The following is a 72089-nucleotide window of genomic DNA, read 5'->3' as shown; positions in this document are numbered from 1 at the left end:
TAAGTATTGACTAACCTAATTCCCTCCCCTAACCCTCCCTTAGGGGTGCCTAACCCTAACCTTCCCCCCATTGTCTAACCCTAACCCCCCCTTCCCTGCCGCCAAAACCTAAGCCCCCCCGGGAACCCTAAACCTAACGGTGGCTATCCGTGCTTGGCATCCCTTCGATAGGGATGCCAGGCGTCGGGCTCCCGGCGTATGACTAATGACTTTAGACACTTGCCAGAATATGACAGTCAGAAAGCCGGCTCTCGGGATTAGGTCCACCGGCTTCCCAACTGCATACTGGGTTAGGCACCCCCCCTGGAGACTTAGGTTTAGGCAGCAGGGATGGGGCGGTTAGGTTTAGGCACTTATGGGGGGGTTAGGATTAGGCACTGGGGGGGAGATTAGGGTTAGACAGTGTACTTACTCGTCGGGATTTAGATGTCTGCTGGTCTTCTGCTGTTGGGATTTTAACCGCCAGGCATAAATCCCCAACAGGGACAGGAATAAGTGGGATCAGATATAAGTAGAGAAAGGTATCAGTGTTGACAGGAATCAGGGTCAATGAAGGGAAAGGAAAGAAAACTCTTTTTGTTGGGGGCACAAACTTATCAAAAAATATATATAAAAAAACAGTCTTTAATGTTATCAATAGAAAAAATACGACAATACATGGACGTTACACACACATAACATAAATCACATGTTTCTGGATGTAAAATAATCTTCAAAACCTTGATATGTCAAAATGGATTCCATCCAGTAATATCTCAGTGTCTAAACTATGTAAAGACACCGTAATGAAGGACGAACATATATAGAGTATTTATTCAGGCATAATTTTCTAAACTGCAAATGACCTATAATATATGGTGGTATAAGTGTCAAAAAATGACAAAAGAAATAGTATGGTTAAAAGAACTGCTCAGATCGCGGAATGAGATACTGCTGTTAATTCATCTGCTAAATAGCATCAAATGATCTTAATGAGTGTTCCCCACCTTGGTGGCAGTTATAACAGTGAGAAAAACTATAGATGAGTAGCAGGTATTGTGAAAAGAGAGAATAAATAAAGTCATGCATCTGCTTTCAAATATCATTGCTTCTAATCTTCGTGCAGAAGAGAATTTGATGAGAGTACATATAAATGACAGTAGTTAATTCTCTTATAATAGTGTTTCTGTTTTTGGTCAGACTGTCCTGGCTCCTGCAGGTCAGTACCGATGAGAGTACGAACAAAGAAAATTCACAACACCACAGGTCTGATGCAGTTACGAATGATCATACCAAAAATTAAGTGGTAATCCAAAATATTGTTTCAAGAGGGGCTATTACATATGAAATATCCGGTGCCTCAAGTGAAGGGACTTTACAATATGTCTATATGTATATAAGTCACATTTCTCAAACAACAAAATAATTGTCCTTTTGCACTCCAGTGGATACCCTTGATGGAAAATATAAAATATCGGGTGTTTAAAGTGAAAGGACTTTGCAGCATGTGTAAATCTATGCAGGTATGTATGCAAACAAATCACTATTTACATACAATAATATTGTTGTCCTTTTACACTCAAAATAAAAACCCTTAAACGGTTGATGTATTTCAGTCAATGATCTGTCTCCTAGAACAATTGATATGTTTCATACAGGACAATGATATCACTCGTTAAGATAATAATAATACTCAATAGTGCAGTTCAATCTCCACTCTGAACTCTGCACCCCTTATGCAGTGCCCCCAGGATATGTGCCCCTTATGCTGTGCCCCTTACGCAGTTCCCACAGTAGTAGTGACCCTTACACATAAAGTCAGAGACACATACACACACAACACAACACAATGAAGCCACGCTCCTGCATCCGCCACTAACTACTCCATCCTCGGTCCTCATGCTGGACAATATGGGAGAGATGTCATGAAGTATCTCCTTTCACCCACTGCGGGAGCCGGAAGGCAGAGCTCAGGAGTGAGCTCCATCCTCCGGCTGCTGCTTCAGAGGAGCTGCTGGGTGCCCGCTGGTAACAAAATATCAGTGGGCACCCAAAAAATGGAGTTGGCAGCAGCAGTGCCTCTCCAGCTGATTATGTTGCGCCGGCCATGCCCCTAACCCACCCTGCAGCCTACACCCAACCCCCCTAGTGCCTAGACCTAATCTTTCACCCCCCTCTCAGCCTAAACCTAACCCTCCCTTAGTGCCTACCCCTAATTTTCCGCCTAACTCCAGTAATTACCTCTGGTATTCTGATAAGTGTCAGGATTCCAGCAACTGCCTTCTGACCGCCGGAATCCCCACAGTCAGGAATATGACCGCATCAATGATAATAATAATAAATGCTATATTTCATATTTTTAATTAAATATATGCTGTGTATATTTAATTTAAAATATAAAATATTTATTAAAATACACATATACATATTACCTTATTAAACAGATATATTATAAATATTTAAAATAAAACACCTTTTTTTCTGCAATTATTTGCTTCTTCCGTTTTCTCCACTACATTTCAATTTCTCCTCTTCGGCTGGACACCATCGGCACTGGAGACTGCCTTTATTGAGATAGCCAGGTCAGGTGGGAAAGGGAGGAGAGCCAGATCGGGTGGGAAGTAGAGCCAGGTCAGGTAGGGGGGAAGCCAGGTCAAGTAGGGAAGGGAGGAAAGCAAGGTCAGGTGGTGAGGGTAGGAGAGCCAGGTCAGGTGGGGAGTAGAGCCAAAGCATCGGGGGGAGCCAGGACAGGTAGGGAGGGGAGGAAAGCCAGGTTAGGTGGGGAGCGGAAGAAAGCCAGGTCAGGTGGGGGGAGGAGAGCCAGGTAAGGTGGGTAGGGTAAAGAGAGCCAGGTCAGGTGGGGATGGAGAAGAGAGCCAGGTCAGGTGAGGGGAGGAGAGCCAGGTCAGGTGGGGGGAGGAGAGCCAGGTCAGGTGGGTAGGGTAAAGAGAGCCAGGTCAGGTGGGGATGAAGAAGAGAGCTAAGTCAAGTGGGGGGAGGAGAGCCAGGTCAGGTGGGGGGAGGAGAGCCAGGTCAAGTGAGGAGTTTGACCAGTTTGACCATGTCACTGGCCCGATTTGCAGCTGTTTGAAAATGAGGCAGGTCAAATGGTGGGAGGGGCAGGGCTTAACTGCGGGTCATGGCAGGCAGCTCCGGTACAAGAAAAAAAATTGGTTCATCAGAGGGAAGTGGCCGTGGCCCGGGGGCAGTGCCACTGGTGAAGAGGCTCAGCCTGCTGCAAACAGACTCTGGGTGCATGCTTACGATGTGAAGTACAACCAATCACTGGCTGCTTGTGCACACTGACTCCACCCACCGCCAGCAACAGTCTGCTGCCCATCAATCGTGTTAACCATGACCACTTTAACGGCAGTCTAATTGCTTTTTTAATATTACTGGTGCCATCTGCTCCTGAGTTCTCCTCCTGCATCCTCTGTGGTCAGTGTTATATTGTGTATACCATGTAGTGTAGGAGAGATAATCAGTGGTACATACCACAGGAGTGTAATTGAATATTTCCCATAAGGCCTGATTCAGAAATGAACGCAGTATACACAGCAGCTGCGTCTTTGGACGGAGCAGTTGTGTGATAATATACTAATGCAGAAGGAGGTGTCTTGTGTAAGTAGACACCTCCTACCGGCTTCTGTGATCCACATTTGCATCTAAGGACACAGACATTGTATCCCTTGCGTGAACATCGGCCATCTGAGTATCCCTCAGGTTACTCAGGATGGCTGGTGTCTTCATGCTGTCAAGGTAAGTGAAGCTTCAAAGGCACAGACGCTGGCCTCAGCATGCCTGGAAAGCAGGACCAACAATGGCCCCATTCTAAAGAAGACTGGGCATCATCGCCCCTTCCCCATCCCTAAACAGCTGCTGTGACTTAAGCAGCACATCCACTAGCAGACCAAAAAACGACTGCACAATTATGCCATTGTAATCATGCAGTCGTTTCACATTCTGTGCTGTGCTTACACTTAATGATTGATCATTCAGTGTAGGCACCCTCCATCATCTGTTAACATGGCCAATCTGTCATTATCGACAGATTGACTGGCATGTTCACCCGATGCGGGAGCGCGCATCGCTGGTCGTTTCTGACACACAAGTGCACAATTACTGAGTGATTGCACGATTACGATTTAATTGTGCAATCGCTCAGTATTTCGGTATGTGGATGTGCGCCATTAGGGTGGACTGCGACCGCCGTCACAGTCAGTAATTGCCACGTGCCTAGTACAAACGCTGTCCATTTTACTATCATTAAATCATCAGGTTTACGTGCAACTCTTAATCACGCCCATAGACATGTTGCAGCCGCCAGGATTCATCTTGAGACACTCACTGTTGGCTTTGCAAATCCAAGTGACTGTGTAAAAATTAACAGCATCAGTCACAGGTCAGTTGATTATTGGACTTCTGAATAACTCTTTGGTCATGCAGAATGGCCGCGGGAACTGAGAACACAGAGCCATTCTCACTGCACATGTGATCGCAGTTGCAGACTGAGACATGTCCTGGAAATGGTCGCAACACACCTGCGCTTGAGTCGCTACCCTCCTTTGCAGCCCAGTTTGCGAAAAAATCCTGACCACGAGCGGCAACAAAATTTAAACCAATCATACACAATACGACTCAAACGCATTTGCAGATTACTGATAATTGCTCAGCTGCATAAACATTGGTATTGTGGTCACCTCGTGGTAAATACCACAGGCATTGTGTAAGAGATAATCACTAGTAAATACCACAGTATATAGGGATGGCCATGAAGGGGTTACCATCAATGGCATGAACTCATCAACAGAAAACCATTGATGGTTATCCCTGCTGTGGATTAAAGAATTTGATTCTGAGATGGACACACTGTCGATGTTCCTGCATTTGAGCAATTTTTTTATTTTGCATTCGTGTATTTCTATGTTTTAAGGTTAAAATGTGTCCTTGCTGGTCACAATTTGTATGTTGTGGGTCCTGCTGGGCATAGTGTGTATGTGAGAATGTCTAGGGACTGAATATTGTGGTATCAATATAGTCAGTGCTGAGCATATTGCAATGGGCACGATAAGCATGAAGTTAATGTTGGGCGCAGGCTGCATGTACAATATAATAAAATGGTAATAAATATATATATATATATATATATTAGGGGTGAGCGGGTTCGGATTTCTGAAATCCGAACCCCCCCGAGCCCCCCCGATCCGAGTCCGATCCGAGTCAGGCTCGACTTTTCCCGCCTGACTCGGATCTGACATCGAGGCAAAACGTCATCATCCCGCCTTCCGAGTCTCGCGGGTTTTGGATCCTATATAAGGTACCCGCGTCGGCGCCATTTTCTCACTCGGCTGTGGACAGTGAAGAGGGAGGGTGGGAGTTAGTGCTGTGTAGTGTAGTGTAGTGTAGTGCTGCTGTTGTCCACTACTTCAAAGTCCATAGGGGCTGGCTGTGTTGTGCTGTGCTGCTGTTGTTAATAGGGGCTGTGTCCACTACTTCAAAGTCCATAGGGGCTGGCTGGACTGTGTTGTGCAGTCAGTTCCAAAGTCCTGTGCAGTGTCCCAGTCCTAAAGGGGTGCTGTAGTGTTGTCCAGGGGGTGCTCTGTCCATCAGGGGTGCTCCCCCCAAGTGCTAAAAAAATAATATATTTTCTGTGTTTGTGAATTGTGTGCGCAGTAGCCGCACGTGCATCAACAAAGTAGTGCCAAGCGTGCGCCTGTGTCATAAGTAAAGGGCCGGCTGGCTTGACCGTTAAAGGGTGCTGTAACCCCCGAAAGTACACTCCAGTCCAAACCAAAAAAAAATTATTTTCTGTGGTTGTGAATTGTGTGCGCAGTAGCCGCACGTGCATCAACAAAGTAGTGCCAAGCGTGCGCCTGTGTCATAAGTAAAGGGCCGGCTGGCTTGACCGTTAAGGGTGCTGTAACCCCCGAAAGTACACTCCAGTCCAAACCTAAAAAAAAATTATTTTCTGTGTTTGTGAATTGTGTGCGCAGTAGCCGCACGTGCATCAACAAAGTAGTGCCAAGAGTGCGCCTGTGTCATAAGTAAAGGGCCGGCTGGCTTGACCGTTAAAGGGTGCTGTAACCCCCGAAAGTACACTCCAGTCCAAACCAAAAAAAAATTATTTTCTGTGTTTGTGAATTGTGTGCGCAGTAGCCGCACGTGCATCAACAAAGTAGTGCCAAGCGTGCGCCTGTGTCATAAGTAAAGGGCCGGCTGGCTTGACCGTTAAAGGGTGCTGTAACCCCTGAAAGTACACTCCAGTCCAAACCAAAAAAAAATTATTTTCTGTGTTTGTGAATTGTGTGCGCAGTAGCCGCACGTGCATCAACAAAGTAGTGCCAAGCGTGCGCCTGTGTCATAAGTAAAGGGCCGGCTGGCTTGACCGTTAAGGGTGCTGTAACTCCCGAAAGTACACTCCAGTCCAAACCAAAAAAAAAATTATTTTCTGTGTTTGTGAATTGTGTGCGCAGTAGCCGCACGTGCATCAACAAAGTAGTGCCAAGCGTGCGCCTGTGTCATAAGTAAAGGGCCGGCTGGCTTGACCGTTAAGGGTGCTGTAACCCCCGAAAGTACACTCCAGTCCAAACCAAAAAAAAAATTATTTTCTGTGTTTGTGAATTGTGTGCGCAGTAGCCGCACGTGCATCAACAAAGTAGTGCCAAGCGTGCGCCTGTGTCATAAGTAAAGGGCCGGCTGGCTTGACCGTTAAGGGTGCTGTAACCCCCGAAAGTACACTCCAGTCCAAACCTAAAAAAAAATTATTTTCTGTGTTTGTGAATTGTGTGCGCAGTAGCCGCACGTGCATCAACAAAGTAGTGCCAAGCGTGCGCCTGTGTCATAAGTAAAGGGCCGGCTGGCTTGACCGTTAAAGGGTGCTGTAACCCCCGAAAGTACACTCCAGTCCAAACCAAAAAAAAATTATTTTCTGTGTTTGTGAATTGTGTGCGCAGTAGCCGCACGTGCATCAACAAAGTAGTGCCAAGCGTGCGCCTGTGTCATAAGTAAAGGGCCGGCTGGCTTGACCGTTAAAGGGTGCTGTAACCCCCAAAGTACACTCCAGTCCAAACCAAAAAAAAATTATTTTCTGTGTTTGTGAATTGTGTGCGCAGTAGCCGCACGTGCATCAACAAAGTAGTGCCAAGAGTGCGCCTGTGTCATAAGTAAAGGGCCGGCTGGCTTGACCGTTAAAGGGTGCTGTAACCCACAAAGTACACTCCAGTCCGAACCAAAAAAAAATTAATTTTCTGTGTTTAGCCGCACGTGTATATCAAATCGATATAACATAAATGGAGGACCAAACTTTCTCCGATAAAAATAAAATAGAGAAAGATCAAGAACCACTTCCTCCTAGTGCTGAAGCTGCTGCCACTAGTCATGACATAGACGATAACATGCCATCAACGTCGTCTGCCAAGGCCGATGCCCAATGTCATAGTAGAGGGCACATACAATCCCAAATGGCAAAGTTCAGGAAAATGACCTTGAAAAAGACATTTAAATCAGCTGAAGAGAAACGTAAACTTGCCAATATGCCATTTACGACACGGAGTGGCAAGGAACGGCTAAGGTCGATCCCTAGTATGTTCATGACTAGTGGTTCAGCTTCACATGACGATGGAAGCACTCCTCCCACTAAAAAAATCAAAAGAGTTAAGCTGGCAAAAGCACAGCGAAGAACTGTGCTTTCTAAGAAGATATCACAAATCCCCAAAGAGAGTCCAAGTGTGGTGGTGGTTGCGATGCCTGACCTTCCCAGCACTGGACGGGAAGAGGTGGCTCTTTCCACCATTTGCACGCCCCCTGCAAGTGCTGAAAGGAGCACCCACAGTCCACTTGCTGATATGCAAATTGAAGATGTCACTGTTGAAGTACAACAGGATGAGGATACTGGTGTAGCTGGCGCTGAGGAGGAAGTTGGCGAGGAGGATTCTGATGGTGATGTGGTTTGTTTAAATCAGGCTCCGGGGGAGACAGTTGTTGTCCGTGGGATGAAAAAGCCCATCACGGTCATGCCTGGGCAGAAGACCAAACATTCCACCTCTTTGGTCTGGCAATATTTCTATCCAAATCCGGACAACAACTGTCTTGCCATATGTACCATATGTAAAGGTGAAATAAGTAGGGGTAGGGACGTCAACCACCTAGGAACATCCTCCCTTATACGGCACCTGCAGCGCGTTCATAAAAAGTTACTGTCAAGTTCAGAAACTTTGGCTCAGACCGTAAGCAGTCCAGGGACACCTAAATCCCGTTGTCCTGTTGTATCCAAGCGCCTGCAAACCACACCGTCAACTCCCTCCTCGTCAATTTCCTCCTTAGTCAGGATCGGAAGTAGTCCTGCAGGCCATATCACTGGCATGACTGACTCTCCTATCCGGGATTCCTCCGGAGGATCCTGCATTGCTACGCCTACTGCTGCTGTTGCTGCTGCTGCTGGGAGTCGTTCATCATCCCAGAGAGGAAGTAGGAACACCACTACTTTTACTAAACAATTGACCCTCCAACAGTCCTTAGCGAGGAGGATGAAGTACGACAGCAGTCATCCTGAAGCAAAACGTATAACTGAGGCCTTGACTGCTATGTTGGTGTTAGACGTGCGTCCGGTATCCGCCATTAGTGCAGTGGGATTTAGACAATTGATGGAGGTAGTGTGTCCCCGGTTCCAAATCCCGTCTAGATTCCACTTCACTAGGCAGGCGATACCGAGACTGTACAGAAACGTCAGAAAAAGTGTCCTCAGTGTCCTGAAAAATGCCGTTGTACACAATGTCCACTTAACCACGGACATGTGGACAAGTGGAACAGGGCAGACTAAGGACTATATGACTGTGACAGCCCACTGGGTAGATGTATCACCTTACGCAGCAACAGCAGCAGCGTCACCAGTAGCAGCATCTCAGAAACGCCAGCTCGTTACAAGGCAGGCTACGCTGTGTATCACCGGTTTCAGTAAGAGGCACACCGCCGACAACCTCTTAGAGAAACTGAGGGAAATCATCGCCCAGTGGCTTACCCCACTTAGACTCTCCTGGGGATTTGTGATATCTGACAACGCCACCAATATTGTGCGGGCATTACATTTGGGCAAATTCCAGCACGTCCCATGTTTTGCTCACACAATAAACTTGGTGGTGCAGAATTTTCTGAAAAGCGACAGGGGCGTGCAGGAGACGCTTTGGGTGGCCCGAAAAATTTCTGGCCACTTTCGCCATTCAGCGACTGCGTGCCGAAGACTGGAGCGCCAGCAAACACTCTTGAACCTGCCCCGCCATCACCTGAAGCAAGAGGTTGTGACGCGGTGGAACTCAACCCTCTATATGCTTCAGAGGATGGAGGAGCAGCAAAAGGCCATACAAGCCTATACATCCACCTATGACATAGGCAAAGGAGGGGGTATGCACCTGACTCAAGCGCAGTGGAGAATGATTTCCGTGTTGTGCAAGGTTCTTCAGCCCTTCGAACTTGCCACACGTGAAGTCAGTTCAGACACTGCCAGCTTGAGTCAGGTCATTCCCCTCATCAGGCTTTTGCAGAAGCAGCTGGAGAAAGTGAAGGAGGAGCTAAGACGGAGCGATTCCGCTCGGCATGTGGGACTTGTGGATGAAGCCCTTCATTCGCTTTGCCAGGATTCCAGGGTGGTCAATCTGTTGAAATCAGACCACTACATTTTGGCCACCGTGCTCGATCCTAGGTTTAAAGCCTATGTGGTGTCTCTCTTTCCGGCCGACACAAGCCTGCAGAGGTGCAAAGACCTGCTGGTGAACACACTGTCAGCTGAAGCGGAACGTGACACGTCAACGGCTCCTTCTTCATTTTCTCCTGCAACTGGGGCTGCCAGGAAAAAACTTAGGTATCCTAAGCAACCCGCTGGCGGTGATGCAGGGCAGGCAGGACCAAGTTTGGACATCTGGTCCGGACTGAAGGACCTGGCAACAATTTCTGACATGTCTACTGTCACTGCATATGATACTGTCACCATTGACAGAATGGTGGAGGATTACATCGGTGACAGCATCCAAGTAGGCATGTCAGACAGTCCATACCTGTACTGGCAGGAAAAAGAGGCAATTTGGAGGCCCCTGTACAAACTGGCTCTATTTTACCTGAGTTGCCCCCCCTCCAGTGTGTACTCCGAAAGAGTGTTTAGTGCAGCCGGGAACCTTGTCAGCGAAAGGCGTAGGAGGTTGCTTCCACAGAATGTGGAGAAGATGATGTTCATCAAAATGAATTATCAGCTCTTCCAGGGAGACCAGCCTCCAGAAGGTACAGAGGGACCTGTGGTGGTGGATTCAAGTGGGGACGAGTTAATACTTTGTGAGGATGAGGATGTACACACTGAAGAGGGTGAGGAATCGGTGGATGAGGAGGATGAGGATGACATCTTGCCTCCGTAGAGCCAGTTTGTGCAGGGACACATTAATTGCCAGCTTGTTTTGTGGGGGCCCAAACGAACCAATCATTTCAGCCACAGTTGTGTGGCAGACCCTGGCGCTGAAATGATTGATTTGTTAAAGTGTGCATGTCCTGTTTATACAACATAAGGGTGGGTGGGAGGGCCCAAGGACAATTCCATCTTGCACCTCTTTTTTTCTTTGCATTATGTACAGTTTGGGGCCTAGTTTTTCTAACTGCCATCCTGCCTGCCACTGCAGTGTCACTCCTAGATGGGTCACGTGTTTGTGCCGCCCACTCGTGTCGCTTAGCATAGTCATCCAGCTACCTCGGTGCAACCTTTTGGACATAAAAACACTATTGTGAGGTGTGAGGTGTTCAGAATAGACTGGAAATGAGTGGAAATTAAGGTTATTGAGGTTAATAATAGCATAGGAGCAGAAAAACCTACAAATTCTGTGATTTTAGCTGTTTTTATGCTTTTTTTCAAAAAAATACAGATCCAAAACACAAAACCCAGAACCCAAAACACGGAAGGGTGGTTTTGGCAAAACCAATCCAGATCCAAAACACGAAGAAAGATCCAGATCCAAAACCAAAACACAAAACACGAAAAGTGGCCGGTGCACACCCCTAATATATATATATATATTTATATAATAGGCAGGATATCACAGTAATTTCCTCTAAGGGCCCATCTGCTGCAAGAAGGTGGAAAAGAGAGGGTCTGTGACAAGGTCATAATGGGATACATTTTGACCTTGTCACAAACCCTCTCTTGTCCACCTTCTTGCAGCAGAGGAGTCATTGCTGAGATGATTGTTATTAGAGACAACAATACAGCAGGAGTTTCTTGTGTTGTAATTGGCTATTTTAACACCACATAAATAAGACTATACAGTAAAGAGGGAAGAGCCAACCAGTAGAGAATAGCAACAACTAGCCAGCCCTCATCCACCCGAGTCCCTACAGTACTTACATTTATTTTTTACTAGAGCTAGTACTTGTGCTGGCTGCCATGTGAGGAGATGCCACTTGTCACTGGCACTGGGATCAAACAGGGAGGTAACTGCATGCTGAGCTACAGTGACCACCGCTACCCAACATCACGCGGTGGCTGGCCTATTACTATTCAGTGTAATGATGTCACGCGGCTTGAGGTACTCCAGCCGGGCCCCGCCCAGTCACATCCAGACTTGCACATGCGCAGTCTAGATTTTCTATGGGGCAAAAGGGAAACTGGGGGATTCTGTTAGCTTTTCGGGGTAGCGTGAGCTCCCACCTTAAATCGGGAGTCTAGGAATGTATGCTGTGGAGAACAAAGGGAAGGCTAGGCAAGGAAAGTATGCTGTGGAGAACAAAGGGATGTCTTAGCTAGGAAAGTATGCTGTGGAGAACAAAGGGAAGGCTAGGCTAGGAAAGTATGCTGTGGAGAACAAAGGGAAGTCTTAGATAGGAAAGTATGCTGTGGAGAACAAAGGGAAGGCTAGGCAAGTATGCTGTGGAGAACAAAGGGAAGGCTAGGCTAGGAATGTATGCTGTGGAAAACAAAGAAAAGGCTGAGATTAATATTTGCATATTTCTGCAACCTCTATTAAGAGAGTTATTGCGATCACAGCTGCATTACCAACCATCTCTGAATCAGCCTCATGGTGTTGCCAGCATTTTAAAAAAAATCCAGCATCATATAGCAATAATGCTTCATCGGATCTTGGAGAACTAGAATGCCCATCGTATCACATGTACTTTTTTTCTAAATAACATACCTTATTTCAAGTACTCCCCCACACTGCATACCCCATATGAAGTATGGGAATAATAATGTATAATGAATTTGAGAAGTTGGTTAATTTTGAAAAATAGGGACTTTAACGGAATTGAAAAAACATGGGACTGTCCTTCTGTATTTAGGGAAACTAGTGCAACCAACCAATTAGATATTTGTTATTTTCTAGATAAGAAGATTGTCAAATTGGATTGGTCGCTAAGGATTACAGCATCTGTATAATTAATGGGATGCAATCAGGAAGCCAGCTGACGTAAGCCCGACAGCCGGCTTCCTGACTGCTTTATCCTGGCGAGGGTTAAATGACAGGCATCTAAATCTAGATGCCTGTCATTTTTCCAATGCTGGGCGCCGCGAGCGGACAGCCACGGCGGAGGAGGGTTAGGTTTAGGTCTTCAACCTTTGGCCCTCCAGCTGCTGTGAAACTACACATCAGAGCATACCCTATAGATTGTAAGCTTGCGAGCAGGGCCTTCCTATCTAAATATCTGTCTGTTATTACCCAGTTTTGTTCTATCAATGTTGACAATTGTACAGCGCAATGGAATATGCTGCGCTATATAAGAAACTGTTAATAAATAAATAAATAATAATACCCTGCCACCATTTTGATATAAGAGCATGCTAACACTGTGGCAGGGTATCCTGGGATCTGTAGTTCCACAGCAGCTAGCGGGCCAAAGGTTGAAGACCCATTTGCTCTAAACCAACAACCACACACATACATCATTGACTTTCATGGGCATATAAAAAGTGATTTTTCCATTCGTAACTCCTTTACCTATCTTGAAGAGTTGTTGGCATACTCCATACTTGCTTACCCTCCTGGAATGGCTGGGAGGCTCCCAAAAATTAGTTGGCGCTCTCTGTCACCTGGAAAGTTGGATAAGTCTCCCGGGGGCTGGGGTTCTCTGGTGACCCACTTTCCATGTGAAGTGGGCAACACATGCAGCCGATGATGCAATTAGCTGGGAATCACGTCATTGTGGCTCTGCTCCCTTCTCCACAATGCTGGGAATCTCTGCATTGCATTACAAGGGCGGGGCTGGGATGATGTCATTGCATCATCAATGCCACCAGATCAGTCCTCCTCATCCGAGCTCCAAGCCCAGACCCACTAAGCCCTGCCCCCACAGTGACGACCTGGTGGACTCCTCTCAGAGAAGGCAGCAAAAAGGTAGGCAAATATGTACTGTAGACATTGGCTATGTTGCACATATGTAGTTCACTGGCCCGATTAGCTTTTGAAAATTATGCATTAGGGGGTTGATGTACAATACAATGCACTTTATTCCACAAATGCAGGTGCAACATCTGCCTCGTCCCCACCTCCCTGCAAAAGATAACAGTAGTATATGTGCCAGATGTACACCAGCAGATAACAGTAGTAAATGTGCCAGGTTACGCCAGGATATAACCATAGTATATGCAGACTTGCTTACCCTCCTGCTTTGGCCGGGAGCCTCCAGATTTTCGGGTGCTGCTCCTGGCTTCCTGGCAGCCAGCAACCCTCCCTGCCTCCCCCCAGAATAAACTAAAAACCTCAACAGCGGGGGGGGGGGGTGGGCGGTGATGTGTAATTGTGGCCCCACCCCCTGCTTCACAATGCTGAAATAACGGCATTGTGAAGAGGGGGCAGGGCCATGATGACGCGATCCGCCCCAACGTGACGCCCATGTGCCACACACTCATTATAGATATGCCCCTGAGGGGTACGTCAGGAGAGTAGTATAAGTGACTGGCGTATGCCAGGAAATAACAGTAGTGTATTCACCAGGTTTACGCCAGGAGATAACAGCAGCAGTGACGGCTCCAGAGGTGGGGCTGCAGCACTGTCCAAAATTCAGATAAGGGAGCTACAATAACTGCTTTTCCAAATGCTGCAAACCTCGCGACCCGACAATTTTATTTTGAGTGGGCTTAATGCTGATTGGCTGAGAGAGCCATGTGTCATGGCTCTCAGCCAATAAGCATTAAGTCCATTGAAAATGCACTAGGAGAGAGAAAAAGATGGCACCCCCACTGGCAGCATCCCCCACTGCCGACACCACAGCCCAACGTACTGAGTACACCGTCAGCGACCCCCACACTGAGATAACCACCAGTACCTTTGCATTGCCGACACTGTCAGCACACATGCACTGAGGACACCGCTGGCACCCCCGCTCTGCCGACACCCTGCAATGAGAACACCCCATGCACTGCCAACTCAGTCAGCAAACCTGCACTGAGGACACTGCTGGCACCCCCACTATGCCGACACAGCCAGTAAACCTGCACTAAAGACACCACTGGCACCCCCGCTATGTCGACACAGCCAGTAAACCTGCACTAAAGACACCGCTGGCACCCCCGTACTGCCATTCCATATACTGAGGACACTGCCAGCAACCCCTGCACTAAAGACACAGCCAGCAAACCTGCACTAAAGACACCACTGGCACCCCTACCCTGCCAACACAGACAGCAAACCTGCACTAAAATTACTGCTAGTACCCCCGCACTGCTGACATCACCGGTACCCTTCACTGAGGACACTGCCAGCACCACCATTCCATGTACTGAGGACCCTGTCAGCAACCCTGCTGTGCCGACACTGCTGTCACAGTAAGTGCACTATTGGTGTATCCAACCCATACTGTATAACACACTGTATCCATTTTTTATGTGGCCTGTTAACCATATCTGTCATCGGCATAGCTGCGCAGCGGTGCTGTGCTGCTTTCCATCAAAGGATGCTTCCCAAAAAATAAAACCAGCAATTTTTTTTTGTGTGCGTTTCAGCCACATCTTGCTGTCACGGTCATCAGCATAGCTGCGCAGAGGTGCTGTGCTGCTGTCTGTCAAGGAGGGCTGCTGCCCAGAAAATAAAAATAAAACCAACTATTTCTTTGTGTTCATGTTAGCCACACCTGTTATCTGCGTAGCTGTGCAGGGGTGCTGTGCTGCTGTCTGTCAAGAGCTGCTGCCAAAAAAAATAAAACCATCAATTTTTTTTGTGTGTGTGTTAGCAAGATCCACATGCCAGTCTTGTAGCTGTTGGCAGCAGTCATGATGACGATGCAAGGCCGTCATCGTCATCTATGAAGGCCGATGTACCAGGGCTTAAATCAGGCTAAAAAAAAAAAAAATCTACTTTTACCCTGTTAAAGCAAAAAAAATGTAAATCTAGGTCAGCTTTAGAAAAGCAAAAAATTGGCAATATGCTATTCACTACATGAAGTGGCAAGGAAAGGATAAGGCATTGGCCTGTATTTATGATGACTGATGGTTCTAATAATTTAAGCCCCTCTGCATTTAGGAGAGGTACAAAAAAAATAAAAATTGTTAAGACGAGTAAGACACCGGAACCAACAGTATGCTCACAAAAATCACAAATCCCTGAGGACAGTCCAAGTGTGTCCGCTGATGCCATGTGTGAGCCTGACCTTTCTAGCAATACTGTACTTGAAGAGGATCCTCCATTGCCAAGTATCAGTGAGTAGGGGTAAGGACCTTAACCATCTTGGCACCTTCTCTCTGTTACATCACTTGCAGCGCATTCGTCAAATCAGAAAGAGTATTGAAACTTTGGGGACAAAAAAACAAACAAACAGCAATCAGTTCAGTGTCACCAAGCTGCTCCCTTCTATCTGGATCCAAGCGCCTGCAATATCCACCACCAACACCTGCATCAACATTCTCATTTTTGATCAGAAGTAGTCCTGCATCCAATATCATAAGGACTGACTCTTCTCCTATTTGTTGTTCCTCAGAAAGGTCCTTGAGTGTTAAGCCTGGTGCTGCTGCTGTTGCTATAAGTGGATCTTCATCCCAGAAGGGGACCAGGAAGACTATTTTTATTAATTCAGGAAGTTCAACCAAACAATTGACTGTCACACAGTCCTTTGCATTGGCGAACAAGTATGACAGCAAACACCCAGCTGCACAGTGGATTACTCACACCAAAACAACTATGCTGGTAGTAGATGTGCATCCAGTGTCTGCCATTAATGCAGTGGGTTTTACTCAGTGAATGAAGGTCCTGTGTCCCCACTACAATATGCCTTCTAGATTCCACTTCTCTAGAATAGCAATTCCCAATCTATACAAGGGCATTAAAAAAAAATGTATTAATGTCCTCCAAATTGCTGTTGTGCCCACTGTCCACTTAACCACACATGTGTGGACAAGTGGGACAGCACAAACTAAAGATTACATGACTGTGTCAGTCCACTGTGTAGGTGTATTGCCTCCAACAGTGCAAGCAGCAGCAGCTAAGAAACACCAGCTCATTCAAAGGCAGGCTACTCTGTGTATCACCAGTATCAGTAAGAGGTATACCGCTGAGAACCTCTAAGACAAACTCAGGGAAATCATTGCAAAATGGTTTACCCCACTTGGACTCTCCTCAGGATTTTTGATTTCTGACAATGCCATCAATATTGTGAGAGCATTACATGTGGGTGAATGCGATCACATCCCATGTTTTTCTCATACAATTAATCTGATGGTGCAACATTTTTTTTTAAATGACAGGGGCGTGCAGGAGATGCTCTCAGTGGCCTGAGAGATTTCTGGGCATTTTTGACACTCAAGAACTGCATGTCAAAGATTGCAACACCAGCAAGAGCCGTTGAATTTGTCCTGCCATCAGCTAGAGCAAGAGGTAGTAACTAGGTGGAATTCTACCCTCTATGCTTCAGCGGATGGAGGAGCAGAACAAAAGGCATCCAAGGCTACACTACGGGTAATGACATAGGGAGAGGAGCGGGAATGCACATTAGTCAAGAGCAGTGGAGAATAATTTCCGTGTTGTGCAAGTTCTTTGAACTTGCCACATGTGACGTTAGTTCAGACACTGCCATCTTGAGTCAGGTCATTCCCCTAATTAGACTTTTGCAAAAGCAGCTGGAGAAACTGAAGGAGTTGTTGAAATGGAATGATTTCGCTAAGTACAGTATGTGGGACTTGTAGATCAAGCCCTTCATTCACTTCAACAGGATTCAAGGATCAATCTCTTGAAATCAGATTACTATATTTTGGCAACCATACTTGATCCTTGGTTTAAAGCATACCTTGTGTCTTTCTTTCTAACGGACATAAATCTGAAAAGATGCAAAGGGGCTGGTGGTGAAAAAATTGTCAGCTCAAGCGGAACATGACATGGCAGCATCTCCTCCTTCAGTTTCTACAGCTGCCAGGAAAAACTAAATTGTCCTAAGAGACCCACTGCTGGTGGTCATGCAGATCAGTTAGCAAAATCTAATGACATGTCTACTGTGACTGTCTGATATGGTCACCATTCAGAGAATGGTGGATGACTATTTTAGGTATAGCATCCAAATAGGCATGTCAGACAGTCTGTTTCACTACTGGCAGGAAAAAGAGGCAATTTGGAGTCCCTTACATAAACTGGTTTTGCTGTCCTTAAGTTGCCCACCCTCCAGTGTGTACTCCGAAAGAGTTTTCAGTGCAGCTAAGAACCTTATCAGTGATCGTCGTAGGTGGTTACTTCCCCAAAATGTGGAAAAGATGATATTCATCAAAATTAATTAAAAATTCCATGAAGATCTTTACCAGAAATTAAGTTAAAAAAAAGACTGTAATGGTGGATTTTAGCAGGGACGAATTCATATTGTGTGAAGAGGAGGATGCACACACTGATGGGGATGACAGCATCTAATCTAATGTATTGTAGAGCCAGTTTGTGTATGGGGTCATTGTCACCAATGTTCACTGCTCATTGGCAGCTTGTTTTGTGGGGAGTCCAAACAAACCAATAATTTCAGCCACAAGTGGCAGTCCCTGTCACTGAAGTGATTGGTTTGTTAAACTGAGAATGTCCTGTTTAACAAACCAATCTAAAGGGTGGGTTGGAGGGCCCAAGGACAATTTCATCTTGCACCTTTTTCCTTTCCATTATGTGCTGGTTGGGCATTGCTGTCTGACATTTTTAATGTTATGGTTTATGAATGTCCAGAAATTGTAATGGCCACAGACAGCATCTCCTGCATGCCCCTTTCATTTTTTTTATAGAAAATTCTGAATCAATTGCTGCTTGTTGTGTCAACCTGATTGCACAAGTCGCACAACAGTGACATTCAGCCAAGGGTTCTCAGCCCTTAAGGTTGCTTCATGGCCCAAAGGCCAGCTGTCGTCACTCCTCACCAGCCCTCAAGGCTGTAATGGCCGCAAATTGCCAAGAGTTGTAGGCCTCAAGGCTGTTGCATCAGGACTAATCATAGCTCTGTCTGTATTCCACTACTACTCAGCCCGAAGGCTGCATCAACTATCAACTATCAACTCTTCAGACAAGGCCCGGACCACCAATTATCAATTCTTCAGCCAGGGCCTGCACCACCAATTATCAATTCTTCAGCCAGCCAGGGGCTGCACCACCAATTATCAATTCTTCAGCCAGAAGCTGCACCACCAACTATCAATTCCTCAGCCAGGGGCTACACCAACAATTACCAATTCTCCAGCCAGGGGCTGCACTACCAATTATCAATTCTTCAGCCAGCCAGGGGCTGCACCAATTGTCAATTCAGCCAGCCAGGGGCTGCAGCAATTATCAATTCTTCAGCCAGTGGCTGCACCACCAATTATCAATTCTTCAGGCAGCCAGGGGCTGCACCACCAATTATCAATTCTTCAGCCAGGGGCTGCACAAATTATCAATTCAGCCAGGGGCTGCATTAATTATCAATTCTTCAGCCAGGGGCTGCACAAATTATCAATTCTTCAGCCAGGGGCTGCACAAATTATCAATTTTTCAGCCAACCAGGGGCTGCACCAATTATCAATTCTTCAGCCAACCAGGGGCTGCACCAATTATCAATTCTTCGGCCAACCAGGGGCTGCACCAATTATCAATTCAGCCAGGCAGGGGCTGCACCAATTATCAATTCAGCCAGGCAGGGGCTGCACCAATTATAAATTTTTCAGCCAGGGGCTGCACAACCAATTATCAATTCCTCAGCCAGCTAGGAACTGCACCAATCATGAATTCAGCCAGCCAGGGGCTGCACCAATTGTCATTTCAGCCAGCCAGGGGGTGCACCAATTGTCAATTCAGCCAGCCAGGGGCTACACCAATTATCAATTCTTCAGCCAGCCAGGGGATGCACCAATTATCAATTCAGCCAGACAGAGGCTGCACCAATCAATTCAGCCAGGCAGAGGCTGCACCACCAATTATCAATTCTTCAGCCAGCCAGGAACTGCATCAATTATCAATTGAGCCAGCAGCTTCTTCAATTATCAATTCTTCTGCCAGGGGCAGCACCACCAATTAGCAATTCTTCAGGCAGCCAGGGGCTGCACCAATTATCAATTCAGCCAGGCAGGGGCTGCACCAATTATCAATTCTTCAGCCAGGGGCTGCACCACCAATCAATTATTCAGCCAGCCAGGGGCTGCACTAATTATCAATTCAGCCAGGCAGGGGCTGCACCAATTACACTGCACAATAATGAAAATGTTTCTGATGTGAAAATAGTTACTTCTAATTGATTTCAGCATGCAAAGAATGAATATGACATTTAAAACGCTCAGTTAGTTCTGAGGGGATCATTCAGACCCACTGGCGAGCGGCTGTCCGCTCGCAAGTGGGTCGATGGTCCCCACTGCACATGCGCACAATGGAGGGAGCTCCATCGTGCGCATGCGCGAGACCCGACTAGCGAAGGACTTTCCTTCGCTCGGAGTGTCTCATCAAAGGGGGCGTGCTGTCGATGGTGACTGACAGCACGCCCCCTTTGGTTGGGCGTGCCGGGGGCGTGCCTGCCAGATGGAGGCATTCCCAAGGGAACGTCTACCATCTGAAGCCGGCCCCACTGACATCACTAGTGATGTCAGTGGGAGTGATTTTGGCTCTGATAGAGCCAAAATCACTCCTGGCCTTGTGGTTGAAAAACCCAACCGCAGGCTTTTACTCGCAGTTCTGATGGTCGCGATGGTCAAGACCATCGCGACCATCATTCTGCACGCTCGTACATGCTGTGGGTGGTGACCCACAGCTATACTGGCGTCCAGGAGGACGCTCCATATTAATGGAGGTGAGCCCTGATTCAGAGCGAACGCTCTGGTCAGAGAGTCCGGCTCTGAATCAGGGCCTGAGTTCCAAGATATAGCCCATTTATGACGATTTAGGGGTATTCCTAGTGAAGTGGGATGAATGGAGAGAATCTTACCAGCAATCTGTGTTCTGCCTAATGACCCAATTAAATGAATTAGTTATTTGTCCCCTCCCCTATTCAAATATATGCGATTCACGGGATTACCCACACAAGATAACTGGTGCACTGAGTGACAAGCATAGTGAGCACCTCCACCAAGACATTTCAGCAATGGAACAAAGATATCAGAGTAGGTGAATCACTACTGTTGGACAGTGACAAGAGATGCCCCAGAAGAGGAGTACAAGTGACAAGCAAAGAAAAAGCACCCCCATGAATAGGCCACTATATTAGATAGTACTTTCATATGCTGTATGTTTGTTTCGTATGCTGTATGTTTTGTTTTGTGTTCTTATTTGTGATTGATTGAATTAAAACAACTGTTATTTATCTATCAAGAAAATATCAGATTATTTTAAAATAGCTTTTCACTATGCTATATTACTAATGTACATACAGTATAGTGCAAGTAGTGTAGCTCAAAAAATAGAGCTAGTATAAACATTCTGAAATCATTTTAGTTTTTCTTGACCTCAAATTAGTATGTATGACTATTTTTAGAAAGGAAACAAACTATCAATTCTTCAATCCTCAAAGGGTACCCAATATCGATTCCTGCCTGTCTATACCTTCTAACAATTGATTCCTTCCTATACCTTCTAAAATTGTCGCTATTCAGAATTATGAGTTGCACAAGAAATAAATGCTTTCAGAATTTTTGAGTGTGGTTCCAAAGCACAAAAAGTTATTATTCAATATAAAAACAGATGGTTACACGCTGTGATCTAAATACAATTAGCACAAGTGAATCATACAGACCCAAGGTACAGTTGTTACATACGCACGCGCTCTGGACCCAGATACCGGCATCAGCATAGAAACCTCCATCAACAGCACAACAAGAAGACTCAAGATTGGTTTCAGTGAGTACAAATATATACTGTTACAGGGAAAGACAATACAATAGAACATATTAGCATGATTCCATTGGTTCTTCTGCATGGTGCTTCTGTTACAGGATAGTTAATAGGTCAATTCGAATGTACACAAACCAGCCTCCAACAGCCCTTTGTGTCCTTTTTCCCGCTGCATGCTTAACTAAGCTGATAACATTACAGAGTACATTTTACTGTTTTAACTCTCTATAGTCCATAATTTGCAGATGCATGTTGCGATCTTCTCACCGATGATACCGGAAATCTGTTGAGACACAGTGGATCAGTACAACACCAAACACGGTCTGCTTACCATGTTCTAAACCTTAGATATCAAATAACCTTTATTTCACAACATTAATAATTACTGAATAAACCTTGAAAATTACACTTTAATGCTAGGGAACCTTTTATGTAAGTGTGCAGTGTGTAAGTATTGGGGAATTAAGAAAAGATGCTAGTTAGCGCTGTGCGACTACGTGTTTGTGGAGTACACCATGGTACGTGTTTTGCAGGGTTAATCATTTTATATGTTTTATTGACTGTCTGTATTTATGTGATGAGGACTTTTAACTTCTTTCTATTCCGCGGGAATCGCACGATGCTAATAGCATCGCTGTATGTACTTATAATGGGCGAGATTCACTAAAATGGCGCTGGGCGGCCAGTTGCAAAATGGTGTCTCATTGCCATTCGCAAAATGGCGTTGCGCAGATTTAATTTTAAACCGATCCTGTATCAACCAATTATCCAGCTTCGACAGTCCACCCTTTGATAGCAAACAACATGCTATCATACTCTGATTTTAAAATTAATTTAGGCTTACATTACGACATATTATTTAATGTTAATTTATGGGATGGCACAAGGTGGTTCTTAATCCATCAATAATGTGTCTCTAGGAGGGGACATAAAACTACCCTTATACGCACTCAGCGGATCTTGGAAGATCATGGGAAAGATGTGGTGATGGACCAATCCTATAAAAGAAGTCTTGAGGGGGAATAGGGACTTACATTATTTAAGATGTTTAAAATAACATTTTAATAACACATTTTATGGATGTCTAAATCTTATACATCATATGATGGTACCTTTAAGTTCAGGGTTGTTATGCAGTCCTACATTTACCTCAGTATTCATGTTGTTACTACTGACCACCATAATAATTTCATTCCTTTGATTCACCTTATCTTTACATTTTCCACATTTCAACACAGTAGGAACACACCTGACACATACAGTATGCCAATTACTATGATGACAACCAGTATGAGGATCAGGAGTTTACCTATGCTCTCAATCATTTCCTGGGTCCACTCTCCTAGACCTGAGAACCATTTCACTGGGTTCAACCAAGAAACCCATTCCTCTACCTTCTCCTCTACTTCAGCCACTGAAGCATTATGGTTCTTTCGAAATTCCCATTTTAACTGCAGAATTTCATCCATCTTCCGATCTATCACCTCCTTGGGATCACTCGTATCGTTTGTAATGTAAGTGCAACATTTTACACCAAATTGGGTGGCCAAAGTTACGCAATACCCTCCAGTGACAGCTGTTAAATAATTTAACACTAGTCTATGTTGCACTAGTTCTTTCTTGTAAGCTTTCAACTCCCTACCTGTATACCTTAATGTGTCATCATACATCTCTGTGATATTATCTATTAATTTAGCAAGATCTTGGATATATCTAAAATTTAGTGTACCCTGAGCGATCCTGGTGGGATCCAATGCTACCAAAACTTGAACACCAGTTGTCTCACTAATTAACTGTGTGGCTTTATGCACGTCACCAGGTATCATATTTCTTAGGTCTCTGTGTTCATACTGTGTGTGAAGATATGGTGATGGTGTGTTTTTATGAATACTAAGAATTTCACCATGTGTGAGGGTCATAGCTTCTGGAACTACTCTTCCCAAATAACACAAACCTTCAGAGCTCGGAGAGAGACACATACGCTTTCCTTCCACATATAAAATATACATCATCGGGGAGAACATAAGGAATATAATGCATCATAATCATCGGACACAATTCTCTGACATTAATCCTACCACAGATTTTCCAATTTGACTAATACATGTTTTAGGTTGTACAATAACTGCACAGTACCCTTCTGGTACTCTGCCAACCATTACCTTGGTTGAATTCAGTGTATATTTATACTGGAAGTGTCTTCCACTCGACCTAATTGTTCATAATTCATAGGCTCACGATCAGTTCTTTGTGAGAAGGTCATCGCCTGATTATTCCCAGTCACCTCCCAACCTCATGGTTCATTGGAGTTGGTGATGTTTAAACATAAAAGTGTTTTATCTACCTGGTACTGGTGGAGTTTAAAATTGGGTGGCTTGGTGTTAAGAAATTTTCCATCCAGTGTCTTCCCTTTTTGCTATTCTAAAATTTCAGAGACATTTAATGGGAATGGCACTAATCCTACATTATGCTGTCCTTGGGGCATGCAAGAGCACACCCAACAGTCGGTTTGGTTCAAAATTTTGCCCACCATGGTGTGATAATCCTCAAAAGGATACCCACCCTAAAACTGATTATACTTAGGTTGACACCATTGGATGCAATTCTCATCAATTAAGGACCCACAGAACTCACACATACAATAATCCTCAGACGATAAACCTTCACACTGTCTCCGAGCATCCAGAATAGCAGATCTCTTAACAATTACTGTACTAAGATTGGTCAGACTCTCCCCTGATTGGCATAGCACTCCTCCTCTCGACTCCACTCCATCAATGCTACCATTAGCTCCCATCTCCTCTATTGGTTACCCATCACAGAAACCAGAAATCCCGAACAAACCAGTATGATGGAAACTCTGGAAGAGAATACAAAAATGAACACAGCAGACCAGTCCATTGCCGTAGCAAGGACCTGAAAATTTCTTTCACTCATATATCTCACTGCAACCTTTTAACTCTCCCGGAACAAGCTCGCGATCAACAGGTCCACGTTTTCTGACTCGTCTCCACCTTGTTTCTCCACCGATTGGTTGACCTTCTTACAGTGAGTGTAATGGACCCATGTATCTCTCTCCGCCACCTTCAATGAGGTTGTACTCATCAGCAACACGATACGGACCTTCCCACCGATCAGTCAAACAACCTGAACACAAGAAATTTCTGATCATAACAAATTCTCCAGGTTCAACATAATGACAGTTGTTTCAAACATATCATGTGACAACAATTTCAGTTTCTGCTGTTGCTGTTTTAACTGTTTACTCATTGTTATAAGATACTTTACAGTTACCTCGTTGTTACCTTTCAAATCTTCCTGCGGACTTATAATCAAATGAGGTTGTCTACCAAACAGTATTTCAAGGGGGGACAGATTAAGCTGGGGTCTAGGAGAAGTCCTGATACTATGAAGGACAAGTGGTAGTGCTTCTGGCCAACCTAGTCCAGTTTCCGACATGATTTTACTCAATTTGTTTTTAATAGTACCATTCATCCCCTCTACCTTGGCACTGGCTTGTGGTCGGTAGGGGGTATGAAGTCGACTATTAATACCCATCAGCTTACACATATTTTGGAAAACATCACCTGTGAAATGAGTACCCCTATCACTCTCAATAATGTTAGGGATACCGTATCTGCACAAAAACTCCTGAACAATTTTCTTGGAAGTGAACGCAGCAGTATTAGTGGCAGCTGGATATGCCTCAACCCAATTAGAAAACACATCAGTGCACACTGATACATACTTGAGATTCCAACAGGGTGGTAATTGGATGAAATCAATTTGTATTACCTGGAAAGGTCCGTCAGTCGGATGAATGTGGGATGGTTCAGTAGGGATCATTTTCCCAATGTTTTTCCTCAAGCAGGTCAGACAGGACATTGCTCTCTTTTCCGCTTGAGAAGAAAAACCTGGTGCGCACCAGTACGCTCTCACCAATTTGCACATACCTTGCTTTCCCAAATGAGTCAGACTGTGCGCTGCCTCAGCCAGGCTTGGGTAGTACACCTTGGGAGCCACTGGCTTACCTAGTCCATCTCAGAAGACTCTTGCCCACATCCCTTGGACTTCCAGACTGCTTTTTCCTGAATGGAACACAAATTTTGCATCTCAATTAATTTCAGCATGTCAATCGTTTGAAAAGTCATCATTTGTTCAGTTGGTATATTCATTTTTAACCCTGCTGCCAATTCTGCAGCTTCATCTGCCCTGTTGTTGCCCAGTGACACCGTATCATCCTCACATGTATGGGCTTTACACTTAATTACCGCCACTGTCTTAGGCAATTGGATTGCTGTCAATAGTCCTTTTATATGTCTGGAATGTGCAATTAGTGTGCCTGCTGCCATCATAAATTTTCTCAGACGCCATAGAGCGCTGAAATCATGTACTACCCTGAAGGCGTACCTAGAGTCAGTGTAGATATAAGCAGATTTACCTTCTGCTAATTCACATGCCTCTTTAGTGCCACCAGTTCCGCCACTTGGGCCAAGTGTGGTGGGCCTAAAGGTTCAGCCTCTATGATGACCTCGTCATTTACCACAGCATAACCTGTACATAACTCTCGAGTGTCAGTTTGTCTATGACAACTCCCATCCATGTAAAATGTCATATCTACATTTTCTAAAGGTGTATCCCTTATGTCAGGTCTTGCAGTAAAGGTTTGATTCAGATATTCCATACAATCATGTGCACCAATATACCTGCAGAACTCACCTTTCGCCAGCGACTCACCTCTCTCCACCCTTTGTGCATCATGTTGCACATATGGTAAATACGTAGCTGGATTTAACGTACTGCACCTTTTGATGGTGATGTTTGCAGGTGCTATTAAAGCCAGTTCCCATTTTGTGAACCTAGCTGAGGAGACGTGTGGTTTGGGCAGAGTTTGGCAAAGCAGATACAGCATGGGGAGTATAGACAATCATATCATGGCCTAGTACCACATCCTAACTCTTACTGACCAATTGAGCAGTTGCAGCTACACTTCTTAAACATGCTGGGAGTGATCTGGCCAGTGTCCAATTGTGCACTGTAGTATGCTATGGGCCTACTGGCATCACCATGTTTTTGTGTGAGGGCACCTGCTGTACAACCATCAGTTTCTGTACAATACAAATCAAAAGGTTTTTCATAATCATTTATTCCCAATGCAGGTGCTTTTGTCAAACTAACCTTAAGGTTAAAGTAAGCCTGCTCTGATTCCTCTGTGTGTATGATATGATCGGGCTTTGAGGAAAAGACTAGGGGCCTGATTCAGAGCCGCTCGTAAGCGTCAGTATGCTCGTTCCGAGCGATGTTTGCACTTCTGCGCATGCGTACGGTTTATAATACGCATGCGCGAACCAGTCAGTGCGGCCAAAAATCATTTGTTTGCTATATAGCGAATGCCTGCTACTTTGAGTGACAGGATGAGGCATATGTGGGTGGTAACAGGGGAAGGTGCTTGAAAACGGGGAGTGGAATTAAGAACGCAGGCGTGCTTAAAGGTCAAAACGAGCGTTTTAAGGGTGTGCATAATTAAAACAGCAGCGTCATTGACCACGTCACCTGGTTGTTTTATAGTCAAAACTGCTCGCAATATAGTGGTAGGAAAAACCAACCACAAGAATAGCGAGCAGTTCATACGCTGATCGATGTACTCGATTAATCTAATAAATAGCGGACATGACGTATGATGCGAGCGGCCAGGGGGAGTATTTTTCAAATAAACGTCCGCAAGTTTTTTCCGCTCGTTCAGACATGGAGGCGTCAACAGACCGCAAAGAGCAAATGGTTCATTTGAATAGCCACCCCCTTTTTCTGAACGAGCGAGCGCTAATTGTGTCCGGCTCCGAATCAGGCCCTAAGTCCTGTAATGGCAAGGCCAAAATAGAAAAACCTGGGATCCACATTCTGCAGTATCCACACATTCCCAAGAAGGTACGAATTTGCTGTTGATTCTGCAGCAGTGTCATATTCTGTATTGCCTGGATTCTGTCATTTGTCAGATGTCATAATCCCTGGGTTAGGCATTGTCCCAAGTATTTAACCCTGGACTGGCATGGCTGTAGTTTGTCCTTAGCAACCTTGTGTCCTGGTTGTGAGAGATGAAGTAATAAAAGTTTAGTATTTAAACATGACAAACAAATCAGAACATAACAATAAATCGTCCACATATTGTATTAGAACGGATCCATTTGCAGGTTGAAAAGATTGTAAACAGTCGTGTAAGGCCTGGGAGATGATACTGGGGCTGTCTATGAAACCCTGGGGTAGTCGTGTCCATGTGTATTGTACACCCCTATATGTAAAAGCGAATAGGTACTGACAGTCAGGATGAAGAGGTACAGAGAAGAAAGCAGAACAGAGGTAAATGACAGTGAAATGGGTTGCATTTGGTGGGATCTGCATAAGAATGACAGCTGGATTTGGCACTATGGGAAATTGGCTCTCTACTACCTCATTAACCCCTCTAAGGTCCTGTACCAGCCGATAACCCCTCCCACCACTCTTCTTCACAAGAAAGATGGGACTGTTGGCTACACTTGCTGTATGGACGAAAATTCCCTGCTGTAACAATCGCTCAATTACGGTATAAACCCCTAATTCTACCTCCTGTTTTTATGGGTACTGGGGAATTTTTGGACCTTGCCTACCACTTTTTAGATCTACCATTACAGGACTTACGTTTGCCATTAATCCAGTGTCCTGTCCAAACTTGGTCCAAAGAGAATCTGGAATTTGGGATAACATTTGATCTACCTGAGATGGATTTTTACCTGTACCAGTAGAGTGATACATTAACCTTTGGGGAGTGTCCAATATATCCCTCACGTCATGCACAACTCTTTCTGGGATATCTAGAAATATACCACCAGGGGTACAATATATGACACATCCCATCTTACATAACATATCCCTTCCCAGTAGGTTAGTAGGAGCCGCTGCTGCCAGGAGGAAAGAATGCCTGGTATGCAATGGCCCAATAGTGACCTCTGTGGATTTTTTTAAAGGATTATGTTGCACGTTACCCGTTACACCCATTGCTGGTACTGTCTCGCTGGTCACCTTCAAGTTGGCAGGAGATTTTATCACTAACCTGGTCGCCCCTGTGTCTACAAGAAAAGGATATTTAGTAGCAGCTACATCAACCATCATCACCGGTTATTCCCTAGTACTTACCGTTAACCTGACTATCTGTAGACTACAGGTATGACCTGACCCCTAGCGCTGACTCTCACCCTCCAATACAGCATTTACGGCTACAATTGGAGCTGGTGACTGTTGGAAATGTCCTGCACTCTGTGTATATCCCTTATGAGGATATCCAGATACACCCTGGTTAGGGGGTCCTACCTTCTTCACCCTACAGTGCTTGTGTGGGTTGAGCGGTAGGGAAAGATTGTGGGTAATATGGTGGTTGTGGATAGTATGGGATTTGTGGTTGTGTGTGATAAACGGGGTAGGGTTGTGTTTGAGGTGATCCAAATTTGCATCTAAGGACGCAGACATTGTATCCCTTGCGTGAACATCGGCCATCTGAGTATCCCTCAGGTTACTCAGGATGGCTGGTGTCTTCATTCTGTCAAGGTCAGTGAAGCTGCATCAAAGGCACAGACGCTGGCCTCAGCATGCCTGAAAACAGGAACAACAATGGCCACATTCTAAAGAAGACTGGGCATCATCGCCCCTTCCCCATCCCTAAATGGCTGCTGTGACTTAAGCAGCACATCCACTAGCTGACCAAAAAATGACTGCACAATTACGCAATTGTAATCATGCAGTCGTTTCACAGTCTGTGCTGTGCCTACACTTAACAATTGATCATTCAGTGTAGGCACCCTTCATCATCTGTGAACATGCCCAATCTGTCATTATCGACAGATTGACTGGCATGTTCACCCGATGCGGGGGCGCTCATCGCTGGTCGTTTCTGACATACAAGTGCACAATTACTGAGTGATTGCACGATTACGATTTAATTGTGCAATCGCTCAGTATTTCGGCATGTGGATGAGCGCCATTAGGGTGGATTGCGACCACCGTCACAGTCAGTAATTGCCACGTGCACAGTACAAACGCTGTCCATTTTACTATCATTAAATCATCAGGTTTACGTGCAACTCTTAATCAGGCCCATAGACATGTTGCAGCCGCCAGGATTCATATTGAGACACTCACTGTTGGCTTTGCAAATCCAAGTGACTGTGTAAAAATTAACAGCATCAGTCACAGGTCAGATGATTATTGGACTTCTGAATAACTCTTTGGTCATGCAGAATGGCCGCGGGAACTGAGATGCCAGAGCCATTCTCACTGCACATGTGATCGCAGTTGCAGACTGAGAAATGTCCTGGAAATGGTCACAACACACCTGCGCTTGAGTCGTTACCCTCCTTTGCAGCCCAGTTTGCGAAAAAATCCTGACCACGAGCGGCAACAATAATTAAACCAATCATACACTATACGACTCAAACACATTTGCAGATTACTGATAATCGCTCAGCTGCATAAACATTGGTATTGTGGCCACCTCGTGGTAAATAAAACAGGCATAGTGTAAGAGATAATCACTAGTAAATACCACAGTATATAGGGATGGCCATGAACAGAAAACCATTGATGGTTATCCCTGCTGTGGATTAAAGAATTTGATTCTGAGATGGACACACTGTCGATGTTCCTGCATTTGAGCAATTTTTTGATTTAGCATTTGTGTATTTCTATGTTTTAAGGTTAAAATGTGTTCTTGCTGGTCACAATTTGTATGTTGTGGATCCTGCTGGGTATAGTGTGTATGTGAGAATGTCTAGGGACTGAATATTCTGGAATCAATATAGTCAGTGCTGAGCATATTGCAATGGGCACGATAAGCATAAAGTTATTGTTGGGCGCAGGCTGCATGTACAATATAAATAAAATGGTAATAATATATATATATATATATATATATATATATATTAGGGGTGTGCACCGGCCACTTTTCGTGTTTTGTGTTTTGGTTTTGGATCTGGATCTTTCTTCGTGTTTTGGATCTGGATTGGTTTTGCCAAAACCACCCTTCGGTGTTTTGGGTTCTGGGTTTTGTGTTTTGGATCTGTATTTTTTTTTAAAAAAGCATAAAAACAGCTAAAATCACAGAATGTGTTGATTTTTCTGCTCCTATGCTATTATTAACCTCAAAAACTTTAATTTCCACTCATTTCCAGTTTATTCTGAATACCTCACACCTCACAATAGTGTTTTTATGTCCAAAAGGTTGCACCGAGGTAGATGGATGACTATGCTAAGCGACACGAGTGGGTGGCGCAAACACGTGGCCCATCTAGGAGTGACACTGCAGTGGCAGACAGGATGGTAGTTTGAAAAACTAGGCCCCAAACAGTATATAATGCAAAGAAAAAAAAGAGGTGCAAGATGGAATTGTCCTTGGGCCCTCCCAGCCACCCTTATGTTGTATAAACAGGACATGCACACTTTAACAAACCAATCATTTCAGCGCCAGGGTCTGCCACACAACTGTGGCTGAAATGATTGGTTCGTTTGGGCCCCCACAAAACAAGCTGGCAATTAATCTGTCCCTGCACAAACTGGCTCTACGGAGGCAAGATGTCGTCCTCATCCTCCTCATTCACTGATTCCTCACCCTCTTCAGTGTTGTGTACATCCTCATCCTCACAGAGTATTAATTCGTCCCCGCTGGAATCCACCACCACAGGTCCCTCTGTACATTCTGGAGGCTGGTCTCCCTGGAAAAGTTGATAATTCATTTTTATGAACATCATCTTCTCCACATTTTGTGGAAGCAACCTCCTACGCCTTTTGCTGACAAGGTTCCCGGCTGCACTAAACACTCTTTCGGAGTGCACACTGGAGGGGGGGCAACTCAGGTAAAATAGAGCCAGTTTGTACAGGGGCCTCCAAATTGCCTCTTTTTCCTGCCAGTACATGTACGGACTGTCTGACATGCCTACTTTGATGCTGTCACCGATGTAATCCTTTAACAGACAGACGCACGCTTGTCACTGCTGCTTTGAGGATGCAGGTGCGGCTACAGCCCACACAATTCACAAAGACAGGAAAAAAAGAATTTTTTTATTGTTTGTGGAGCGCACTTTGAGGGTTACACCACCCTTTAACAGACAGACGCACGCTTGTCGCTGCTGCTTTAAGGATGCAGGTGCGGCTACAGCCCACACGTTTCACAAAGAGAAAAAAAAAGAAGAATTTTTTTATTGTTTGTGGAGCGCACTTTGAGGGTTACATCACCCTTTAACAGACAGACGCACGCTTGTCACTGCTGCTTTAAGGATGCAGGTGCGGCTACAGCCCACACATTTCACAAAGAGAAAAAAAAAGAAGAATTTTTTTATTGTTTGTGGAGCACACTTTGAGGGTGTCACCACCCTTTAACAGACAGACGCACGCTTGTCGTTGCTGCTTTAAGGTTGCAGGTACGGCTACAGCCCACACATTTCACAAAGAGAAAAAAAAGAACAATTTTTTAATTGTTTGTGGAGCGCACTTTGAGGGTTACATCACCCATTAACAGACAGAGGCATGCTTGTTGCTGCTGCTTTGAGGATGCAGGTGGAATCTAGATGGAATTTGGAACCGGGGACACACTACCTCCATCAATTGACTAAATCCCACTGCACTAATGGCGGATACCGGACGCACGTCTAACACCAACATAGCAGTCAAGGCCTCAGTTATACGTTTTGCTTCAGGACAACTGCTGTCGTACTTCATCCTCCTCGCTATAGACTGTTGGAGGGTCAATTGTTTAGTAAAAGTAGTGGTGTTCCTACTTCCTCTCTGGGATGATGAACAACTCCCAGCAGCAGCAGCAACAGCACTAGGAGGAAGTGGTTCTTGATCTTTCCCTATTTTATTTTTATCGGAGAAAGTTTGGCCCTCCATTTATTTTATATTGATATATACGTGCGGCTAAGGCGCACACAAACACAGAAAATATTTTTTTATTTTTGCTGGAGAGTAGTGCACTTTGTGGGTTACACCACCCTTTAAGAAATGAGCCAGCCGGCTCTTTACTTATGGGAAACAGGCGCACGCTTGGCGATGCTCCTTTGTTGATGCACATGCGGCTACAGTGCACATAATTCACAAACACAGAAAATATTTTTTTATTTTGTTTGGAGTGTACTTTGGGGGTTACAGCACCCTTTAATGGACAAGCCAGCCGGCCCTTTACTTATGGGACACAGGCGCACGCTTGGCGCTGCTCCTTTGTTGATGCACGTGCGGCTACAGTGCACACAATTCACAAACACAGAAAATATTTTTTTTTTGTTTGGAGTGTACTTTGGGGTTTACATCACCCTTTAACGGACAAGCCAGCCGGCCCTTTACTAATGGGACACAGGCGCACACTTGGCGCTGCTCCTTTGTTGATGCACGTGCAGCCACAGTGCACACAATTCACAAACACTGGAAAAAAAAATTATTTTGTTTGGCGTGCCCTTTGGGGGTTACAGCACCCTTTAGCGGTCAATCCAGCCGGCCCTTTATTTATGGGACACAGGCGCACACTTGGCACTACTTTGTTGATGCACGTGTGGCTACTGCGCACACAATTCACAAACACAAAAAAATATTTTTTTTTATTTTGTTTGGAGTGCCCTTTGGGGGTTACAGCACCCTTTAGCGGTCAATCCAGCCGGCCCTTTATTTATACGACACAGGCGCACGCATGGCACTACTTTGTTGATGCACGTGGTGCTACTGCGCACACTCACAAACACAAAAAAAAATATTTTTTTATTTTGTTTGGAGTGCCCTTTGGGGGTTACAGCACCCTTTAGTGGTCAATCCAGCCGGCCCTTTATTTATAGGACACAGGCGCACGCATGGCACTACTTTGTTGATGCACGTGCGGCTACTGCGCACACAATTCACAAACACAAAAAAATATTTTTTATATTTTGTTTGGAGTGCCCTTTGGGGGTTACAGCACCCTTTAGCGGTCAATCCAGCCGGCCCTTTATTTATTGGACACAGGCGCACGCTTGCCACTACTTTGTTGATGCACGTGCGGCTACTGCGCACACAATTCACAAACACAAAAAAATATATTTTTTTATTTTGTTTGGAGTGCTCTTTGGGGGTTACAGCACCCTTTAGCGGTCAATCCAGCTGGCCCTTTATTTATGGGACACAGGCGCACGCTTGGCACTACTTTGTTGATGCACGTGCGGCTACTGCGCACACAATTCACAAACAAAAAAATATATATTTTTAATTTGTTTGGAGTGCCCTTTGGGGGTTACAGCACCCTTTAACGGACAAGCCAGCCGGCCTTTTACTTATGGGACACAGGCGCACACTTGGCACTACTCCTTTGTTGATGCACGTGCAGCCACAGTGCACACAATTCACAAACACAGAAAAAATATTTTTTTTTTTAGCCCTTGGGGGGAGCACCCCTGATGGACAGAGCACCCCCTGGACAACACTACAGCACTCCTTTAGGACTGGGACACTGCCCAGGACTTTGGAGTGGACACCTATGGACAACTGACTGCACAACACAGTCCAGCCAGCCCCTATGGACTTTGAAGTAGTGGACACAGCCCCTGTGGACAACAGCAGCACAGCGCAGCACAGCACAGCACAATACTACACTGCACTACACTACACTACACTACAACACTACACTACACTACACAGCCCAGCCAGCCCTAACTCCCACCCTCCCTCTTCACTGTCCACAGCCGAGTGAGAAAATGGCGCTGATGTGGGTACCTTATATAGGATCCAAAACCCGTGAGACCTGGAAGGCGGGATGATGACGTTTTGCCTAGATTTCAGATCCGAGTCAGGCGGGAAAAGTCGAGCCTGACTCGGATCGGCTTCGGATCGGGGGGGCTCGGGGGGGGTTCGGATTTCAGAAATCCGAACCGGCTCACCCCTACTGGTAACTGATTTACCTAAGTGGTAAGCACTTAATCTGCTTCCTAAATATCTTGCTCTATGAACGTGCATTAGTGTGGTGCATGTTTTTGCTTTGCCTTCAGCTCTCCAGTGTTAAAATTATAGTTTGGGAGTGGTGTATCTTTAGACTTCTGGTCATTGGTATGTGGGGCTCACTTTTTATCTATAAACTATTGATACCCCTACATCTATATACCCAAAATGTCGCTGTTTAGCGCTACAAGTCACATAAGAAATAATTGCTTTCCAGACTTATATTATGGATCCAAAGCACAAAAGTTCTTATTGCAATAAAAGAAGTTACATGCTTTGATCTAACACAATTAGCGCAAAAGAAAATTAAATACAAAAGGTAGAAGCCGATACATTTGCTTGCGCACTGGTCCCAGTTTACAGTCATCTCTTCAGAAGCCTGTGGTCATCCAAGAAGAATGGCTGTATACTATAACCAGTGAGCAGGCTATATACTTTACAGAACAAAGAAACTAGTTAACAGGTTTCCATTGGGTCTTGCTCCTGGACATTCTGGTACGATGCAGGTCATTGGACAGTTCATACAGCATCACTGGTGGTATGTCCCAGTCCCTCAGATGTTGCTTCGTGTGGTTTTCCCGCCAAAGAACTGGTTTAAACTAGTCAAAAGACACTACATACAACTTTGCATTCTAACCATTAATTTCACATAGTTCATAACTTGCAGATGCATGATGCGATCTCCTTGCCGATAGAACCAGAGATCTGCAAATAAACAGTGATTTAGAATGGTACCAAACATGATATGTCTACTAGCTTATGTACCTTAAATATCATATACCTTACATTTCACAACATAAGTATTCGCTAATAAAACCTATAATATTAAGCTTAATGCTTGGGAACCTTTTTATAAGTGATTGCATGTGTGGGAGTGAAAATATTGTGTAAAGATGCTAGTATGCGTTGTGCATCTTGTATATTTTATAAGTATTATTTATTGTGCATATAGGTTTTGATAGGACTTTCAACAATATGCGGTAGCAAAGCAGACGCACAACGCTAATAATCAAATATAGCATCGTACACAATGTTTTCGTGCTGATGACGCAAGAATTTTTTGTTGGATACAACCATGTTTTTACAATTATTAAAATCAGTGGTCATACCATCATCCACAGAGGTTTGGCTGGTGACGGCGGACGTCACCAGTCTTTATACTGTCATTCCCCATCAGGATGGTCTATTGTCTGTGAGAAAGTTGTTAACCAGCAAGGGCCACCTGGATTTAGTGTCTATTAATATTATTTTACGTCTATTGTCACTTGTTTTTTCATGCAATTTTTTTGTATTTGATGGCTTGTATTATTTGCAAACCAAAGGATGCGCAATGGGCTCATCCGTGGCTCCGACCTATGCGAACATTTATATGTTCGATATCGAACAACAGTTGTTCTTTAGTGACACCAGTATTGCATCTAGAATTTTATTTTACAAGAGATTTATAGACGATTTATTTTTGATTTGGGTTGGTCCTTGTGATGATTTAAAAATTATATTTGATCGTCACAATGCCTCAGAATGTCCGGTGAAGTTCACATTTAACATTCAAAGTGAGACAATAGAATTTTTGGATGTTAGGATGAATTTAGTGAACACGTTGTTAGAGACGACGGTGTATCGTAAGGACACTGACCGTAATACTTATTTGTATGCGAGCAGTTGCCATCCGAGAGGTTTAAAAATGGGCATTCCGTACTCTCAGATGATAAGACTGATGAGGATAAACAGTAGGAGGGAATTGGCGATCCAGCAAATTGATGAGCTCATTGCACGTTTTGTAGCCAGAGGTTATGAATTGCAATATTTAATACAGCTGAAGCACAAGGTGTTACAGTTTCAACAGGGTGACCTATTATGTAGGAAAATACAAGCAGAATCTAATGATAATTTTACATGGGTCACTCAATTTAACATTTTGTCACCGGAGATTAACACTATTAGTAAAAGATTGTGGCACCTCGTGTAAACGGATAAGGATTTGGGTTTACAAAATCAATCTTTGCGGGCCTGCTATTCAAGAGGCAGGAATCTTAGAAATTTACTTGTGAAGACTGATATCACTGGTATGGGTGTAACCAGTAATGTTCTCCCCAGAAAACTGGGATGTTTTAGATGTCTATGTGTCACTTGCAGATACATGTTATCTGGTGATACTTTTTACCATCCCCATTCAGGGAAGACTCTTCATATTAGACATCATCTGACGTGTGAATCCATGTTTGTGATTTACCAAATCTTGTGCCCATGTGGTCTTTCCTATATAGGTAAGACCTCTAGGAAATTTAATGAACGTATGGGTGTCCATAGGTCCTCCATTCGTATTGCACTCACCAAAGGGGTGAGCGATCAGCCTGTGGCTCGCCACTTCATTGAGGCAGGTCATAACCTTTCCTGTTTAAAGTATAGGATGATTGACCATGTGCCTGCCCCTGTGAGAGGGGGCGATAGGGGTCGCATGTTATTGAGACGCGAGGCCTTTTGGATAAATTTTTTGGATGTGATCGCCCCGAAGGGACTTAATGAGGTGTTACCGGTCGCGTGTCTTAATTAATCATTTCATGTCCTAAGCATATTATATTTCAGAGACATGACAGCATGTGTCAATGTACTACAGATGTATTTAGATGGTTGGTGGGATGGATTTAGTATTAAATTGACATGTACTGTTAGAGATTAATGTATTTGATTTCGCTACATATTTACTGTACTGTTTCCAACTACGTTGTTGATGTTTACATATATCCCCATGGTGATGGCTGCGTATCTCACTATCAGCGACTGCAGCCTGTTGTGGCTGACGTCATGAATGTGCGCAGGGACCCGCTCTGGGCGGGAGTGCGATGCACTGGGTGTCATGTGTTGTATGATAAAGTATAAGGTAAGATGTCTGTGTTTGTTCTGTATATACCTGACGAAAATCTAAATAGATTGAAACGTTGTATGCAACCCGCTATGTTGTAGTTTCTGAACCTCTTACAGCCCTGAGTGCCGCACTTTTGTTTATTTGTGATTTTCCATGACTGTGAGGGCACCGGGCGCAGTTATCTCTATACAGGAGTGCCGGACTAATATGTTATTGTATATATATATATATATATATATATTCAGGGTGTGCAGTCTAGGGCCCCTTTTCCATATACTGTTGCGTTACTGGGCAGATTGAATAACCTTGTTTTACTTATAACATGCGCATTAGACTGCTTTGTGGATGGTAGATTCTATTAGGGCATACCTGCCAATTTTCTGGCTGCTTCTTCCGGGAGGGAGCAGCCAAATCGGGGCAGGACGGGGGGCGTGGCCAGGACAAGGGGGAATGGCCAGGTGGGTGACAGGCACTTGTGGGGGTGGCGGAGGTGGGGCCACGTGATCACAACAGTTTGGCCCCACCCCCGCTACACAGTGCCGATAATATAGGTATTGTGAAGCAGGGGGCGGGGCCAAAATTATGCGAATTGTGTCACTGGCCCCCCTGCTGCGGGAGTTGCAGGGGTTTATCTCGGGGGGATAGGAGGGGTGGGCGGCAGCCGGGAGGATTGCGTGCCTACCCGGGAGGGCCACCCGATTTTCGGGAGGCTCCCGACCAAATCGGGAGGGTAGGCAAGAATGTATTAGGATCATATATAGTGATGAGGAAACTGCAGCACTAGCTTCCCTTTGAGGCTCAAATGCAGAGCTGGTATTTTGTGTCAGCTGCACTTTCTTACTTTTCACCTCTGGTTTAGAAGCTGATGATACAGTTGTATTGGTGAGCTGCCTTTTCAGTTGTCCTGTGCAATGCTATGGACCTAATCAGACTCTGTCATTATAGTGAGCAGCCCAATGAGCAGGTGTCACACATTGTGGTTCTTAGCATTAAGTTTCCTTCCGCTGTTCACATTTTGCGGTCAATTGCACTTAGCCTGGTGGCTCAAATGAGCCAGTCAGCCTATGAACATTCAGAGTGCCCTATAAACACATTTCACTTGCACTTGCTCAGGGCCAGTTCAACTTGTTTTCTATACATTCCTGTGTCAGTAGCTTGCTCTCTGACTTCTGCCTCTCCTGGGTGTATGTTCCAATGTTTATCCTGCATGTACTCTCTAGCTCAGCAATCTGCTCCACCTACAGTTACTCACTGCTGTCTGCTCTGTGCACACTCCATTGCGCACATAAGTGTAACTGACTCATTTGGATTCCAGTTCCATGCATTACTAGCTGTACTTAAAGCTTCCCTGCTTTACCTAGTGCACATCATTACCAGCTTGCAGTACCTATTACACTCTACAAGTGTGTCTTCCATTATGCACTATTGATCCTGTGCTCAGTATTACTGGTACAAGAAGTCTGGTCTATCTCCAGTCACCCAGTGCTATCAGTTCCATATTCTACACCACTCCATTTACACCAGTGTGCTCTCTGCTGCCAGCCTGCATTACCATCTGCTATCAGCTACCATCTGCTTCAACCGTCGTGTGCTTCAAGCTACCACCTGCATTACCATTGTGTGCTGCTAGCTCCAGACTGCTCACAATTGTGCAGTATTCAATACAGACTGCATACCATCCTGTGTGCTAATACTGCTCTCATACTTCAGCCTGTTATTTTCTGCTGTCACTTGTGTGCAGTACCTGTCTTTACTAGCAGTCCACTTTCATTGCAGATTGCACATATATCTAGTGCAGAGGTTCCCAAACGCGGTCCTCAAGGCTCCCCAACAGTTCAGGTTTTAGAAATATCCATGGTTGAGCACAGATGGCGTATTTATTACCTCAGTCAATTTGATTTAACCAATAAGTGTATATGGAGCACTTGTAATAGGTGTGTGCAATGCTGAAAACACATAAAAATACTTAAAAAATAGTAGAGCTTTGTATTAATAAACAAACAAAAATGGTATAATGTTTATAGGTCATTTTGAGCAAGGTGTGATGACCCGGATGTGGGAGCTGTAGATTGAATGGGCCGTGGATGGTGAAGACTTCGCTCGATGTTTGGAGATGCAGTTAAGTTACTCACTAACTTTCCCTAATCCTACTTATCCCCTGGCAGTACTCACGTCCTCTGTGTTGCGGCATTCTTCTCTCTCCCGCTGGAGCTTGTTTGGAGTACCTGAAGTGGTGTAGCACGGTACTTATGGTTTTGGCGGATGTCTTGGATCCCAGTATCCAACACGTTTCATGTTGACAGGCACTTTGTCAAGGATACCCTTTCCTGTTTATGGTGCATATTTATAGGAAGGATATAGTCATATTCCTTTTGGTTGGCAATTCCCGATCTTAATCCCTCATCTAGTTCTTCCATCAGTTGTTCTTGGAATTTTTTAGTGTGGTCTGTTTTTTGTATGTTGCATTGTCAGATAGCATTTTGTCAGCTTCTTATTCATACTGTACTTTGTCAAGAATTACCAGCCCTCCCCCTTTATCCGCTGGTTTGAATGTGAGAGATTTATCTGTTTTTAATGCTTTTTTTACTGAAGATGTGAGGTTGATGTTTGTATTGAGTTTGTCTGGACGTCTTGCAATATGTCTTCTTCCATTAGCCTTTGAAATGTTTCCAGCTGGGCACTTTTTATGTGAGCTGGATAAAAAGTTGCAGTTGGATTGTATTGAGTGTGCTGGTATTCATGTGTTGGATTGATTGTTCCACTGTATGAATTTTTACTGATATACTTTTTCAGGCAGAGTTTTCTTATAAATTTCTGTAGATCTATGTATACATCAAATTTGTTGGTAATGGAATGGGGGGCAAATTTCAATCCCTTTTTTAGAAGATTAGTTTATTCTGTAGTTAGAGGTTTACTGCTTAAATTGGCGACTATTTATTTTTGTCCAGTGAGGTTCTCATTTATTATTGCTGTGCTCTTGTTCTTTTTTCCTCGTCTTGTGCCTCTCTTTCTAAGTTTGTATTTATCTTAATTTTTTTGTTGTATGGTGTTTTTATTCTGTCTGGGGGTTTCTCTTCTCCCCATATCAACTCTATAATATCATCTTCATCTTCGTTATGGATTGGATTTTTTCTTTTGTTTCCTTTTCTTGGATTTCTATTCCCTTTTGATTCCATTGGTGAATTTTAAAATGCTATGTTGTCTATTAGTGTTTGGATTTGTTGTTGTTCTTCTTTTTGAGTGGCTTGTGTTCCCATTCTAAACAAATCTTTTATTAGTTTATAGGGGTTATTTTCTTTGGAGTATATGAAATGTTTTGTATTGTATGGCTGATATTGTCTGTTTTGTCCTGGTGCAGTTGGTTTGTTTTTGAAAAGTGCTTCTTTTTGTATTCTGTTGTCCATGGCATTATGCTTCCATCAGTTTGCAATTGGTTTGTGTTTTTCTATTTGTCTGTTGTTGATTCCATACCGTTGTTTTTCTTGTGTGATTTGTGGTTGATGGGTGGATATTCTCTTGTATGTCTCTTTGAAACTTTTTTGTTTCTGTTGTATGATTTTTTCTTCTATTTGTCCAATTTTGTCATTTGTCATTGTCATTAGATTTTTAAATCTTCCATGTTGTGAAGTGGTTCAAATTTTTTTCTCAATGATCTTTATAGATGCATATGTTTATTCGAATGATGATTTTCTATCTGCAATGATTAATTTGATGAGGTTTTTTGAGCAGTTATCAAGTTCTTCATTCCATTTTGTGAAGAAATCTACACTACATGGTTCAAAAGTGGGATTTTTTGAATTATTAAACCTGTTGGGATCATGTTGTTATCGAGGTATTTCATTAACATGGTAACTTCCCACAATTGTTGTGATTCTTGTAGGTAGTGTTTTTTCAATTTGAGGAATTGTCCACAAAATCTATCATTTTCCACTGGAGTGATTGTGGGTTTTTGAGTTGTGGAAAAAATGTTGCTCAAAATGTTTCTATTTTCATGTGTAATGTGAAAGGTCGTTGTTGTGTAATACTAGAGCTGTGGTTCACTAATAAGATAACAGTGAGATGATATGTGCTCCGTGCTAAGTAAATTATAGCTGCTCCATTAAAAAAGAAGATATCAATAAGTGTATATGGAGCGCTTGTAATAGGTGTGGGCAATGCTGAAAACACATACAAATACTTAAAAAATAAGAAGAGCTTTGTATTAATAAACAAACAAAAATGGTATAATATTTATAGCTCTTTTTGAGCAAGGTGTCGGGACTCGGAGGCAGGAGGTGTAGATGGAATGTGGCCGTGGAGGGTGAAGACTTCAGTTCGATGTTTGGTGATGCAGGTAGGTTGCAGCCCCGACCCGCCTCTCTGCCAGCGGGACCCACGGCTGCCAGATAGATGATGGCCATTCAGTGTGTATGAACGACCATCATCTAAAGATAGATCTGCAGATCACTCGATCTGCAGATCACTCGATCTGCAGATATATCTTTCTGGTGTATACCCAGAGCCTATTTATTATTCTATTCAATTGGAAGCTCTTATGTACTTCATTTTGGAAGTAGGCTACAGACTTTTTTATGTTCATAATACAGCAATATAGTGTAAAGCTGCATTTAAAAACATATTTATTGTTTGGAATAAATCAATTAATGATAAATTGTATATACTGTATAAAACCCTCTTTACAATTTCAAGTCAGAATGGGTTCTTGTATTTTCAGAATAATACATATATGGATTATGTACAGTATGAATTATTGCAAGTACTGTAGTGTTAGTAGTGCTATTTTCAAGTAAAGGACCTAAGGAAACGATATCATTTCTAAACTTTTATTTTTTCTTCTTGACAACAGTTGCATGATGTATTCAAATAAAAAACAGCAATGCATTCTTTACATATTATTTCAGAATATACAAGATTATGGCTCTCTAATGCTTTGGCCCAAAGTTTAAACTAACATTTTGCATTGAAACAATATATATATATATATCTCTTTTATGAAAGCAACTTTATCATTATTAAGCATTTCTACATAATATGCATTTAATGTTTATACCACATAATTACATCACCTACATCTAATTTATTACAGGAATAAGCGGGAAGTTAAAAATTAACCTATGAAATAAACAGACAAAATAGATGCCCTTAGATTCTTCATAAATTAGTGTTATAAATTAAACTCTGCAGTATTAAGTAGAGTAACCACTGACAAAAACTACAGTCATAGCAATAAGAAAAAAACAACAGCAGCATTTAGTCACATTAAAGACAAAAATTCAATAAGTGTAGAGCTTACCAAAATGTATACCTTTTCTGTATATGTTCCAAAGTAACGGAAATTATAGAAGGAAAAGTGGTACTGAAAAATAAATTCAAGGTTTAAAATGGAAGCGCGGTCAAATAGGCATTATATAGGTACGCCAAACACATCAACAATTTCAAAGATTAATATAAATGAAAGCAGCATTTTAAAAAATAAAGACAATCCATTTATAGAAATACATTTACTGGGCCTTATGAGTTACACATCAGATATGTTCATATTCCAACAACATTGCAATCGACAGCTATGATTAACCTAAAACAAGCATAGGTAAAAGACTTAATGAAAAAGGCCACCCAGGGTGGCTTACTATTTTTTTTAGGAGATAGATGTGCAAAATAACATCTTGGGTATATGTAGCACATTTAACCCCTTAAAAAAGACTATAACTGTTACTTAGACATAGAGTTTACTGACATTATAATCTAATTTTAAAGATAGGAGTTGATACTGCCAGACATATTACAGTAAGTGAAAAACAATTATTAACTTAATCACACTGGAGCAAAATCATATATTTAAAGCCAGATAATGGTGTATGGCCTATCACAGTTTATAAAAGGAACAAATGTGGTTTTACATACTGTAGGCGCTAATTTGAACACCAAGGGGCCTATTCATCATCACTTAATTGTCACAAAAGCAGGTGAAAAAGCACATATTCACCTGCAATTGTGACAATTATGTATTCGGGCCATTCATTAAGAAGGTGAAGCAGGTGATATCACAGATATCTCCTACTTACATTCTGTTTGCGGAATGGCCCGCTGTCCCCATACACTAGTATGGGGACAGAATTCTTCAAGCTCTGAAAATATAATATTTTCGGAGCTTGACTGCGGGGGCATTCGCCATCTTCAGATGGCAAATACCCCCGCTTGGGGTTCGCAACCCACTCTTCCCTATGGGAAGTAGGTCCGGGTTGCAAGAAGGGATCCTTTCGGATCCCTCTGCCCCTGTCCGACTCCTTCCGCTGGACGTCGGGGATCTTGTGCGCATGCATGACATGTAGGTCACGCATGCGCACCGCCGTCACTGCTCCGACAAGAGCAGTGAAATGATTCACTGCTCCGAAAAGGAGCAGTGAAGCCGCTCGTGGGGGCAGCTGATTTCACATCAGCTGCCACCGTGCCAGAGCAATGCTGAATTGCTCTGGTGGCCGCGGCGAATTAGAATGTTAATTATCAGAATTAACATCATGAATAGGCCCCCAATTCTTTATTGCTTATTGCTTATAAATGTTTTTTTCTCTTAATAAAAAAAGAAAAATACAAGAACATATAATGTAGTATTTTAATCACAAATTTCACCTTTTGAGCTGTGGAAAAAGGCCATGTACTGTAATCTACATATCCTGAGGATAGATTAGAAATATGTCCTACTAGACCACAATGTTTAAATTGCATTACAGATGTTCCTCATTTAATGACCTACCTAATTAGCGACTGATCGGACTTACAACCACGCCCCGACCAGCAAACTGTAGCTTGAATTGCACTTTGAAGAATTGAAATGACATTAAAAGATGGACCCTGCCGCGAGAGGGGGTGTGGCTGCGGCGTGGGACACACAGGAGACCCTGCCTCCCATGAAGGAAAGGACGGACGGGGATGCAGTGCGCTCAAGGAGGTGGGGCCCTCACATGCATGTGTCACCCTCTGCCCGGGTCCTGCTACTTCCTTGCCACTATATATCCTCGCTTAACGACCGGTTTGTTTTACGACCAAGTAATAGGAACGGAACTTGGTCGTTAAGTGAGGAATGTAGTATTTTGAGACTCCACACAAATTCTGTTCAATTCTCATTCAAACGTATACCAAGAAGCAAGAACAATATATCTGGCATAGAACCTTTCCTAGCTACTACACTTTGTATTTATTTGGAAGCACATCGAGGAATTGTAATGCTCAGTTAAATATGTACCAGTGACTATTTTTTGTTATGCAGTTTACCATAAGTCATCAGATGTCTGATATATAGGTTTTACATATTTTGTTACTGGTTTTGTTGTTATTGAATTAATTATTCATGAATATTCAACAGTCCTAATTTTTATTCACTTTAGATGTCTATTTGAATAGCAATAGCAATAGCAACACACATTTTTTTGCTTTGCATGCAAGGTTTGGTACACCTTGATAGCTAAGTATCGGAGAGCCATTTTTCTTAATAAATAAAAATATTTTGTGTGCTTAGAACTTTTTTATTTTTGTTTTTAGAATCTTTTAAAACCTTCTTCTGTATGCTTAACCTAACTAATTGACTCTTTAAATTCAATGCCTTCATGTAAACAAATGGTGCATGATAAGGTCCAGGAGTCTGGGTTCTTGTTGGAAGATACGCCATTTTTTCCAACACTTTATGGTGTGAAATATACTGTGTTATAAAAGCACACCCCTGCTATTAATTTACAGCATATCTAATATTTATTAATTATTTGTGTCACTTTCGTTGTATTCAATTCTTGCAGTTTGGTAGGTGTATAATATAAATGTTCATCATGAAAGAATCATCTATATTATACATCTATCAAACAGTACACACTGTATAAGTGAAATATTGTATGTACTGTAAATTAATAGCTGGTGGCTACAGGACAAAATGATTTTTAAACCCAAAATTACATTTCTAAAAACATCTACAGTAATTATTTCTTCATCTTTATTTGAGATTCCCTACAATATTAATTATTTTATGTTGAGTGAACTAAAGATTACTTATTTTAGAATATATAAAGCAAATGTTAAGAATCACTGTGTGGTCTCAATAGTGCACTGCTTTTAGGAACTTTTCATGCCCAAGTATATAGATTATACGAGTATAACAGAGTTTGTAGTAGCACCCCAATGTATAATGGGTTTTGAAAAACATTTTCAGTTTTGTAAATATATTTCTATTACAGTGCAAAGCTTCATAAGAAGGTTCTACTGTATGACAGATAATATTTAGTTTTATCTTCTGGGTATATATTTGAATTATAATTAAAGGAGATAATTTCATGGATGTGAGGAGTTTCAAGATGATATACAATGCAATTTGAACATCGTGGTCTAGTAAAGAATATTCTCTGGATTACATACACTCTTTCAACGTATCAGCTTGAAGGGTGATATTTATATATGAAATATACTTTATTGTTGAATTTTATTTTTTATGTGGATAAATTAACATTCACAAGCAAAATCGTTTGAAACAGAATAATTGGTGTTCAACATAGCGCCTATGTAAAAAACACCTATGTTCCTTTTAATTCATGTAAGATAAGTGTTTCAGTGGGACTTGTTTGTGTATTTTTATGGACTGCAGTCTTTTTTTACGCTATTCCCTTCTCGCAGTTACTGCCATCAGAATTGATGCCACCTGCTCCCCTTGTAGCACTGTTTATATTATACATTATGCCTGTTACAGTGATTTTATGATATTACAAGCATATAAAAGATCCTAATTATTATTTTCTTAAAACAACTATTTTGGGTATATTAACTATAACAAAAAAGGAAGATAAATGGTCAATGTAATAATAAACAACCATGAAATATATGATTAAAGTACAGAGTGATATGTTATTATGTCTATGGCACATGAAAATGTTACTTGAAAGAAAGCACAGAAAATGAAAACACACAGTAACACACCAAAAGATTAAAATCAGTTCATACACATTTACTTCTGCTCAGTTATGCTAAATTACAGTACAAAATACTTGGAACCCACGGGCCATTCATCAAGCAATTTGATATACTTTTACTGCCAATTGTGTCCACTTGGTGTGGTTGCAGTACGCTACACTGACTATGCGAAATATTAGAGACCTTTAGTCTCCTCTCCCTATATTGATGATGTTCTGTGTCCGACAACAGCACTTGAAGTATATAATGTTATTTACTAGCAATGTTAGTATCTTATACATTTACTCAGATCAATTATCATCAACCTGATAACTTGTTTGAAATAGAAGCTAGAGAATGATTTACTAGGTTAATATATTTGCTGTTAGAAAAAGGAAATTACTATATATAATTATTTTCAAAATGTCAGAAATTGTAGCAGTTATGAACACCTAAAATAAAATGTATTACAAATATAAATTGTATATTATATAAGAGATAAAAAAAACAACTGAAGTCATGAGATGATGATTATATAGAGTAGCTTGGCAAAGCAGCAGAAGTAAATATTATTTAATAATAATTCTAGGGGCAGTTGAGTAAGAAATATTTCCCACTGAGCTTTTTGGGTGCTATACTTAATATAATAAGTATAATGCATAAAGTAGCTGTTATTATAACTATTTGGTAGTGCATTTTTAGGGGGAACATCAAGAATAGCAATCAGAGGCAGCTTCAGAGAAGGACGCATAAAGTAAAGCTTTTGATATTAATAAGTTCCAATTCCTTGTGAAATTCAGCTTAATGTTTGTGCATCATGTAACCTGTGGGCAGAAAATGAAATTAAAGAGATTTTCTTTAAAAGGTAAATAATTGAAAATGTATAAGGAATACTAATTTGCTAATTCACACATCAGTAATTGTATATAATAGTGTAGAAACTGGGTTTATGGGAGGAATGACCACATATTGTAATGGGGGTTTCAATTATCCGCAGAATATGCTCTGCAGCTAATTGATCGTGCAGCCGCGGAAAATACTATTTAAATAGCATTTTTACCAGGGGTTAACAATTGCGCTAACCCTTTGATTCCACATAAAATGCAGAATCAATAGGTTTTCCTGCTGAGTTAAACCCCAGAGGGTACCTTTTCTTGCTGACTTTTCTCCTGAAGCTGCGTGTAAAAGTCCACATCTGGGTAGTAACGCACAGGGTAAACCACGTTAATTGAATTAGCCGGTGCGAGCAATTAGCGTGGCTAACTCCCCCATGCACTAACAAGGAGCTGACATAGAAGTACATTTCTACAAGCAATTTCTAAGGCAATTATAACTGCAAAAAAACTAAGCTGCAGCTTTAAATAAAAAAAACTTACAATTGTAATATTCAGGCAAATAAAAGGCAGCATGACAAATAGATGGTTTCAAGTGAGTCATTCTTGAAACTGTTACAGCAAAAATCCTTAACAATATAAATAGTGCTGAAGAATTAACTATATTTTTCCTTATGCCAAGTCTTCTGTAACTAAACTAAAAGAAAAACATGATTTGCTGAAGCCTCTGATAACAAGGACAATTTTCTTTTGGGTGAATAAAATGTTTCTTTTTACAAAGATAAAATATGAACTACTCACACAGAACTAAACAGTGAACAGTGAATGGAGAGAGATTAAGCACTGTAACGTTACCAGCCACACATTCCCAAGGCCACTGAGACATGCAGCAGGTCTCAGTGCAAGAGGGTGGCGTGGCCAAAATTGTAGGCCACTCTCGCTTGTTAAAACCTCCATGATGCCCTGGCGCCTCAGACAAGCCCAGGCCTGGGTAATTAGTACCCGCCCCACACCCCTCTCGGTTCCCCCAAAACATTGCAAAAGACTAACATGCAGTAGGACCTTTGTAATTAGTACAATATTACTTAAATTTCTACATTTTCTGTAATTCCACATACAAACACTATCCAATTTGGATGTAGGCAGCAATTCTGTTGTAGGATGGCAGATACAGTGGAAGAGGCTATGTGCATTTATCTATTGTTACACTGTACTTTTACATTTGGTTTCGGAGCTTACTCAAGAAAACGTATCTAACTTGATTTCTAAGTATAAATGCTGCATCAGAAAGTCTTTCTGATACAAATGTTGAAGGGCTTCCAAGGATATCATGTCGGCCATGTATGTGTAAAAGGTACAGTATGAAGATGTGCTCAGCATATTTTGTTCATTAACTCAAATGAGATATATTTAAAGTAACCTGAACATAATCATGAGCTTCTTTTCTATTGGATCACTACTGTCTGATATATTACTTTTAGTGTTTATCAAAACACTTTCAATCATGAAATTTACTTATAATGATATAATTTTAAGTAGGTTGAAGAGGAACAAGCTGAGCCCAGATATGTTTAGTAGGTGGATATAACCATGTTTGTAAATAGCATACAGATATGTTCACACATAGTTATCCTCAAAGAGCCCCATTTATCATGTCACAGACTTTGCTACTCAGACAGGTGAAAACACTAATCCTAATTGCCTAGTGTATTGTTTGTGAGCAAAAACGCAAGTTTGAAGAAAAAAGTAGCACTATGAAGGAAAAAGTAGGAAAGTTGATGAAAAAGTACACAAGGCTGGTCCGATATCAGTAACCCTCACCATGCATAATTATGCTTAGTCTGCAATTGTATACCAATTTATTTGCAACAAAAAAAAAAACTAGTACGCTATCTGTGAACTAAGATGCAAGATTGGAAAAAAAGGTAACAGTAAAAAGTAGAAAGGTTGAGGAAGAAGTAGCAAAGTTGAGAAAAAAGGATAGAAGGAATGTCCATAAATTTGCATAATCTGCAACTTTATACTGATTCCTCTGCAATAAAAAAAACTTGCAAACTAATGGTGCATACACATGGTCAGATTTGTCAAATAATCGATTTCATTGAACGATATTGATGAACGATTTCATCAACAGTTTGAATGATTTTGTGAATGATTGAATGATTTCTGACAGTATTAAAATAAATTAAATCATCCAAATCTCACTGCAAACACAGTCGATGTCAGATATCGTTATCTGACATGCGGGAACACGCATCGTTGGTCAATGCATGCCTAACATGTCAAAGATATGAACGATTGAACGATTTTTACAATCGGTGTCGTTCAGATCTTTTAACAAAATCTGAACGTGTGTATGCCTCATAAGACACAATATTGAGGAAAAAGTATCAGGAAAAAGTAGAAAAGTTGATGAAAAAGTACACAAGGCAGGTCCAATACGAGTGACCCTCACCATGCATAATTATGTTTAATCTGCTTCTTTATACCAATGTCTGCAACAAAAAACTTAACGCACTATATGCAAGATTGAGGAAAAAGTAGAAAGGCTGAGGAAGTAGCTAAATTGAGGAAGGAGTACACAGCAGATGGATCATGTCATATGGTGCAACAGGGATAGGTGTATAAATATACACATCTGTAAGCAGCAAACACAAGTACTGCATCTGCCATAATGTTTCTCCTGCTTTAAGCTGCCATCTTAAAAACTGCTTTCCATTCACAGAAATGTAACAATTAATTGCAATTTTGAGTGGTGAATGATAGATGATCAATGGCTACAGAACATGTCACGCCAAAGCTAAATAAAAATAAACAACTTAGCAGCCTACTTACTGTAGTATTTACAAAGACCCACTGTACAGAAAAAATATACCATTACTAGCATAGAAGCTTACTGACAATATTCATGCAGTACCATGAGTATCTTACGAGAAACACAAGGACTCTGATGCAATGTAGAGAAGTTTTCTTTAACATGGTGCTTGTGAATGAATCAACCTGAGTGTGTCTCATAGCTGTAACTGACATCTTATTTATTGATGATATCTTGCTTATAAAGAGCCTACATACTGCACAGCACTGCAAAATAATCTGTGTTCATATACAAGAAAACACAGACTTGTTGTTTTATAGCATTGTGGGCAAATTATATATTCATGAAAACACTTTTAAGCTTGTGAAAGAATATCATCTTGATCAAATTTAACATGGAACCTATCACTCTCCACAGCAGACACCACAGGGTTCCTGCAAAGCGTGGTGGTATATCCAGGGGTGCCGAGAGGGGGGGGGAGCGGGTACAGATTACCTGTACCCAGGCTTCCTGAAGGGCCCGGCGGGGGCCCAGGTCTGACGACGCCCACCCCTCCCTCACAGCAGCCCAGCACACAGCACGTGCTGAGCTGCAGTTGGAGACTGCTCGTGGCTGCTGAGCAGCAGCCACAGCAGTCCCCTATGCCTGTGCGGGGGAGCGATCACACTGATCGCGCCCCCCCTGGCTTTGCGCCGGGCTGAGGGGGCCCCCTCCCCGGCGCGCTGCAAATCTTTTTTATTTTATTTTTTTCGGCAAGGGGGCGTGGCCACACCTCCCGAGATTAGGCCACGCCCCCTATTACCGGGGCCCGCCTTGGCTCTTGGCGGCCCTGGGTATATCTATCTTCCTTATAATAAACACTTATCACATCTTCTCTTCTTTCAATTTAACATCCTCCTAACCATAGGCCAACTCTCCAGTGTAATTGGATTATACAGGCCACCAAGAACATCTGCTATCGGGCTGGATCAATTTGCAATGTGTAGCACCTATCCTCAGGGCCGGATTGAGGGCTACATGGGCCTGGAGCTGAAAATGAGAAAGGGCCTAGTATGAGAAGCAGAGGAGGCGTGACCAGTGCTGTGTGTGTGTGGCCAGTGCCATGTGGGCATGTACATCCCTATACTCTCAGCCCCAATGTCTCCCTAAATATATAAAGGAAAAAAAATGCTTCATTTTGTGAGGTAAATAGAAATACCATTTCACTACTTATGATTCATGGCTGACCATGTGGTGAGCAGATGGCCAGTTATCATCATGTTGTCATGATAATGGGCCTATTTTTATGTGGAGGCCTGGAGCTGGAGTTCCATCCGCCGCATTGTTAATCTGGCCCTGCCTATCCTTGTGTATCAACACCTATCTCCCTATAGATTGTAAGCTTGCGAGCAGGGCCCTCTTACCTTAATGTATGCCTTTTACATATGTCTGTCTGTCTTTTACAACCCAGTAAAATGTTAATGTTGATTCAAATTGTAAAGCGCAACGGAATTTGCTGCGCGATATAAGTAACTGTTAATAAATAAATAATACTTAGTGGAAATGCTTCATTTAATCTCCTCCTGCAGTTTCTCGGGCTGCTTTTCCAAAAGTCTAATTAGGGGCATCACTTAACTCAAGCTGGCGGAGTCTGAACTCACTTCACAGGTGCCTACTTTGAATGGTTTCAGCATCTTGCACAACATGGAAAGTATTATCCACTGTGTTTGACTAAGGTACATTACCCCACCTCTCCCCATGTCTAGGTTTGTTGTGTAGCTTTGGATGGCGTGTTACTGTTCCTCCATTCACTGAAGCATATAAAGGGTGGTATTCCACCTTATTACTTCCTCTTGCTTCAGTTGGTGGCATGGCAAATTGAACTTTCCTTGCAGTCACTGCAATTTTCTACATGCAGCTACTGAATGCCGAAAATGTACTGAAACTTTTCAGGCCACAGACAGCATCTCATGCACACCCCTGTCATTTTTTAAACAAAATTTACACCACCAAGTTGATTGCTTGAGCAAGTTCAGCTGTAATGTTCTCACAATATTTGTGGCATTATCAGAAATTACAAATCTTGAGGAGAGTGCAAGTGAGGTAAGCCATTTTGCTATGACATCCCTTAATTATTTAACAGGTTGACACTGGTATGCCTCTAAGAATGAGCTGGCTTTTTGTGCAATCTTCTGCTGCTGCTTTTCAACTTCCAAAATGGCACATCAGAAGAAGGCAATACACCCACCCATTGGGCTGTCACAGTCATGTAATCTTTTGTTTGCCCAGTACTGCTTGTCCACATATCTGGGGTAAAAGTGGACAGTGGGTACAAAGGCATTTGTAGACCAAGGTTTTTTTTAACATCCTGGTACAGGCAAGGAATTGATTTCTTTGTAAAATGGAACCGAGATGACATTTGGTAGTGGGGACACAGGACCTCAATTAACTGTCTAAAACCAGATGCTAAAATAGCAGATATTGGATGCAGGTCTAATACTAGTATAGCTGTCATGTCTTCAGTTAACCTCTGTGAAACTGGGTGACAGCTGTCATACTTGCTTTCTCTTGCAAAGGATTGTTTAACAGTCAATTATTTTTTAAAACTACTACTTGTATTCTTGGTCCCCTTCTGGGATGAAGATCCACACTCATCAGCAGCAGTAGCAGAAGCAGGCCTAGTGCTCAAGGATTCTTGTGAGGAATACTGGATAGGGGAGGTCTTACTTAGTCATACCAAATTGGGTGCAGAACTAGCTCTGATCATTAATGTGGAGATTGATGATGAAGGTGTTGGAGGTGGTGATTGCAGGTACTAGGATCTAGCTGAGAAATGGGAGCTAACTGATGCTGGACTGCTTGTTATAACTTTAGCAGGGTTTTCAGATGTCAAAAACTTTTCATGAACATGCTGCAAATGACATAACAGGGAGGAGGTTCCTACAGTAGATGGTTAATGTACTTACCACTACTTACAAAATAAACTAAAAATCATTCCACACATAAGAAGTGATTTTTTTCATCTTATGCCCAGGCATGACAATGATCTTCTTTTCTATAATGGTCAAGATCTAGTTTCACTGGAGCATGACTTACACAATAAAAATCATCATCAATATTTTCATTATTGGCGTCAGCTACACAAATATCCCCCTCATCCTGTTGCCCTACCTCTGTAGCATCCTCAATTTCTCTGACAGCATCTTTATTTGTGCAGCTTTTCCTCACGTTCTGTATCAGAAAGTTCAGGCTCACACAGCACTCGTGGTATTTGTGACATTTCTGAATACACAGTTGGTTATTCTGCCTTAGTTGTTTTTTTAAGCACTGATTTTCCTGTTTTTTATTCTTAGGACACCTCTTCCAGACTCACAGAGTGAGATGGTCTTGCATTGTCAAGTGAGGCAAAAGAAGATGCTTGACTGACAGCAGTCGCAGAAGCACCACTCAGAAATAAAGGCCAAGTCCATTCCTTGCCGATGTGTGTGTTATAAGGCATGTTTGCAATTTTATGTTTTTCTGCAGGAAACCTTTCCTTTATTAGAGGTGATTTTTTTTGTTCAGCAATGCAAAATATTGTTTTGATTTAATATGCCCTGACTTAAACCCTCTATGCCCTTGAGCATAGGCTTTAGTAGATGGCGTTGGAGGACTAGTATCGTAATGACTTGTGGCAGCAGCTGCAGCATTAGTTTTTGGTTGCTGCTCCTACTGTTGTAAAACAAACTGCCCACCAACTGCAACACATTGCGCAGATAATATTAAGGCGGTGGCCCTTGAACTACTGACCATTACTGTTTGACTTTAAAAACACAATATTTTCTATAAGGGAGTCAGGGACATGTGGGTGCAAATAGCATTTCATTCTGCAACCCCATGTTGCAGAATGAAAGGATGTCCATTCACTAAATGGCCCATTACACAAATGCGGGTCCATTCACTAAATGGGCAGTTACACATGTGGAAAAGCTAGTGACTGGAAAAGTAAGAAATGCTGCCACAGAAGCAGCAGTGCTTCTGATCACTGGGACAACTGCTTTTTGTAGCAGCTGTCCCTGCACCGGAGCAATGCTGAATTGCTTTGGTGATAGGTATCCCCCGTGGTGAGGCGGATACATAAGTACATTACCTGATGATGATGAATTGACCCCTTACACTTGGACTCATTTCCCATAAATCTCCTATCTGTTGCAAGTTATAAGCTATGAATACCTTAAAATCGCTAGAGAGAAATTAACACTGTCCAGACAATAATTGTGTTTCCAATGCACAAAAGTTCTCATTGTAATAAAAGAAAGTTACACGCTTTCATCTAGCACAATTAGCGCAAAGGCAATGAAATACATAATATGATACAGCCCAATACATACGTGTGCGCACCGGTGTTGCTTTGTGTGGTTTACCCACCGAAGAACTGGTTTAAACTAGTAGAAAAACACCACATACATTTTCACCATTCTAACCACTATTTTTATATTGTTCATATCTTGCGAACGCATGATGCGATTTCCTTGCGGGTCGAACCGGAAATCTGCAAACAAACAGTGCTTTAGAATGGTACCAAACATGGTCTGTTTACTAGGTTATGTATCTTAAATATCGTATACATTACATTTCACAACATAATTATTCACTAATGTAACCTCTAATATTAAGCCTTTAATTGTGGGGAACCTTTTTATAAGTTTTGGTATGTGTAAGTGTAAGGATATTGAGTGTAGACGCTAATATGCGTGGTGCATTTTACGTGTAGAGTGCTTTGCTAAACAGCGCATCTGTGCACTGTGCATCTTGTACAATATATGTATGATTTAACGTGCGTATGGGGTATGGTAAGACTTTTAACAGCAATGTTGTCGCATGATGCTAATAATAGCATATTAGCATCTCACACACTATTTTCATGCTGATGACGCAAAATGTCGTTGTCAGGGGCAACCTAAGATGGCATCGCTCGATATTAATTTTAAGATCTGGTCTCAGCCATTCATCCATATTCGACAGTCCACCCTTTGATAGCAAACAACACGCTATCATACTCTGGTCTTAAATTTATTGTTTTAGTCTTACACTATGAAATATTATTTAATGGTATATTATGGGATGGAACAATGTGGTCATTAAACCATCAATAATGTGTCTCTAAGAAGGATATAAGACTACCCTTATATGCACACCGCGGATCTTGGAAGATCAGGGGAAAGATGTGGGGATGCACCTAACCTATAAAAGAAGTCTTTAAAGGGATATGGACTTACATTATTTAGGATGTTTAATATAACATTTAATAATACATTTCATGCATGGCTTAATCTATACATCATCTGATGGTACATTCTAGTTCAGGATTGTAATGCAGTTCTTCATTAACCTTAGTATGCATATTATTACTACTAACCACCATCATAATTTCATTCTCTTGGTTTACCTTAGCATTACATTTTCCACACTTCAACACAGCAGGAACACATCTGACACATAAGCCAATTACTAAGATGACAACCAATATGAGGATCAGGAGCTTACCTACACTAGCCACCATTTCCTGCACCCACTCTCCTATACCGGAGAACCATTTAACAGGGTTCAACCAAGAGAACCACTCTTCTACCTTTTCCTCTACTTCAGCCACTGAAGCATTATGGTTCTTCCGAAATTCCCATTTTAGCTGCAAAATGTTGTCCATTTTCTGGTCTATCACCTCCTTGGGGTCACTAGTATTATTTGTGATGTACATGCAACACTTTGGACCAAATTGGGTGGCTAAGGTCACACAGTACCCTCCAGTGACAGCTGTTAAATAATTAATACTAGTCTATGTTGCACAAGTTCTTTCTTGTAGGCCTGTAACTCCTTACCTGCGTACCAAAATATGTCATCATACATCTCGGTGAAAATATCTATTAATTTAGCAAGGTCTTGGATGTATCTAAAATTTAAAGTACCCTGAGCGATCCTGGTGGGATCCAATGCTACTTAAACTTGATAGCTAGTTGTTTCGCTAATCAACTGTGTGGCTGTATGTACATTACCAGGTATCATATTTCTTTTGTCTCTGTGTCATACTGTGTGTGAAGATATGGTGATGGTGTGTTTTTATAAATACCAATAATTTCACCATGTGTAAGGGTCATAACCTCTGGGAGTACCCTTCCCAGGTAACATATACCTTCTGAACTCAGAGAGAGCCACTTATACGCTTTCCTTTCACATATAAAATACACATCATCGGGGAGAACATAAGGGATAGAATGCATCATAATCATTAAACACATTTCCCTAGCAAATGTTTCTCTCTCAGGTTCTCCCATCTGACTAACACACATTTCTGGTTGTATAACCCTGGCACAGTATCCTTCTGGTACCCTACCAACCATTTCTTTGGTGTCACTATGTGTATACTGATTTCAGAAGTGTCTCCCACTTAATCTAATTGTGCGTAAATGTTCAAAATGCATAGGTTCATTATCAGCTCTTAGTGAGAAGGTCATTGTCTGGTTATTCCCAGTAACCTCCCAACTTCCTGGTTTGTTGAAGTTGGTGGTGTTCAAACACAAAAGTGATCTATCTACTTGGTACTGGTGGAGTTTAAAATGAGGTGGTTCGGATATAAGAAATTTCTATCCAGCGTCTTCCCTTGTTGCAATTCTAAGACCTCAGAGACATTTAATGGAAATGGCACTAACCCTACATTATGTTGTCCCTGAGGCATGTGAGAGCACACCCAACAGTTAGTCTAGTTTAAAACTTTGCCCACCATGGTATGATAATCCTCTAAAGGATACCCACCCCAATACTGGTTATACTTAGGTTGGCACAATTGGGTGCATCTCTCATCAACTATGGACCCACAAACCTCACAAATACAATATTCCTCAGAAGATAAACCTTCACACTGTCTCCGAGTTTCCAGGCTAACAGATCTCTTATCAATTACTGTACTGAGTTTGGTCAGGTACCGCCCTTGTGACTGTATTGCTTCTTCTTCCAACAACACTCCATCGACATCATCATCGACCTCTCCCTCCATCATCTGCCCTCCATTACAAAAATAGCCCATCCCGAACCAAACAAGGATGATGAGAACTCTGGAAGAAAATAAGAACACAACCACAGCCCGCCATTCCACTGCTGGAATAATGGGCTATAAATTTCCCTAGCTCAGGTATCTCTTTGCAGTCTTTAACTCTCCCAGAACAAGGTCGCAATTGACAGGTCCACGTTATCTGCCTCGACTATGCCTTGTATCTCCATCGGATAGTTGACCTTTCCGCAGTATCTCCGCCAGATAGTTGACCTTTCCGCAGTAAGTGGAATGGACCCAGGTATCTCTCTTTGCCACTTTCAAGGATGTCGTACTTGTCAGCAACACTTCATACGGACCTTCCCACCGATCTGTCAGACAACCTGAACGCAAGAAATTTCTGATCATAACAAATTCTCCAGGTTCAACATCATGACAGATCGTTTCTGGCATATCAGGTGACAACAATTTCAGGTTCTGCTGCTTCTGCTTCAACTATTTACTCATTGTTATAAGAAACTTAACAGTAACCTCATTGTTACTCTTCAAATCTTCCTGTGGACTTATAATCAAATGAGGTTGTCTCCCAAACAGTATCTCAAATGGGGGACATATTAAGGGGGGGTCTAGGAGTTGTCCTGATGCTATGAAGGACTAGCGGTAAGGCTTCTGACCATTCTAGTCCAGTTTCTGCCATGATCTTACTCAGTTTATTTATAATAGTACCATTCATCCTTTCCACCTTGGCGCTGGTTTGCGGTCGGTAAGGGGTGTGAAGTCTACTATTAATACCCATCAACTTACACATGCTCTGGAAGACATGTCCAGTGAAACCACTATCACTTTCTATGATTCTAGGGATACCATACCTGCATACAAATTCCTGAACAATCTTTCTAGCAGTAAACGTAGCAGTATTAGTAGCAGCTACATATGCCTCAACTCAATTAGAAAACACATCTGTACATACTAATTCATACTTGAGATTCTTGCAGGGTGGTAATTGGATGAAATCAATTTGTATTACCTGAAAAGGTCCATCTGTCGGAGGGATGTGAGATGGCTTCGTTGGTATTGTTTTTCCAACATTTTTCCTCAAGCATGTCAAGCAGAACATTGCCCTCTTTTTGGCTTGGGAAGAGAAACCTGGTGCACACCAATATGCCCTGACCAACTTGCACATACCTTGCTAGGTGAGTCAGACAGTGCATTGCCTCAGCCAAGCTTGGGTAGTATGCCTTGGGTGCCACCGGCTTACCTTGTCCATCTCTCCAGAGTCCAGAGGACTCTTGTCCACATCCCTTGGACTTCCAGACTGCCTTTTCCTGAATGCAACACAAATTTTGCATCTCAATCAATTTCTGCATATCAGTCGTTTGAAACATCATCATTTTGTTAATTGGCAGGTTCACTCTTAAACCTGCTGCCCATTTGGCAGCATCATCTACACTGTTATTGCCCAGTTACACCAGAGAGTCCTCACATGTATGGGCTTTACACTTAATGATGGCCACTGCCTTTGGTTTTTGAATTGCTGTCAACAGTACTTTTATGTGGTATGAATGTGCTACTGGTGTGCCTGCTGCTGTCATAAAATTTTTCAGACTCCAAACAGCTCCAAAATCATGCACTACCCCGAAGGCATACCTGGAGTCAGTGTAGATGTTAGCTGACTTACCTTCTGCCAGTTCACACGCTCTCCTTAATGCCACCAGTTCAGCCACTTGGGCTGAGTGAGGTGGACCAAGGGGTTCGGCTTCTATAACGTCCTCGTCATTTACAACAGCATAATCTGTACATAACTCTCCAGTGTCAGTTTGTCTATGACAACTCCCATCCATGTAAAATGTCACATCTACATTTTCTAAAGGTGTATCATGTATGTCAGGTCTTGCAGTAAAGGTCTGATTCAAATATTCCATACAATCATGTACATCAATATACCTGCAGAACTTACCTTCCACCAGTGACTCACCTCTCTCCACCCTTTGTGCATCCTGAGGCACATATGGTAATAAGTTGCTGGTTTTAACGTACTGCACCATTTAATGGTGATATTTGCAGGTGCTATTAGAGCTAGTTCCCATTTTGTGAACCTAGCTGAGGAAACATTTCTGGTTTGAGCAGAATTCAGCAAAGCAGATACAGCATGGGGAGTATAAACAATGATATCATGGCCTAATACTGCAGCCTCACTCATACTGACCAATAGAGCAGTTGCTGCTACACTTCTTAAACATGTTGGGAGTGATCTTGCCACAGTGTCCAATTGTGCACTGTAGTATGCTACGGGTCTACTGGCATCACCATGTTTTTGTGTGAGGACACCTGCTGCAGAACCATTAGCTTACGTACAGTATAAATCAAACGATTTTTCATAATCTGGTATTCCCAGTGCAGGTGCTCTTGTCAGACTGTCCTTAAGGTTAAGGAAAGCCTGCTCTGTTTCCTTAGTGTGTGTGACACGGTCAGGTTTTGAGGATGACACCAGTTCCTGCAAAGGTAAGGCCAAAATAGAAAAACCTGGGATCCTTGATCTGCAGTATCCACACATGCCCAAGAAGGTAAGGATTTGCTGTTGGTTCTGCGGCAGTATCATGGTCTGTATGGCCTGTATTCTGTCAGTAGTCAGATGTCATAATTCCTGGGTTAGGCAGTGTCCCAAGTATTTAACCCTGGTCTGGCATGGCTGTAATTTGTCCTTAGCAACCTTGTGTCCTGTCTGTGAGAGATGAAGCAATAGTAGTTTATTATCATTTAAACATGACATAAATGAATCAGAACACAACAATAAATTGTTTACATATTGGATTAGAACAGATCCATTGTCAGATTGAAAAAAATGTAAACAGTCGTGTAAAGCCTGGGAGAAGATACTGGGGCTGTCTATAAAACCCTGGGGCAACTGTGTCCATGTGTATTGTACTCCCTTGTATGTGAAAGCAAATAAATACTGACAGTCAGGATGGAGAGGGACAGCGAAGAAGGCAGAACAAAGGTCAATGACAATAAAATGGGTTGCATTTGGTGGGATCTGCATGAAAATGGCAGCTGGATTCGGCACTACAGGGAATTGGCTCTCAACTACCTTATTAACCCCTCTAAGGTCCTGTTCTAGCCTGTAACCCCTCCCACCACTCTTCTTCACCACAAAGATGGGACTATTGGCTACACTAGCTGTACGGACTAAAATCCCCTGCTGTAGCAATCTCTCAATTATGGGATACACCCCTAACTCCACTTCTGGTTTTAAAGGGTACTAAGGAATTTTTGGAGGCTGTCTTCCCACCTTTAAGTTGATCATTACAGCAGCTACATTTGCCATTAATCCAGTGTCCTGTCCATCTTTGGTCCAACGGGAACCCGGTGTTTGAGATAACATCTCCTTTACCTGTGATGGCCTTTTCTCTAGAATGGTAGAGTGAAGCATTAACCTTTGTAGAGTGTCCAATATATCCCTTACTTCGTGTGCAACTTTCTCTGGGATATCTAAAACTATACCATCAGGGGTAAAATAAATGACACATCCCATTTTACACAACAAATCCCTTCCCAGAAGATTAGTAGGAGCCGCCGCTGCCAGGAGAAAGGAGTGCCTGGTATGCAATGGCCCAATAGTAACCTCTGCCTATTTGGTTAAAGGATAATGCTGCACTTTACCCGTTACACCCATTGCTGGTACTGTCTTGCCAGTCACCTGTAAATTGGATGGAGATTTTAACACTGATCTGGTCGCCCCTGTGTCTACAATAAAAGTATGTTTAGTACCAGCTACATCAACCATCATTACAGTTTTTCCCTAGTACTCCCAGTTAACCTGACTGGTTGTAGACTACAGGTGTGACCTGACCCCTAGAGCAGACTGTTCTGCTCCAATAAAGCATTTACTGCCACTATGTGAGCAGACGATTGCTGAAAACTTCCTGCATTCTGGGGATGGTTTGGAATTCCCTGGTTAAATGGTCCCTGTGTCCTTGCTTTACAGTCCTTGATTAAGTGTCCCCTCTAGTTGCAGTTATAACACTTTCGTGGTGAGAATGGTTTGAAAGGTTGTTGTTGTGTGGATTTGGGAGTGTGGAAAGATAATGGCTGGGGATGTGGATATGGGGCTGTGTGTGGAACGTGTTCTGAGGCAAGGTATGTTGATATGTGTTTTGTTGCCGAGTGTGATATGTGTGGTATAGCTGTGTAATTTGTGACAGTGCAGGATGATGTGTATTGAGAACTTGTAGTTGCGCAGGTGAGTAGGTGTCTGGTAGCTGTAAATGCATTGTTTCAAGAGCTTGAATGCTAACAGCTATTAGCTTCTGCCTCTGTGTTTCACGCTTCTTGAGGATGTTTTTGTCATGCTCAATAGCAGTTTCCCTGAGGGTGTCTACCATAATTCCCCTCCACCTAGGATGTGAGGTCTGAACCCTGGTCTTTAGATTGTCTTTAAGACCATCCATAAGTACCATGATGACAATTTCCCTGTGGTGTGTGCTATCTTTTATGTCCTCTATCCCAATGTACTGGGTAATAGTCTGCAGCTCTCTGGTGAAATAATCTTCTGCAGACTCAGTCTCCTTCTGTTTAATTGTAAAAATTTTACTCCAGTTAACTACTTCTGGAAAATATATGGCCAATTGGATGATTATGCGGGTTATGTTATCCTGATTACTCTCATCAGTTAAGGGACTATCTCCATCCAATACACAAGCCGTGACAAACTTTTTCACGTCGGTATTGTGTGGAAGACATTCCCGTAATACCACTCGCCAATCTTTGTTGGTTGGCTCGTGAGCATTACCTAAATCTTTTATAAATCTCTGGCACTTTGCTAACTCTTTTCTAGGGTCAGGGAAATCTGTCATTATGGAATGTAGCTCCGATCTCGTCCATGGACAATGCATTTCTACCTCCCTTGTAGGCACTACACCACGTGCGTCCGGATTCCCATTGGGAACTGTTATTGTCCGGACTGGATGCATGCCTACCACACCGTTACCTTTGGCCTTGGTACTTGGGGGGTTCATTCTATTACTGCAGCGTATGATATTATTTACACCAGTTTCCGCTACTGTTTCTGCGGGTGGTAGCACTTCTACTACTACCATTGGTGAGGGCACTTCCTGTACCTGCTGTAAAGGAACATTTAACATTTGCACTGCATGAGAAATGACTGACATTACAACAGGTTCATCATCTGCTTCATGAACATTTTCCTTATAATTACTCAGGAGTGGGTACAAGTTACTTGTTACATCTTTATCATTTTTGGTATGGGCTGCATCTCCACCTCCCACTGCGTGGGGGTGTGCCTGCGCTACTTTCGGCAATGCTACCATGCCGTGCATTTGCATTCCCTTGAGGCGTGCACACAACGCTATTGTGTGTTGCGGGCGCGCTCCCTTGCATTGTGCTTGCGATGCTATTTTTCGCCGAGTGCACACCACTATGCCACGTTTCCCTCAGGCTGCAACAGTTTCAAGCAATCGTTATATTCTACTCTTTTCTTCAGAGATTTCACCACACAGATGATATCTCTAACATTGTTCAATATTTCCTCATCAAAACTGCCAATCTTCGGAAAAGGTTTTACACACTTTCTCGACATCTTAATCCTTACACTACAGTATGCAGTTGCATACGCTCTGTACTTATTATGCATTATATGCTGTGCCAACCCTGTCAGCTCTTCCATAAGTAGTGCATCCATCCACCATACCCAGCGAAAGCCTGGCATCCATCTGGGAAAACGCTTAGCACTTTTCGCTAGTAAGTGGACCGGCGGACGAAATTTCATAAGCCGCGTCCGCTGAACTTCATTTGCTGTGTACAACCAACCCGTTAATCATTACAGTTAACCTACACAACAAACAGCAGAATGCTGCCTATACAATATCCTGCCTTCAGGATAGGGAACACAAAGTACCTCCTACCCCGTGGGAACACACAGTACCCCGTAAAAAAAGAAAATCCCTCTTTGAGTACTTTCCACTGCTTGGCAGTGATTTCTTCCACCACAACTCAGTTCACATTCACGATCGGCCCTGACCGTGTGGTTCAATTACAATGGCAGCAATACCGGAAACACGTATATGCTATTGTGCACCTAGTCACATACACAATAATGCGACTGGTGCACAAGAGCGCAGAAATAAAAATTACACTATTTTGCGACTAGTCACGTACACAATAATGCGACTAACACACAAAACACGGACAAAAACACACAAAACAAGGACAAACAATCCTTTCTCTCTTGTCCCCAGATTTCTAATCAGCGCCCCTTTTAAGATCACTCAATAAAGGACATTGATTCCACAATAATGAATGGTAGCAGGGTTTCGAACAGAGGGCCTGATTCAGAGCCGGACGCTCTGACAGAGCGCTCGCTCTGAATCAGGGCCGCCCTTCTGGTTTTTTAGAGCGGCCTCCTGGCCACTCGCATAGCTGTGGGTAACCACCCACAGCTATAGCGAGCAGCCAGGAAGATGGTCGCGATGGTCAAGACCATCGCGACCATCGGGCTTGCGACTAAACCCTTGTGGTAGGGTCTCGTTGCCGCAAGCCCAAGAGAGATTTCGGCTCAAACAGAGCCGAAATCTCTCCCACTGACATCACTCATGATGTCAGTGGGGCCGACCCCAAACGGAGGCGTTCACATGGGAACGTCTCCGTTTGAGCAGCCACTCCCCCGGCCCGCCCACCAAAGGGGCCGTGCTGTCACTCAACATCGACAGCATGTCCCCTTTGGTACGAGACCCGGAGCGACGGATTGCCTGTCGCTATCCGGGTCTCGTGCATGAGCAAGACGGAGCCGGCTACGTCGTGCACATGCGCACTGCGCACATGCGCACTGGGCCACCATCGACCCGCTTGCGAGCATATAGTGCTCGCGAGCGGGTTTGAATTAGGCCCACAGTGCGTTCTTGCCTGCTTATGGCGCATTCCACCCTTTTGTTGCGAAATCGAGATACGTTTGCTATTGTGCGAATCAGGGTAGCGTGATATTAGTTGCGAGCCTCCATCTATGAATACCTTAAAATCGCTCGAGAGAAATAGTCACTGTCCAGACAATAATTGTGTTTCCAACGCACAAAAGTTCTTATTGTAATAAAAGAAAATTACATGCTTTCATCTAGCACAATCAGCGCAAAGACAATGAAATACAGAATACGATACAGCCCAATACTTACGTGTTCATACCGTGGACATTCTGGTATGATGCAGGTCATTGGACAGTTCATATAGCATCACTAGGGGAATGTCCCAGTTCTTCAGTGTTGCTTTGTGTGGTTTACCCGCCGAAGAACTGGTTTAAACTAGTAGAAAAACACTACATACATTTTCACCATTCTAACCACTATTTTTATATTGTTCATATCTTGCGAACGCATGATGCGATTTCCTTGCGGGTCGAACCGGAAATCTGCTAACACACAGTGCTTTAGAATGGTACCAAACATGATCTGTTTACTAGCTTATGTACCTTAAATATCGTATACATTACATTTCACAACATGATTATTCGCTAATATAACCTCTAATATTAAGCCTTTAATTGTGGGGAACCTTTTTATAAGTTTTGGTATGTGTAAGTGTAAGGATATTGCGTGTAGTTGCTAATATGCGTGGTGCGTTTTATGTGTAGAGTCCTTTGCTAAACAGCGCAAATGTGCACTGTGCGTCTTGTATATTATATGTATGATTTAACGTGCGTATGGGGTATGGTAGGACTTTTAACAGTATGCGGTAGCAATGCGGTCGCACGATGCTAATAATAGAATATTAGCATCGCACACAATGGTTTCATGCTGATGACGCAAAATGGCGTCGTCAGGGGCAACCTAAGATGGCGTCGCTCGATATTAATTTTAAGATCTCAGCAAAATCATCCGACTTCGACAAAGCTTAAGAACTACAAAATATTTTTATATGTAGAATGTTGTGAGAATTTGAATTGTTGGGTCTATAAAATAGAACAGCTTTGACTGGCAGCAGTTTTAATGTCCTCTGTGCCCCATGGCATCATGGGAGCTTTTCAGTCTCAAAGCTGAATTAATTTTTTTCTTTCTTATGTTTAAGAAACAGTTTCATTCTTTGCACGGCTGAACAGCCAGATACTTTGATCAATACACTATTACTGTATTGCTTTTATTAAATTCTAAACAGAAACTCTATGATGCATCTAAATACTAACATTTTGCAGTGTGTACTTACTTTGATTCTAGAAGAACTTTGATGTCAGATGTGAGGTTTTTGGCCGCAGCAGAGGTTGATGATCCTGGGCCTCTGGGATATGAAGCTTAGGTAAATGTGTAAAGACGATAACATTATTCAGAGCTTTTGTCTATACAACTGCAAGATCAGTATGCAGTTTTTTTTAGAGAGGTTTGTGTTGTCATTACTGGGTTTATCACTACAAAAATTCTTCACTTGTAGCTGAGATTAGGAGACAAATAACATAGTGGTAAATAATTTTGGAATAATTCTGAAGCTAAATATTTACCAATAGGTTCAGACCCGAGGGAGGTCCAGAAAACATTGACACCTATTTATCAAGTTTATTGACCCCAAAATTCTATAAAAACTAGTATACATATGATTGTTTTCACACCTATTTATCATTATTTAATGCAGGAGATATCAGCAATACTGTGGGGTCAATTCATTAAGATATGCGGTAAAGAATTGTTACTAATCGCTATAGATCGCATCACTTCGATACGATCTATAGTTTGGATTAGTAGCAATTCCTGTACACTTACCTTTCTTGTGAAGCAGAGTGGTACAGTATATCCATGGTCGGCGGTCTGGTCTTCTCTATTCTTCTCTGTGTCTTCAGTCCATATTTCTTTCTCTGTAGTTATGCGCATGCACAGGGTCCCATCGGCAGCTGTAGCGGTGGGGGGCATGGGGGCAGCTTGGATGAAGGTGGAGCTGGAGGCAAGCCGGGTCATCTTACAATGCCAACAGCAGGGGTAGGAACGAGCGGCGCGGGGCATCCTGAATAGAAGTAACCCGGCATATGCATAACTTTACAGTAGCAGCGGTAAGGGAAGGAACAGGGGGGGTCACGGGGGCAGCGGGCAGACTGGATGAAGGTGACCCAGCATATGCATATGCTGGGTCACTTTAAAATAGTGGTGGCAGGGGTAGAAAGTGGAACAGGGGGCACTGGGTCAGCCGCCAGCCAGAACTGCAGGGGGTGACCTGTTATATGCATATGCATTTACCCTGAGCACCTCTGATTGGTTGCTGGCAGAGAAGGGGGCAGAGACAACAGGGAGAAGGCAGGAAAACAGCCATCTTCGCTGCTCTTGTCCCTTAATAGCACTGCTTATGCAATCCTGAGATGACAAATGTGGTGTTAGCAGAGCTTTATGAATCGCACTCCCCATACAATTGTATGGTGATGCGATACATACAGGAGCAGGTGCACCGCTGGAGAAGTAATAAGCTTCTCCAGTGATACCTTGCTCTATGAATAGCTCAAAGCAGGGAAGTGCCCTATTTTCAGTTAAACATTACCCTTCACTGCTTCATGAATAGACCCCTGTATCTCCAGTGTTAATGATAGAATCAGTGTATTCTGCCATTTTCATGCAATGTAAGGGGGGTATACATCCATGATGTTGACATTTAGAATGTCAACGGGGTCAGAATGTCGACATTGTGAATGTCAACAGCCGATTTTAGGTTTAGACTATGATTAGGGTTAGGGTTATGTTTAAGCTTAGGATTAGTAAAGAAGTCAAAGAAAAAAAGCAATGTCAACATGTTGACTGTCGACATCCTGGCAATGTCAGTGTTGACGTTGTAAAGGAAGATGTGGTAGGACTAGGCCAGCCACTGAAGACTCTATAAGGAGAGCACTCAAAATAGTACGTTATCACCCATAATTGCCTGCCTAAAACTTAACCTTTAATTGGATTATTCAGGACAAAATAAAAATTGGACTCACAGTTACACACAACAAATATCAAACAATTGTAGATAACTTGACAGAACTACAGTATATTGGAATCACTGTATTTGCATAATCATATTAAGGCAAAGTATTAGAAAACAATTGGTCCCTAAATAGGACATAAGATGACCACCGTCAATTATAGGTCTACAGCAAGAAAACCCCTGAAATGAAGTGATGAAAGTTGGATGTATCCAGATATGCAACTAGGCTCTGCTGTTCCCTCTCATACTATGTAGAGGAGAGGGAATGAGAGATCTGCTAGTGCAATTAGCCCTTGAAAAGAAGTCAACAGGGATCCACTTCATCAACCCCAATCTCTGCTGTTGGTTGTCTTGCCACAAGTATTGGACAAACAATGAGAGGATTCTCAGGTTGGTATGAGAATCACTGGGAATTGGGAATAATAGAATAATCAAGGCTCAAGGTGGGTGTAAAGAAAGGTCTGGGATAAAGATTCTAATCACAGGCTCTGCTGCTCCCTCTCATGTATATATATCTATATATATATATATATATATATATACAGTCAGGTCCATAAATATTGGGACATTGACAGAATTTTCATATTTTGGCATCTATTCACCACCACAATGGCTTTGAAATGAGACAAACAAGATGTGCTTTAACTGTAGACTTTCAGAATTAATTTGAAGGTAATTACATCCAAATCAGGTGAACGCTGTACGAATTACAATGGTTTCTATATGTGCCTCCCACTTTTTAAGGGGCCAAAAGTAATGGGACAAACTAAACAATCCTAAATCTAACTTTCACTTTTTAATACTTTGTTGCAAATCCTTTGCAGGCAATTACAGCCTGAAGTCTGGAACGCATAGACATCACCCCCACTGGGTTTCATCCCTGGTGATGCTCTGCCAGGAGACAGTTCCATTGGCAGCCATACATGACACTACCACCACCATGTTTCACTGATGAGGTGGTATGTTTTGGATCATGATCAGTTCCTTTCCTTCTCTTCTGTTCCCATCACTCTGGTACAAGTTGATCTTTGTCTCATCTGTCCTTAGGATGTTGTTCCAGAACTGTAATGGCTTTTTTAGATGTTGTTTGGCAAACTCTAATCTGGTCTTCCCATTTTTGTGGCTCACCAATGGTTTGCATCTTGTGGTGAACCCTCTATATTCACTCTTGTGAAGTCTTCTCTTGATTGTTGACTTTGACACATATACATCTACCTCCTAGAGAGTGTTCTTGATTTGGCCAACTGTTGTGAAGGGATTTTTCTTCACCAGGGAAATAATTCTTTTGTCATCCACCACAGTTGTTTTCTGTGGTCTTCCGGGTCTTTTGGTGTTGCTGAGCTCTCCGGTGCGTTCTTTTTTTTTAAGAATGTTCCAAACAGTTGATTTGGCCACACCTAATGTTTTTGCTATCTCTCTGATGGGTTTGTTTTGATTTTTCAGCCTAATGATGGCTTGCTTCACTGAGAGTGACAGCTCTTTGGATCTCATTGAGAGTTGACAGCAACTGATTCCAAATGCAAATGTCACACCTAGAATCAACTTGTTAAATCGTCCGTATTAACCTTTAGTATATTCCTGCCTATAAACCTCTAAGATTCACCTGCCTAGAACCTCTAAGACAAAAACCTGCCTATAACCTCTAAACAGAACGCTAATTGCGTACGCAGTATAACCGCAAATAAAGACAGGAGTGGAATCTGTGTTTCCAATGCACAAGTATTATTCAGGTAAAAGTACAGTCAGTTACACGCAATCTATACATACACAAGTTAGGCGTAAAAGGAAATAATACAGACCCAAGTACAGTTATACATACGCTGCGCCTCTGGACCCAGAGATTGACCTCAGACTAGATATCCTCAGTACACCCAAAATTCAGCATGAACTGGCAAACCAGTATTTGGACACATGTATTTATTCCTCCCCAGACTGAAACAGGACAAAGGGAAAACTTCCTGCTGATCTCATTGGTTCCCAGAGGAGAAGCATATGTTACGGCACATTTAACAGGTTGTTTCAAATAGACTTTCCCTGCCTCTGACAACAGGGGTCTCTCTAGTAACGCCTCCTGTAACATTCCATCAGCTAAACATTTTGTTGCTTGTAAGTTCTGTGATCCGTAACTTGAGTTTGCATGATGCGATCTCTCCACCGATAACACCGGGATGCTGTAAAAAGCATACGCATCAGAACGAAACCAAACACACCTTGCTTATCATGTATAATACCATAGTTATCAAAAACCTCTATTTCTTAGCATTTAAACTAACTTAACCAACTTGAATCATACAATTTGATGCTAATGGAACCTTGTGTGCGAATATGTAGTGTGTGAGTATTCGGGGTTTGATATAAGGACGCTAGATAATTTGGGGCAGATGCATGCGCATAAAGCTACTTTTTCAGCGGTTTCATACTAAGTCTCATGCATTCGCTAATATGCGATTATTTAATAGCGCCCTTGTGAGTATAATTGTGCGTATGAAAAATGGTGAAAGAAGCGATCGCATTGTGCTAATAAAAATATTGCCACATGTACTATATTGTGTGTTCACCCAAAATGGAGCTTAGGCGGCCATTCGCAAAATGGCGTCTTGCGATCACATTTCTAAAATGGAGTCTTGTGGCCATTCGCAAGATGGCGTCGCTGTGATTACATTTTTAAACTGAACTTGTCTCAGCCAATTATTCAGCTTCGACAGTCCACCCTTTGATAGCAAACAACATGCTATCACAATCTGCTATAAAAATTTATTTTAGGCTTACATTCACATATTATTTAGTGTTATTATGGGATGGCACAAGGTGGTTCTTAATCCATCAATAATGTATCTCTAGGCGGGGGCATAAAACTACTATTATACGCACACCACGGATCTTGGGAGATCATGTGACAGATGTGGGAATGCACCAGTCTTATAACAGCAGTCTTGAAGGGGAATTTGAGACTTTACATTGTCTGGGTGTTCTATAAATAACATTTCAATAATATCTTCTATGCATGTCTAAATATTATACATTTAAATTATGGTACTTCCTAGTTCAGGGTTGTAGTGCAGTTCTGTATCTACCTCGGTATACATATTATCATTTCTGACCACCATCATAGTATCATTCCTTCATTTCACTCTGTTTTCACATTTTCCACACTTCAACACAATAGGAACACACCGGACGCATATGCCAATTACTATGATGACAATCAGTATAAGGATCAAGAATTTGCCTACGCTGGCGATCACTTCCTGGACCCACTCTCCTAGACCCGAGAACCATTTCACTGGGTTCAGCCATGACACCCATCCTTCTATCTTTTCCCGTGCTTCAGCCACTGATGCGTTATGGTTCTTACGAAATTCCCACTTTAGCTGCAGAATCTCATCCATCTTCTGGTCTATCACCTCCTTAGGGTCGCTGGTATCATTGGTGACATAAGTGCAACACTTTACTCCAAATTGGGTGGCTAATGTTACGCAATACCCTCCAGTAACAGCAGTTAAATAATTCAACACTAGCCTGTGTTGCACTAGTTCTTTCTTGTACGCTTGCAATTCTCTCCCCGTGTACCTGAATGTGTCATCGTACATCTCGGTGATATTATCTATTAATTTAGCAAGTTCCTGGATATATCTAAAATTTTATGTACCCCTAGCAATTCTGGTGGGATCCAGGGCGACTAAAACTTGGAAGCCATTTGTCTCACTGATTAACTGAGCGGCTTTATGCATATCACCAGGTATCATATTTCTCTTGCCTCTGTGTTCATATTGTGTGTGAAGATATGGTGACGGTGTGTTTTTATGTATTCCCAACATTTCAACATGTGTGAGGGTCATAACTTCTGGGACTACTCTTCCCAGATAACACAAACCTACAAACCTTCGGAACTCGGGGAGAGCCATTTATACGCTTTTCTTCCACATATAAAATATACATTATCAGGGAGAATATAAGGAATGGTATGCATCATTATCATTAAACACATTTCTCTTGCAAACAATTCTATCTCAGGCTCTTCCATCTGGTATATGCAAGTTTCTGATTGTATTATTTTAGCACAATAACCATCTGGTACTTTACCAATCATTTCTTTGGTGAAACTCAATGTATACCGGAACCTAAAATATTTCCCACTTGATTTAATTGAGTGTAGCAGATCATAGTTTATGGACTCATTATCAGCTCTTTGTGAGAAGGTCATCGTCTGATTATTCCCCGTCACTTCCCAACCTCCGGGTTTATTGGGGTTGGTTATGTTTAAACACAAAAGTGATTTATCTACTTGAAATTGATAGAGTTTGAAATGAGGCGGTTTGGATGAGAGGAATTTTCCATCCAATGTTTTCCCCTTTTGTAATTCTAAAATTTCCGTGATATTCAGCGGAAATGGCACCAACCCTACATTATGCTGTCCCTGTGGCACATGTGAACACACCCAGCAATCGGTTTGATTTAACACTTTGCCTACCATGCTGTGATAATCCTCTAAAGGATACCCTCTCCAGTACGGGTTATATTTAGGTTGGCACCGTTGAATACAGTTCTCATCAACTAGGGACCCACAAAACTCACAAATACAGGAATCTTCAGACGATAACCCTTCACACCTTCCCCGAGTATCCGGAATGACAGCTCTCTTAACAATAACAGTACTAAGATTGGTCAGACACTCCCCTGATTGGCATTGCACTCCTCCTTTCTCCACTCCATCAGCACTGCCATCAGCTCCTGTTTCCTCAATAGGTCCCCCATCACAGACACTGGATATTCCCGAACTGACCAGGATGGTGAACACTCTAAAAGAGAATATGAGAATGAACACAGCAGGCCCGTCCATTGTCACAACAAGACCTGCAAATTTCTCTCAGTTCAGGTATCTCACTACAATCTTTTCAATCCTCCCGGAACAAGCTCGCGAGTGACAGATCCACACTATCAGCTTTGTCTCCGACTTGTTTCTCCACCGGTTGATTGACCTTTTTGCAGTGAGTGGAATGGACCCAGGTATCTCTCTTGGCCACCTTCAAAGATGTAGTACTTGTCAGCAGCACCTGGTACGGACCTTCCCACCGATCAGTCAAACAACCTGAACGTAAAAAATTTCGGATCATTACATATTCTCCTGGTTCAACATCATGGCAGTTCATTTCAGGCATATCATGGGTCAACAATTTCAGTTTCTGCTGCTGTTGCTTTAACTGCTTACTCATTGATATAAGATACTTCACAGTTACCTCGTTGTTACCCTTTAGATCTTCCTGTGGACTTATAATCAAATGAGGTTGTCTAACAAACAATATTTCAAATGGGGACAGATTCAGAGGAAATCTAAGAGTGGTCCTTATACTATGTAGGACCAAAGGTAAAGCTTCTGGCCATCCTAGTCCAGTCTCCGCCATGATTTTACTTAGCTTATTTTTAATAGTCCCATTCATCCTCTCTACCTTGGCACTGGCTTGCGGTCAGTAGGGGGTGTGATGTCGGCTATTAA

The sequence above is a fragment of the Taudactylus pleione genome, unplaced genomic scaffold (assembly GCF_031769625.1).
Source record: "Taudactylus pleione unplaced genomic scaffold, aTauple2 ptg000138l, whole genome shotgun sequence".
In the NCBI taxonomy this organism is placed as follows: Eukaryota; Metazoa; Chordata; class Amphibia; order Anura; family Myobatrachidae; genus Taudactylus; species Taudactylus pleione.
The sequence above is the reverse complement of the archived record's forward strand: the minus strand, read 5'-3'. Positions refer to the sequence as shown.